Below are 60,948 nucleotides of genomic sequence, written 5' to 3'. Positions count from 1 at the left end.
CTCCCTAAGGAGTTAAAAGACATTTTATGTAAAGATGCCTGTGGGCACATTTATGAAAGGATGTAGTCTCTTTTTCTGGCTGGAGAGGGGATTTGCCTATCCCCCCCCCCTAATCTTAGAAAAAAAAAACACCTTTCTTACTAAGTTATTTATTTATCTTTATAATTTTTTGCCCTATTTTTTTATTTGAAATTTAGAGGTGTGTAGTTTTTTATTCTTAATATGGGCAAAATGACCCTCAGAAAGATTTAAGATTTTCCTTAGTAAGATTAGTATTTGTCATGTGATAATGAAATACATTTTCCTTAGCCAAAAACACTTTCCTTACTAAGTAGGGAAAGTTTTTTTGCCACATCACCTTATGGCATCTAAAAACATGATATGATGCCACAAGTTGTGAAGGACAAAATTCTATGAACTTTGAAAAAAACAATCAAAAGAAAGTTATTTTTCATCATTGAACTTAGTTTACGGTTGTGTGACATTATTTTTAGTAATTAAATTTTTTTTTCCAATAAAGATTAAAATTTTATTAAATAGGTTATATATGGGTTGGGTTTGGGTTTAAGTTTTTAACACGATTATTAAATGAGTTAGATTTGAGTTTGGTACATTTTTATAATACCTAATCTCATCACGACACAACCCAATTGCCCCCTTACTTGAAATGTTGTTGTAAGCGGGTTAGTTGTCAATGGATCGAATCATACCCAAAATTTGATCTTTCATAATCCGATAACTTTGGGTCTAGATGAGGAATTTGGGTTCCAATAAAAATCCAATTTGATAAGGCTCTGATATGACATCTTATTGAATGGTTCTGGATCAATCATCTCTCAATCTGATAGAAACCCAATCTGATAAAGTATTTGAAAATATATAATATAATTATATATTTTTGTTAAATATATGATTTTTATTTAGATTTTATGCATCAAATTGGAATTGGCCTAATCCAATTGTTATTTGATCAGGTTTGAATCCTAATAATAAGATTCAATAAAATCATGATTTGATCCTTATTGGAGTGATACCAAATCAACCTTGATCCAATAAAAATCCAATCCATTGACAATTCTAGTAAGCGACGTCCTCTATGGTAATTTTTCTACTTCAAGACAACGATGAAATGCCAAACATTACTATTTAGTCCAGTAGGCTTGGAACTCAACCATGGTCCTCCTTAGGGTAGTTGATGAATCGGGCAAACATTATCACATTCATTTGCTTAAAGCACTTGGATGTTTATGATAATTTCACACTTTACATATACACATCGAAGGAGAGTAAATAACTTTTTTTTATGTGTTGCTCTAATCATTGACTTGTTGGCTAATACAACCTCGACCATTTGTCGGTTCTATCATGATAAGCCCCTATAACATGATGCCTGTGAACAATTGACATGGGCATGATACTTAAACGCGGACGTTTAAGTCATTAAGTCGCCATCAATAATCAAGCTTTAATCTCTTGTTTTGTTTTGTTGCTAAATGTGGATAATGGAGCTTTGACTCTTGTATTGTTGGTCATTTAGTTGCAAAGATAAAAGGGCAAGGGTTGCTAAACCCCATCAAAAGCCTGTTTGGATACATACTATAAAGTAACTTTTTTACTTTTGAAGGTTATTTAGTCTCTTTGGATTCGATTTAGAAAATTACTTATAAAGTAAAAAAATCCTAACTTTTAAAAAAGCAAAAGGAAATTACTTTCTACTTTCTAAAAATTTCTCCCAAAGGTACTCTCTTCCTAACTACATTATGCTTTCTATCCAAATGAGCTCGAAACAATGGATAGAAAGTCAATAAATGATGGACTTTAGAATGAATCAAAAGAAATCTTAATATTGAAAAAAAATTCAATAGCCAAGGTGCACACTACTACACCGTGAAGATATATTCTTATGTCCATTCTCAAGCTAATCCATCCATCAAATTTAATTGTGTTTATAGTAACAGTGCAACCTACAACAAATCATTCAACTTTTATTTGAGAAATCAATTAACTATGTTTTATCAATCAATTCTATTGTCTTCACAAATCAAGAGCAATGTGATACTGAGAAAAGCATACAAGAGTCAAACTTTTATTTATTTATTGATGAGCCTATTTTTAATGAGTTCAATAATTCGGTGCTTGCGGAATTTAAATCCAAGTCTCTAGTATCATCACCCAAAGACTTTACTAACCAAACTAGTCGGTACCTGCCACAAGAGTCAAACTTCTTAATATAAAAGTGTAACTTATTTGGATTTTGTATTTTTCTAATTTTAATTTCCTTATTAATGTTCCAAAAATCATTTGAGGGTAGCAGATCCTTTGTAGCCCGCTTTTCCTATAGCTCTTGTTTTGAAATCTATAGAACATCACATTGGAGAAAATAACAACACAATCTTCTTGTATTCATGGCTTAGATGAGATTGGGGAAAAACATTTTTTCCCCTAATGAAGTGTTGAAAATGGACTTCACTAAACTCATAAAGTGGGAGATTTTTTTTTTAAAAATCTACCTCTCATCAAGATATGTGTTGCCTTTGATTTCTGGATCCTTGAACTTCGCATCAGAATAAATAAGACTATGATCATCTAATCTGGTATACTTTTCTTCCGATCATCTTCTCCATCATTTTTCACCTGAAAAGACACCGGTGTGATACCAGCTAAAGGACCTCCAACATTCAAGTTAGAACTTAGAATAAGTTACAGAGCAACAAGAAGAAAATAAGACTATAGGATTTCTTATGTGATTTCTGCCATCGGGTTTGAATGGGTGATGATTTTCTATTTATAGAGTAGTCTCTTTAATGGTGGTAGTAAACTTAGTTGTAACCATCCACCCATGTTCTCTAACATTCATGACAATAAATGACCATAATGACACTGAAGACCCGCTTATCTTGGTTCTTATAACTTACAGGGGAATGGTCTTAAATGTGTAACTGGTCTAACTCAGTGGTTGCTCAATCGTTGAGTCGACTCAATTATGTCATGCATTTAAGACTCTTTCAGGCATTGATAATTCCTTTGTTTCTTACCTTGTTTGAGCAATTGCTAAAGAGGTTCAGTTAAAAGAGGCAAAACCTCTTTGTAATTAAGGGGGTCGAATTATATAGTCGAACCTATTGGAGTTATGTTATTACGAGGAATGGACTAAAAGGCCAAATCTCTTGATATTTTCTTAATAGAAGGGATGGAATATAGAGGCCGAACCCTTGGTGTTATACTATTAAGAGGGGCGGACTAGGAGGCCGAACCTTTTGATATTACCTTAATAGGAGGGACGAAATAATGAAACCGAACTCTTAGTGTTACCTTATTTGGAAGGATAGACTGGTAAGGCTGGACCTCTTGACATATTAGATAGGTGGTTCGGCCAATATTGGTCAACCCTTTCTTGTCTATTTTGGATCAAATCTTTTAGGTCAAATTTGATTTGTTAATATTTTATTACCTCGATTTGATGATTTTACTAATCCCGAGGAAAGAATATTTTTGGTTCCTATTGTAATTGTCTTAAAGATGTGGCACACCCTCAGCCATTGATAATAACTATAGAGAGCTACAATAAAAATGCGTTACAAAGGATCTACTCCCTCATTTGGGACCCTTCACTCCCTGTAATATGTATAAATGTCTTATTGGGTGTCCTCGATGACTTAATAGCAAGAATTTGTGTTGCAAAAGTCTTTTTTTTTTTTTTTTTACAATAAAAAGTTAGTACCTTCATTCTTATATTACATATAATCAAATAGTGGATATAAGAATCCACACTCAATCATTTCCTTCAAGTCGCATGTTGCTTTCTACCACATCATTTTTAAATGAAGTTTGCAACAATCTCTTTGAGTATGAAGGTGCATGCAAATCTTTGTGAACAGCGAAGCACCTGTTAAAATTTGTGGTCATTTAAAAAAGAATAATGATTTTCTAACGCCCCCCTCTGACACACTCCTCCATACACCTCCTAACACGGCATGTGCTAGAACCATATATTCTTTTCCTCGGGATACACAAATACACATATTTATGGGATGTACAGTTGTGTATCCCGAGGGAAAATATATGGTCTAACTCATGCCACGTTAGGAGGTGTATGGGGGCGTGTGTCTGAGGGGGCGTCAGAAAATCATGACTCTTGTATTGCGATAGTTTTTCTTCAATTTGCAAGAGTACCAAGAAGATACAAATCTCTAAAGTTATAGACAATGCTTGACCATATTATGCTCCCATCTTTTAGTTAACAAAAATGCATCAGTATAGTCAATATGGAAGATATTGCTCATATACATGCTTCAACGTTATTACACATGCAACACGATTATTAAAGGAAAAATATTTGTTACAATACCTTTAACATCGCTACAAGAGATCGTCTATGTAGAAGAGAAAAAAAAGAAGAAGAATAAGATTGCAATGATTCAATCAAATGATCGCAATCATATAATCTACACATCACGTTGTCCCTGATTCGGAATCTCGTTCATGATTCCGATCATAAAATATTTTAATTTCTATTTTTTTTTTTTTTTACGACGCTCCCTTGGCCAATATAGAATTGATTCATGACGCTTCCAGAAACTAAGCTTCAAAAAGGAGCTGAAAGGGGCTCCTTTAGCTTATCTTTATATGGAGATTCATCTACAATGGTGGAAGTGCAATCAAGAGATTCCTCTACATTGGTTAAAGTGCAAGCGCAATTGCACAATCTTTCGAGGACTTGAGAGGTCTCCTTGGACTCAGCAAGTTTATGAAGTTGATGTCTCCTCTCAACCATTTGTTCCATCACTTGTATTGGAACAACTGGTTTCAATCCCTATATTAACAATTTACAAATGGTTGTTAAAAACATCTTGGACCAATCTAATAAGAAATGTAGCCTCATTAGAATTTATCAGATTAAATCTCACCTCGACGAATATATTCGAAGCTTCATTAGATTCGATTTTTTGAACTATGTTGACCGCTTCTTCCTGCATCAAAAGCTACATTAACTTGTTTAAGTCTCATGGTCTGATGAAATAAGCTACATTAGGCCATTAAGATTTTAGATTGCTTGTGACCTCGAGGTTTGTTACTAATCTTGAGAACTTGTTTTATGAATCTCGATGTCTTTGGATGGTGGATGAGACTTAGTAAGGCCTTTTTTTCCCTCACCATGTTAGTAAGGTGAGTGGAACTCTAAAAATTTTATTGGTGTTGGACATTTCGCCCCCAACACCATTGGAAGCTATAATTATCTTATTTTTTTTGTATTTTATCTATAATAAGGAGTATTTCTATCATTTAATAATAAATAATATATCGTCACGAGACATTTGGTAATGAAGTACAAAAAGTAAGGTTTTGAGATAATATTTTTGATTTTAGAAGAAAATATGTAAATTTTATTTGGGTTCATCAATCAAGTTCGGTTAACTTTGGATCAGGCAAAGGAGGTGCCAAATATATATTTTTTGAATCAAATGAAGTCATCCATTTTTTGAAAAAATAGCGTAATTTTAAAATAATTCACGATCGAACGAAATAAAATTATGAATTTGATCAACAAAAAATAATGAGATTAAGAAAAAGATTACCCTTGCATGGTTGATTTGGCCTTCATTTAAGGTCCTCGGTTCCATCTCAATCGAGCAACAACTACGAGCCATCACTAGTTGTCAAACTATCAAAATAGTGTTGGTTGTATTTCATTAAGACTATTATAGGATTGTTTCTTATATAGTAATCCTTGTCTGTGAGAGGGGAAAGAGGGAGAGATTTGCAAGTCACGGACTTGTTTGACTTTATTGAAAGATAGAAATAATCTCTTATATCTCAGTGAGATCTCGTGCTTTGTTGTTGATCTTTCTTTCTCCTTTTTTTAACCATCATAGTCAAATTCATTGGCTCACGAGCATTTTAAAACTACTTTTCTTTTCTTTAAATTTTTTTTTTACAATGATAGTAACTGAAAATGATGATCACCACATTAATGATTTTGAGCCATTGATTCGGCCTTTTTTTTAAAATTATCGTGGGCTTGAAATTCACCTTTGACCTGGTGATAAAGTCTATCGAGGCTCCGAGAATTGACCTTCCAACTAGAGATGATCAATGCAAGTTGTCCATCACATTGACTTGTCCGAGATCCTTGAATGAGTCAACGGATATGTTGAAAATATTGGCAAAGATATGAAGACTTGTTTTTTGTTTTTTGTTTTTATCTAAAATAATTAGTTTTAGGAGAAAGATTTTGTGAATGAGAATCTATTAAATCACCTTATGATAATAAAAAATTATAATTATTATAAAAAAATTTAAAGCTATCTAATAGTTGGACATGAGATGGGTTGGATGAGTCAACTTGCATTCCAAGCAATGAACATTTTATGACATGAGGGGCAATATGAACGTACTAAAGAAATATTGTATAAAAGAGACGTTATTAAAAACTAACTTAATTGTTGAAATGTGACCACAAAATGAAAGAAAGAACACAATTACTGAAAACAGAGAAGAGTGGGATCCAACAGCCGGTGAAAAGAAATTTGTACCCACAATACTGCCCACGATGAATCATGTTTGAATACCATGCACAATGTGAAAAAGCCCAAATTTGACGGTCTTGGGCCATCAAATTTCTTAAAATTTAACAAACCAAGAGGTCGAATTGGCATCAAATTTTTCATTGTCAAATTTTTTTTTTTCAACGAGCCAAAACTGTCAAATTAATGAATGATGAAAAAAATTTGACAGCTCTAAACTATCAAATCTGGGAACATCAAGAATTTCAACGGTCTTAAACCATCAAAATTCAGTTTCTAAAATTCGTGGGCCTTGACCCGTCAATTTTTTTATGTCAAAATTTTCAGTTTTCACGTAGTAATGGCTAGGGAATAATACTTGAGGGAAAGGAGTTATCTCACACAAGTGGTTTGGCTTAAAGGGGCAAAAGTTTGGAATAGTTGAAGGTACTAAATCCTATGGGTGATGACAATTGTTTGATTATCGACATGAAAAATTGGTGGAAAAATGAAATCCCACGAAAAAAAAATGAAATTTTCTTTATTTTTTTAGGAGTATTTTTCATTATTTAATTGCTCGTTTTTCTAATGGAAAATGATTTTTCTACCTCATCTAAAATCCAATGCACGCGACTTAGCCCCATCCCTCCCTCTGTTTTTCTTATATTTTCCTAGGTAGGGGTGGAGCCAGGATTTTCTTTTAGTGGGGGCAAACTTATAGTTAATGGGAGGGGGAGGGGGCAAAAATTGGAGGAAGATGAGGGAGTGGGGGCAACAGGGTCAAATGGGGCATGCCAGTAGTTCAAAATGTAGGGGTATGTCAAATTTAAGCAAAAATTTAAGAGTATCTAAAATGCCCAAAAAGGTTGAATGGGGACAATTGCCCCCAATGTCTGCTTACTAGCTCTGCCTCTATTCTTAGGATCAATCAAACAGTGCATGAAGCATTTTCTTAAGGAATTTGAATCCCCTTGAAAACAAAATTCCTTGCAATCATATAGACCCTGAAACAAATCGGAGTAAACCATAAAAGATTGTAAGGGTAATTTAGGAAGAAAAATGATTAAAACAAATGATACTCAAGGGAAAGGAGCTAAGGTTGTTGGAATTTTAATAAAACTTTTATTTGTTTTGGGTTTTTAAGCAAATTGAATTCTTTTGATGATCCTATGAGAATTGAATATTAGTTGGCTAAAAACAATATGGACTAAATTGAAAATTTCTATTAAGCAATCTTATTGGAAATTACATATACATAGGTTGAGTGATTTGCTATTGTGATTAGAGTCATTCCTCTCTTGGAGTTCTTACCAAATTAGTGATGGTGATGATTTGGAAAGAACATTGCTTTTAAGCAATGTGGAGGCCGTCCCCAACACAACGAGATTGTGAGCTTTGCCATCGATTTGATCTCATGAGTGTAAGGGCAGAGCTCCACAAAAATCGGATTGAGTTCTCTACCAGTTTTGGAGCATTGACTGGCGCTTTTGGATTGCTAGATTTTTATTGTTTCTATATTTGGATCTGTTTTGCATTATTTATTTAAGCATCACAAGTACTCTTCTTGAAGAAATCAAAACGAAATTCTAGCTTTAGATTCTAAAATTAGAATAGTGAAGTAAAAAAATATTATAAATTCTAGAAATCAATTTTCATAATTTGATTGTTGCAGTCCAAAATTAAGATCTAAAACTGTAATCCAACAATCCGAACCAAACACAATCTTGGCGTTAAAATAGGGTATTTCAAAAATAAATAAATTCTGACATAAGTCTGCTTTTAATGAGATAAGTAAACCCGTGACGCAGGGGTGGGGGGTGGGATTGAGCCCAAGTCCATGGCATCATCACCTAAAAGTTTTACCAACTAAGCTAGCTGACACCTTTGTTGGGTATTCTAACCCTTTACAATCAAATCTCTCATGATTAAGCAAAATCAGTTTTATAAAGAATTGAGGTCAACCCTTATATCATCAATTTGAAAATCTCAAATACTTGTTAAAACATGGCGAGAGATCTAAATAACGCTTGAAGTAGCATTGTGTGTGTGTGTGTGTGTGCACGCATAAAACCATCAATTTCCTCTAATGTATAACACTTGGATCTTAAGAAAAAACAGCCAACTGATGATGTGTGATGGCCACGATACTTCCACCATGGCTGTCTCCTTCACCTTCCCTAAAATCGGAGCAATTCTAGTAGGGACGTTACACGCTCCCAAATTATCTTTGATCACCAAGGGACCAATTGAACGCTAATCTTTAACTATTTTGTCAGAATTTGGTTTTCCTTTGAGCTTAACTTCAAAAGAATTTTTAGGTTTTGGAGCACACATTCTGTAGTCTGGAGAGGTTTGTTTTCTTCTATTCTCTTTGGTACAAGATATTTAGTGTCTGCATTTTCAAATGTAGAGGAATGGCGATCTTATCATTTGTATTCAATTTAGTTATGAGAATGATTTGCTGTTATGCCCCATGCTTTGAAATAAGATAAATTTTTAATTACCTTTTAGCATCTGAATATAACAAAGGAATATTTATATCATCAAAGTAATAGGTTTTTTTTTTTTTTTTTTTTTTGTTATTTTGAAATTATTGTTAAAGCCTCAAGTCATACGGTGGAAGCATCGATCGCATGGAATATTTTATATTTGAATAATTGAAGGTTTTTTAATATAATTTTCAAAAATAAAAAATAAAAAATTTGAAAGTTTTTATAGTAAATAATTATTTATATTTATTACATAACTAAATACTTTATTTTCAATAACATATATGCATTATATCAAACACTGCCCCTATCAAAAAACAAAACAAAATTGAATACTACCAAAATTTATTTATGAATCAAATCAATTGATAGACTTCAATATTACTTTATTTTTAGATACTCTAATTTTGTTGCACAAGAATAAGAAGAGAAAAAGGAAGAGAGGAAAAAATAGAAAATACAGTTAATGCATAGCTTAACAAAAGAAAAATTAACGTGAGACGTGTGCTCTGGCCAAAAATTGGTTTGAGTCACACCTCATACCTTCAGCACACGCCTGTTGGGAGCTTCCTGATCTATGCCATAGGTATTAGTTGTTTTTTCCTTGTTCCTTAGGGTTCATAAGCCTCATCTTAAGGCGCACCTAAAGGCGTAAGTCTCAAACGCCTTTAAAAACCCTACTTTAAATTACTAAGATAACTTGGGCCATGACATTTCCTATATCTTTTTGATCAACTTGACTGTGTCTCTTCAAGTGTATGTAACATGGGCATGTGGTAAACATTTTTAGAACGATGTACTTGCCTTTTGTTAAGATTGTTAATTCACACACACCTATCGAAAAAAAAGAAGAAAGATAGTTAAATTCACATTTACTAAAGCATTGCAATAATTCTCATGCTTGTAATTCAATGACTGTGTGATCACATTAGCTTGGATAATGAGAAGCAATTGGGTCCATTGCTAGCTCATGATGATGTCTATGGAAGGCTGACATCTATTCCTTAATGCATCCTGAAGGGTATGCCTCTAAAGTACACATGCAAACATATTAGCAAGTCTAGGAGCCTAACAAACTTGCTTCTAATCAACCTTCATGCTTGACCAACCTATGTAGTAGAAACTGTGTGTCGAGTCACTAACTTGTGCCTTCTTTGGATTAGTAATTGAATATACGATTAAATGGATAAATCCTAACAAAAGGAGAAATCTTAAAAGGTCAAGGAGGCCCCTGTGGGCTAAACATCAAAAGCACAAATTTAAGAAATTGATTCCCCCCAATCCCTTAAATATAAAGTATTCTACACTCCACAACAATTTCTTATGGTCTCTTGATATATGGTCCTTCTATTTTTGGTCCTATATTTCTTATCAATTATTATATGTTCATACTCTGGTATTCAGTGGAGTATATTTGTTAGACATGTAGTTAATCTTTGTTTCTTTAGAAGTGCATCTTGCAATATGTTCATTTTTTTATTTTTTTTTGACATTATGGCAGGTAGAACATCACCATGCCCATGATCACACTCATGATCCTAGCGTTACTTCTGTCAACATAGTTTGTGAAGGGAACCTTGATCTTGAGAAGGTTAGTGGTTCTTCTGTACTGTTTATTTACATTTGGATTTCTTCAATTATGTTTAAGAATTTTGTTGAAAATTCCGCTACCAAACCTTTATATATTTTTTGTTGTGTGTGTGAGGGGGGGTCATTACGACTTATAAATGAGACCAGAGCATATTTTCTTTATCTTCTCCTTTTCTTACTTCCCTTTGGAGGAATCTGGGTCTAGAAGCCAAGGAATGTGTATATATAATTGCATATGTTGGAGTAGCAAAAACCGATTCTATAGTACTTAGCAAAAAAATAAAAAATTTTGATTCTTTATTACTTATGACTGTTGCTATATCTACTACAGGCCAATATGTGGTTGGGTACATTATTGTTGGAGTGTAGTGATAACATATATCGTATGAAAGGTGTCCTATCAGTTGATGGTATGAATGAAAGATTCGTCTTTCAAGTTGGTCCCTTACTTTCCAAAACATTATCTTCTTTTATGACTGTATTCTGAGTATTCTTCTCTTATGACCAGTCAAATCAATTGTGTTCTACTTTGCAATAATGTACTATTTTGTTTGCCATTCATTAAGTATTCTTGTAGAGTTATGTTTGGGGTGTAGATGCCACCTTCCAAGGGTGTTTGGGGTTTAGTTCTTGAGGATAGGGTTGTGAATGCAATGGAATCTTCTCAAGTTGACTGTTCTATGCAGCTCTTCACTAGTCTCCTTCCTTTGTATTGGGTTATTATGAACCATCTAAGATGGCATTATTTTAAAAAATAAAAAATAAAACAATGGAGAGAATTCTTGGATAATATTGTGAAAGTGGACTATTTAAAGTATGGGAAGAAATATTTTAGTTTGTTATTGTGTCGCTTGTGCAAAACAAGTGGTGAGACAGTAGACTATTTGCTTATCCATTGTAGTTTAGCTAAGGAAGTACAAAGTACCCTTTTTGGGGTTGTAGGATATGTTGGATAATGCTTAAGGGTCGTGATTGTAGTTTGTTACTGTGTCTTTTACCAACCAAAAAATGACAAATTAATTAGTTTCATGGTTTTTCTTTCTGTTATATGGTTAAATTTTATGGTATTAGCTTCATTGATATCTGATTTTCATTGTTCAATTTAGTTCATGGATATTGTTCATTATGTTGATTGTGTTTCAATTCCTTGTATTTTTATTGATGGATCAGGGAGTTCACGACATTTTCCAAGGCTCCCCGGATTGATTATGGGGCCAAATGAACCAAGAATAACATGATCGTGTTCATTGGAAAGAACCTAGATGCACAAACCCTAGACAAAGGGTTCAAATCTTGTTTACTTTGATTGTAGTTGTATCACCCTGCCAGTCCCAAGGGGGGTACTAAATTGAAATATACAGGTAATGACATATCTGAGAATTATCTATACATGGAAGGGTGTACTTTGATTTACTCCAATTAATTAACCCCCCCCCCCCCCCCTTTTTTATCTTTCCCTCTCCCCATTAATCTGCCTATAATTTTGTTCCATTTTTTTTATTTTTTTTGCTTATCGTGGGTATCCAATCCCTTTGGGTGAGATTAATCCCATAGTCACATGCACTGCCCCCTCGGAAAGAGTCAAAGTTCAACCGGACCTGGAGGATGGCCCCAAGGAATTCATTGCATGGTGGGGTTTTTACACTAATCGATAGTCTTGATTAATAATGTATTTGGGATTATAATAATTATAACGATTTATCATAAAATCACCTTCATTAAATAAAATAGAGGTACATAATCAGAGAATAGAAAGGTAAAATAACATAGGATTTGTCTAATATCTTATTAAATAAACTGACTTGAGAGAATATTTTCTACTTTCTTGGTGAATATCTGATTTAAATCCAACACCTCCAATTTTTTCAAAGAAGTGAACTCTACAAACAGAAAATACATAATCACAACCAAGGTGGTAATATTATTTTCAATCTAAATTGTTCACTCATATCACATAGAAAATCCCCAAAATAGAAATCTAGATACATCTAACGATCCTTTGGTGTTGAAAGGAATCTACAAATGCATTAATATAACCAAACACCATTTCTCGCCATCTAGAATTGAAGTAGAGAAGTACAACATATCCCCATAACCCAACAAAATACGACACTATTGCTTGTGTCATTTTCTCCTGCATTTGAAGGTCTTGGAATTAGTGACAGTGTTCCAGTAGCGGTGCAACTTTTTTGTAATGGAGGTCCACAAAGAAGGAAGTTGCCTTCATAGCATGTTTCATCGAAAGTCGCAAATTGTTTCTTCATATCTGGTGTCTTACCAGATAAGTTGTTATGAGCTACCGTGAAGACCGCCAAAAATGTTAGTCTTGTCAACTGTGGAGGGATTGTCCCACTCAAGCTGTTGTAAGAAAGATCTAAGCTCTCTACTTGCTCAAGGTTGGAAAATGTTTTTGGAATCGGCCCTGTCAAATAATTGTTTGATAGGTTTAACGCGTGAATCCCACTTAGATCACTGAGTTCTGATGGGATATAACCCGTAAGTTTGTTCCATGATAGGTCCAAACCAGACATGTAGTAAAGAATGTTACCCTTGTAAGACTCATACCTTCTTTTTGTCATAAACTCCACATCTTCTAGTTCTTTGACGTTCACGCGCGTAATGATATACATTATGGAATGAAGAAGCATTCCATACATGGATGAGGATGAAGCCATTCCATATATGGAAGAGGACGGAATAAAATCATTACTTATACCCCATGATTTACCAAATTATAAATTTTTCAAGCAAGAAGGTATTGAACCAGACAAATTATTGTGAGAAAGATCCGTAAGGTTTAAGTGGAGTAGTTGACACAATTGATTTGGAATGGGACCTTGAAGTCGATTTCTTTTCAAGAGAAGAAGTCTCATATTTTGAAATAGCATTGATCCAATTCGGAATGTTGCCAGACAAATTGTTATCATTCATATCTAATGTCACAAGAGAGGACTTCGGGCTCAAGCTTCTAGTATTGGTCCACTAAAATCATTCTTTTGCAAATGTATGTACTTCGGATTTGTTAAGTTGTACGTAGCAAGAAGGCATAGTCCCATAAAGATTGTTTTGAGATATATCAAGAAATTGAAGTATCTTGAGTTTGCAAAAAGTGTTTGGTATAGGACTTTCAAAATAATTTTTCGACATGAGGAGATATTTCAGCTTCGAAAGGTTTCCAATCCATTTAGGTAGCTCACCTGATAAATTATTTTTGGACAAGTCCAATGAATACATGTTTCTCATGTTACCAAGAGATCGAGGAATGCTACCGTTCAAAGAATTTTTAGATATGTTTAGAAAAATTAAATTTGGAAGAATTGGACCAATTTTCAAGGGAAGTTCTCCCTGGATTTGATTAACAGAGATGTCGAAAAAATACATGTGAGTATTTTTGGATTGAGATGGCAGATGAAAGGGACCAATGAAGGAGTTATTCGTGAGACTTAAGAATTCTAATCTTGTGTTATTCTCTAATATCCATGTTGGGAGATTTCCCTTCAAATTGTTATTGGACAGATCAACATGTCTCAAGTCGTGTTGCGTGGACAAAAAACTAGGAGTAACATTTGAGTGTTTCAAGATACCATTCTGTAAGATGAGAACTTTTAATTGAAATCTAGGAATCTAATGTGGATATTCAGTTTCTAACACAAGTTGACTATTTTGACTAATAAAATCGAAGACCTCAAGCTTAGAGTTGTTAGCAAATGTGCTGATTTTCAATAGGCCCTCAAATCGATTATAAGAAAGAGAAATGTACTCAAGTGACGTGAGACCATGAAATAAGGATGAAGCGATGTTTCCTTCCAATTGATTTTGAGAGAGATCCAATAGATGAAGAGATGTCAAGTTGTCAAGGCATGCTGGAAGATTTCCTTCGAATCCATTTCCACTGAGATCTAAGTCTTGAAGGTTCTTCAATTTGCACAAACCTAGAAAAATGAAAGAAGTGAAACAAGTGAGATCGATGCACGTGATGCTTATCTTCTAAAATTGGTTTTAAAGTGATGAACAATTTATTAAAATGAGTAAATTTAAAGTAATTATATATATCTTTCATATCACATTACTAGAAATAACAACAACAACAACAACAAATGTTAGCTAACTTAAGAGAATTTCAGATTAAAGTAAATATCAATTTTCTATAGGGAAGTAAGTAATCCAATGAATAAGGATCTGTTTTAGACAAAAATTATTTAGTAATGAAACTTGACAACAATTTAAATTGTTTACCTCGGATTGGTAAGGAGCCACTAAGTTTATTTGCATGCAAAGATAAGGCCTTGAGGGAAATTAGAGTCCCAATAGATGAAGGAATACTCCCTTTGAAGTAGTTAAGACTTAAATCCAACACCTCCAATTTTATCAAAGAAGTGAACTCTAGAAAAGTAAAGGTAAAATAAAAATATGAACTAAAACTAAATTAAAAGCAGATTTTCTTTGAGATTTAGGACTAAACATGCTTACCTTCAATTGGAATTGGTCCTTCTAAGACATTATCATCGAGATACAAAGCCTTAAGAGATGAAAGTTCACCCAAAGATGTTAGACTCGTAAACAAGCTTCGACTCAAGTCCAAGTCTTGTAATTTGTTGAATCTAGATAATTTATTGAAACCTGTGAGTACAAAACCAGGAGAGAGAAGATATGAATCAGTCCCTTGTGTGTGTGTGTGTGTGTGTGTGAGAGAGAGAGAGAGAGAGAGAGAGGCCTACCTTCATTTTCAACCCAACCAGATATTAAATTATGAGATAAATCAAGTGTCTTGATTTGCTCAAAGGGAAGAAACAAGGAGGCATTCAGATACCACCAATCTGTTAACTCAATATCCTTGATAAAATTAAGAGAAAGTTCGATGACTCGCCTATTGGTGCTGATGTTGTTACATAAAACTCTCTCCCACAGACAACAATTAGTCTCCATTTTAGGGTCCCAAGAAGAAAGGGAAGACCCTTTTGAGTAATTGAAGGCAGATTTGATACGTAATGCAGCAATTCTCTCTTGTTCTAAGCATCCCAAACACCCTAATCCTTCAAACTTAACCAATAATATTACCCACAAAACCCACAAACACAACATCATGGAAGAAGGCCTTATCCTACTGTCCATGATATATAAAAAACAATGCTTGATTGATTTTAAACTGAAAATCTAACTAAACCCAACATCCCTTTTATAATGTTTTTTTCCTTGCTTACACAATGCTGATATGGCAGTGGACAGAGAACCCTTGATTTAATTTTATTTGTTATAATCTCAAAGAAAACAAAATCTATGATTATTCTATAGAAGTGAGTCAACTTGCCATAATAGATAAATTAAAATTTCTCACCGACATTCTCACACTAGGAGAACTGGATCAACCTATTGTGAGGAGATCTAACAATGTTGTTTAGTAAAACATCTTTGAATTTTCTCTCCAAAAGCTAGTTCACTTTCCACACCATACTAATCTCTAGAGCACAACTCTATACAGATCTGATCTCATATTCCAACCCCATTCAAGTGTAAACTAATGTGCGAATGGGTATTTGAGTGATTGAAGGCAGTTTTAACTGCTGTACACGTGCCAGGTGAGATACTAACGTGCGTCACTGTCAAAACAATATATATCCCAAACACCTGAAAACCATAACTTCAACCAATATTACCCACAAGAACCACAAATACAACATCAGATAGGAAGGCCTTATCCTCCTGTCCATGATAAACGCTACAATCCTTTTATGATGTTTTTTTTTTTTACTGCTTTTTTGGTGGGGTTATTAAACTATATAAATACATAATAACTAGAATAAAAGTAACAAGAAAGTCTTCCAAAAGACTAGTTGGAATGAAATAAAGGACATGGACATGTACATGTAGAGCATGTAACATAAGACAAGTTGGAATGAAATAAGGGACATGTACATGTACATGTAGGGCGTGTACCGTGTGCCCCTCCCACTTCAATTATCAATCTAAATTAAATAGTGAGCCAACTTGCCGTGATAGAAAATCTGAACATGTAAAATTAACTTGTTACCCACATGCTCACATCTAGAAGTCTATAACTAAAATATGAAGATGAATGAAACTAGCGCTTACATGTTCACATTTGAATTAGGAGACACAATGTGAAAAAAACACATTCGAATTTCATAAAATTTGAGGGACCGAGGCATCAAATTTTATTGAATATTTTTTTTGATGGGTTGAAACCTTCAAATTAATGGAGAAATTCAATGGCTCTAAGCCCTCAAATCTTGGGAACATCAAAATCTCAACACAACGTGAAAAAAGCTCATATTCAATGGCCCAAGACTGTCAAATTTCATAAAATTTGATGGGCTCCGACAGATTAAGACGTCCAATTTTTCATTGTCAAATATTTTTCGACGGGCTGAAATTGTCAAATTAATGGAGGATGATAGAAATTTGGCAGTTCTAAGCTGTCGAATCTGGGGAACATAAAAAATTTGACGGCCCTTGACCATTGAATTTCGATTTCTAAAAATTTGTTGAAAATCTTTGAATTTTAAAAGTTGTATTTCATAAAATAAAAATAAAAATACTTTCCTTATTAAAGAAAGTAAGGACTCAGAGAGAAATTTGATGAGTCGTTCTACACTGCCTTCATTAGGCACTACATCCGCTGTGCTGACGTGGTAGTGCACATATAGTTATAAATTGATTTTCTCGAGATACAAGTTAAAAAATCGACAGTTCTCTATGGACTGCACCATCAGCTCAGTGTTGAACACAGTGTCCATAACGAAGGCAATCCAGCATTTTCCAAATTTTATAACTAAGAGGTGTGGAGATATAAAATCAATTTGGGTTGTAGGCTCCACCAATTTGAAGTCTCTTGGTCAATCAACTTAGTTCGGTCCCTGTTGTGTGGTTCCGTGTGTGTGTGTGTGTGTGTGTGTGTGAGAGAGAGAGAGAGAGAGGGATAGAGAGATCTGTTTGAAATTTGGAAATTAATGCATTTTCTCCCAAGATTTGTTTCCTATTTGGATTTTAATGCATTTTGTTTGTATGATTTCATCAAGATTTTCTTCCCCTTTTTTATTTTTTATATTTTCAAAAATGTGTGGGACCTAAAATAAAATTCGGCCATGTGAATCTCCCAGGTCCGAAGGGCCAAGACTTCAATTTGGTTTTCTTTTTTTAAAGTTTTAATTTGTGGGCCCATGCCACCTAAAAGACATAAGAATCCTTATTGATTTGGAGAAATCTTTTTTTTTTTTTGTTAACCGAGTATCCGGCCAACTTGCACGCACCACAACTAATCTTGGGGAGGACTACCACAGCAACCCACTACCATGGTCCCCTGTTAAATCATGAGAAAAACTCAAGAGGAGAATCGAACCCATGACATGCGCCTAACCCACACTTCACGTGCACGCCCTTACCACTTAGGCAACCCATGGGTGATTTAGAGAAATCTTATTGGCATCTCAATTTTTACTTTTGATACATCAATCCTTTTAAAAATATTTTGATGCATTACAAGTAAAAATTGGTGTGTTAATAATAACTCCTTGTTTGTTAAAAACTTTTATTTGTTGTTTTTTTAAAAAAATTAAAATTTGAAAATTGATCAAATCTTTTTAAAAATATTTTGATGTACTACAAGTAAAATTTGGTGTGTTAATATCAACTCCTTGTTTGTTAAAAACTTTTATTTGTTATTTAAAAAAAAAATTATTTTTTTATTGTCATTTGTTTAAAATTTTGAATTATGATTTGAAAATTGATTAAAGTTTTTTTTTCTTCAAATTCAGTTTAAACCTTTTAAAATTGGTTCATGATTAAGGTTTTTTAAATTGATTAAAGTTTTTAGATCAATTAAGGTTCTAAAATTGATAAAGATTTTTAAATTGATTAAGGTTTTTAAGTTTTACATTATTTGAAAAAAAATTGAGCTTTTCGATGGTTTTTTATCCGAATTGTCATTTAATGTATTCAAAGGATTTTCCTAAGCCTAATTGTGTTTCTGGTGCTACGAGAATTTTTTTTCATTTTGTTAAATTATTAGAATTTTTACAAAACTTTTCGTTCGGTTCTTGAATGATGATTTCTAGGTCTCAAAATTGAGTGCTCCTAGAATTGCATGGTTTCTAAACATATGTCTAGTGGCGATGATATTTTTGTCATTTTGTTGGATTTTGTGGATTGTGAACTTAAGCATGCGTAATTTATGTCTTGAGATGAGGCTTGAGGATTTAGAAAGAGGCCTAACACAAACTTTTGATTTCTCAACTATCTTTTGCTCATCATTCGGCATCGATAGAAACCGAGGTGACAAGTTGCTAAATCGGATAGGTGCAAGATGGCGGTGTCTACAACTGAGTGTCTATGGGGGGAGGGGGCGTCTACAGGAAGGGGTATTACTAATTTCATATTCTTAATGTTGATTTTAATTTCAAAAACATGTTTTTTACAATAAATTCGTCACTTTTATAAGCAACGAATTCATTGATAAATTGCCAATGAGATTGTAAGTAACGGTGAGTTCGTTGATATTTTATCAACACATTCTTTAATTATAAAAGTGGCGAATTCACTAGAAAAATAAGTTTTTGGAATTAAAATGATTAGTGCATCGGAACCAAAATTTGTCTATATTGAGTGTACAAAATGGTAACTTACCCATTATTTGATGGTAGTATATGAATTGGTGTGGCAATAAAATCTCTCTTTTAGTTTCTCTCTTCCCATTATGAATGGATGGAAGGCATACTTTGACTTACTCCCATTAATTAAAATTTAAAAAATAAAAATAATTCCCTCTTCCCATTAAGAGAACAATAATTTATATCTCTTTATCATTTTTTATTTGAAATTCATGAAAACAATGGATACAAGTGAAGAGATGTTTGAATGTTCACCCAAATCATTCCCATTCAAAGATAATCCATCACATTCGAACTCTTCAATTGTAAATCTCCATTTTCTCACAATTTTTTGTTTATTACCTTAATAAATTTAGGTTAGAGGTTAAGTTTCTAAAACTTTTGAAAGAGTGAAGAAAGTGAGAAAAAATCAAATTTTAATTGGGTATTCTTATTAAAATGGGTGCCCCAAGTAACGTTAATGATTCGACAATAAAATAGGTATGCCTCTATGAAAATGGGTGCCCCAACTAAAACCATGGGTGCCTTTAACACCACTCTTTATTGAAACCCAAGTATAAAAGTAGGAGAGAACACAAAAGGTCAATACATTTAAGGGTACATTACCATTTCGTTTTAATAAGGAAAAATTCCAATTTCAATACACTATCGTAACTTTTATAATCAATGATTTCGATGATAAAATACCTGTGATATTTGACTTTAAAATTATCAGCAATATCACTGGTAATTTATCGGTAAGATATTGGTTATAAAAGTGACGTACAAGGTATTCTTTTATTTCAAAATTAATACATGTCATGTAAAGTTATTCAATTTTTCATATAAATTATTGTTTGGGACTTAAAATTGAGCTATATCTTCTAAAAATTTATTCCTTTCGAATAAGATAAATTTTTAATTTTGAAAAAAATCATTAACTTATATGTTTACTATAACTAATTATAGCTAAGTTATTAATTTTGGAGATAATATGTTAATTTTTTTTTAAAGAATTTTTTTTTTTCAACAAATCAAAATACTATTTTTTCTCACTCCTTCTTGAGAATTGGAACCGATGGAACCTATGTTTTTTTTACGGTTCATGTTCCATTAATTTTGGAACCCAGCCCAGAACTGGTAAGAAACATAATCGAAATAAATCTGATGGTTATGGTTCTAAGTTCTTTACGAACCGAACCGAAGCCAACCCATTGATAAAAAACAAAACCCAACCCCCCCAGTTAGTGAAGTGGCAGCACTGGACCCCTGGAGGTGGTTTAATTTGATAGCTCGCCATGCACCATAACATTCTCTTTATCCCATGTGATCTTGATAAATAACCACCGACTCTAGTTAAACAGGGATGCATAAAGACACGTATAGGGAGCATAAACCAATGGGTGGGTCTATTTGCACACACCAAAATTGCACTTTGCACCCATTTTTCATGTGATAGCCAAGTAACTTTAAAATAAAAATCTACACATCTATTAAATGTACTTTAAACTAAATTTCTTATTTCACCCACCTAGTATTATCAAACTACCCCCGCCCCCTCTCTTTTTTGCATCTAGAAAGATTTTAGTGAGTGTTTTAAATTTTGATGTTGCTTATTTTTCCTATCCTAACACTTTCAATTGAGTCGATGTCGTTTATATAAGAAAATTTTATTTAGTAGGTACCTACTGAATCGGTTTTGTAATGTTTGATATGTATTTATCGAATTTGTTTGATAATATTCAGTAGGTACCTACTGAATATGCTATTATAAATTCTATTTGAAGTAATCAAACAAAATTGTGAAAAATCTTTGATGATTTCGATTTAAAATCATCATTTTGAGATTTTAATAGTATTTTTTTTTAATTTTTTTTATGATTAAATGTAAAAAATGTAAAAGACAATTTAAAAAATAAGATAACTTGTAAAAATAATACCTAAAACCTAATTTACATTGATTCAATCTTTGATGATTTGAGTTTTTTATTTGGTTGGTGGTGGTGTGTACAAGAAGTCAAAATAAAAAAGTAAAATGGTAATTTACTTTTATTTTTATAAAATTCATTTAAGTGGGTGCAATGAGCAGTTTCGGTGTGTGCAAATAGATAGACTCTAAACTAAACAACACACCATCCAGAGGACCAGAATACATCTGAGGATCAGTAACTGTAAATGGAGAAGAAGAGTCGTGATCCGCTTCAATGGCTGAATCTGATGGTCTCAGAGCCATTCTACTTCTACCATTTCCTAGCTTTCTTCTCTTACATTGTCGTCCGCATCTCTGCAACTCAAATCCTCTCTTCCGACTTCTCCAATCGTCTCCTCCATCGTGTAATCCACTCTCTCTCACTCTTCGTCAAATTTCGATCCTCTAGGTTTTTGTGTTAATTTAGGGTTCTTGATGTTTGCTAGTATGTAATTTCGTGATCTGTGAATGTTAATTTTGCAGGAAATTCAAGCAATTTTGGCTCTTTCGATGTTAATTGTGATTAAGGTATTGTTTGTATCTGAAGAAAGTTAATTTTTTCAGTATTTAATGCATCAATTTGTTTGAGATCATATTGAAGATTGTTGTTGATGTTAATGTGTTATTATTCGATAGTTAATCAAAGAGGAAACTTGGGAGGGCTTTGTTGCAGATTCTTTTTTTTTCGCTAAGGTATAGTTTCTTCATCTACTGTTTTTTTTATTTTTTATTTTAAATCCAAAATTTTAAACATGTACTTGAGAGCATTAATGCTTTTAAGTTAAAATTCATTCTGTGCTTTACATGGTCCCAATAATCTGTTTGTTGAATTTGCACGAGTTTTGCTTTGCAGGGTTTCCTTATGGTAGTCACTTTAATCATGGATTATCACTTGGCTCTCTGTTATTCAATCGGATTATTAGGTACACATTTTGTTGTTTTATGTTGTGTTTGAAGTTAATAACTAAAAGAAGAAAAAAAATCATGAAATTTAGGGAAGGTTAGATATGGAAAATGGAATGAAAAACTAATAGAACATATCCACTCATTGTGCACTGAAATGGTCGTTGTCTACCTGCCCAAAAATCCAAAGTCTTCCTTTTTGTTTATTGATATCTTGACTGTTGAATGCATTTTTTTTATTGGCCGGTCAAGTGAGATAAGTGGTCAGTAATTAAGTAGGTGAAGGTGGGTTTTGAACTCAGGTCGTGGTATCAACACTCAGATCTTTAAAACCAACTTAGCAAACTGGCACCTTCCTAAATGTTAAGTACATATTGATGTAACAAGGTACATCGCTAGCATATGATTTGTTTTCTTAGGTATAGATTGTTCATGTTTTTGGGCCTTGCAAGATATATTAGTGGATAAGGTCGATTGAAATTTTCAATTGCACTTCACACAGTTTTAGGACTATAATTGGTCTTGGCATTGTTCTGGATGAAGAGGCCCGACAATTACCAATCTGGTATGTTATTTTTTTGACAATAAAGATATTATAGTAAGAAGGAGTTCTAGAGAACTACATTATTACATAATAAACCCCCATCCTTCTTTGATGAACATGCTTATTTTTATTTTACAAGGTGGAATTTGCGGTTTCCTTCCTTATCATTGCATAAGAAGTCACGAATTAGCTTTTCTAGTTAAGTTCCTCGCTCGAAAAACAAGAAAATAAGGAAAGGAAATAGATTGGGATAGAAGCTATGGCACTCTTTATTATGGTCAATTTACCCCCCTCCCCCTCCCCTCCAAAGCTATCTAGCCTTTTATGAGCTTAGTTTTTTTCCATGCCCTAGTGGGAGACCTATGGGGTAGCGAACTCATCTATTTGACATCCCAAACATCCCATTGAAGGATGGAGGTTGTGGGTGCCAATCTAATGCCACAGATTTTTCTTTTTTAGATCTTAATGCACAATCCTGACACCACTTCAGAACATACAAGTAACCACTGAAAATTTGGACTTGGTCGATAGAAGCTTCCAAAAGAGTAAATTGTAATCTACAAATTGAAGGTGTAAGACTTGAGGGTCTCAAGAGCTGGTCTTAAAGCCAAAAAACTCTCCTATGACTATTGCTCTCTTGATGAGTTCACCAAAAGCTTTGGCTACAATATTGAACATGAAAAGGGATAAAGGGTCGCCTTGCCTAAGGCCTCTAATACCATGAAATACCTTTATGAGTTCCCATTAGTCAAAGTTGAATATGAGGTATATTGAACGCGAAGGTGTCACTTAGCCAAGTGGTAAAGACTTGAGGAGAGTTGATCCCATGACATAGGTTCAAATCACGTTGAACCCACCTTCACCTCCATTAACCACTAACCCTTGCTTGCTTTAAAAAAATGTATATCGAACGCACCACGTAATCCAAGATATCTATCTGTGCTTGAAACCCATTCTTCTTATCATGCATTCCATAAAGTTTCATTTGACATGATCATACGCCTTCTCAAAATCGATCTTGCACACAATACTAGGGGTTTTGGACCTCGTTTTCTACCAAAACTCCATTTATGATTTGATGACCTCTTATGAGAGGTCCTTGCTTAGGACCAATCATAGAGGGAATGACCACCTTTAAACCATTAAGGTCTGGTTGTTTTGTGTCAAAACTTTCATATATTTATAGGGGCTTAAGCACCTCTTATTTTTTTATTATAAATTTTGGGTCATGTTTGGTATAAGTCTAAGCTGGGATCGTTAAGACCTGCTTACATAAGTTGTATGGCATGGAAAATTAGAAATATTGTAAAACACAAAATCTTTTACAACATCGTAATTATCTACCTTCTATAAATAAGTTTGCATTTATGTTGGCCCTTTCTTTCAAAAAGGTATATATTGTCATGCCTTCAATTTATGATCTAGATTTTCCCAAATCTCGAGGGTAGAAAAATCAAAACTTCAAATTTTAAATATGATATGAATTTCTTCCAAATAATTTCGACAGAGTTTCACCTAAAAATTGGACTTATGAAAAATTTTATATGTATAGAAATACATGTATAATCAAAATTCATATATCCACTACATCCCAACAAGTATTCCAACCACCATATTATATCGAATATATATATATATCATTCCTAAACACCCCTCAATATTGTGATATAGATAATAAATAAATATTATTTTATTATAATCATAGTATAATATTAACACAACAATAAGTACAATCCAAAAGTGTAATATACATCAACTACGCATATCCCACATCGGTTGTCAATTATCCACATCATAAACACTAACTCTCACTCGCTGAACATATACATATAAGAAGACAACATACACGATGCCAATATATTCAAGAAAATCCAAAAATACACGAAATAGCTCCACATAAACTCCAATCCCAGTTCACATACAATAAAAATAGTGCTCATCATCCTGATTCTACTATCCCTCTATATAATGCTCCTCATCAAGAACAAACATCTCGATAGCCAGTATATCTGTAATGTTTTATTGGTAGGGCGAGTAACGGGAGTTACCTAATTGTAAACTCATATTTCAAATTAGTAGTCCTAACATAAATAACTAAACAAGTTAATCTATTATAAATAAAGCAAATTTTTAAATAAGTAAACAAAATGAATAAAACGAGAAAAATGTTAATTATTAATAAAGTCATAATGAAATATCTCTCATTTCACAATAAAACAAAAGAAACATAAACATTTCGTAAGTATATCAATCATGGTGGTGTATTTGATAAGAATGACGAGGTATATGACCGATACAAAAGTATCAATCTGTATATTGAAGATCCAATATTTAACTGATGTGGAACCCACCTTTAGTTTTTGATTTTATGGTCAGTTAAAGAATTTACCATAATTGGGTGACTGTGTTTTCCAGCTCAGGTTGATCGTTGATCCCTAACAGAGATCAATCGTTTGATTACTATAGACTGTAAATGATCATTTGACAAACCAACTTCATCATACCGTTGTGGTATGCATGTGTCATCAATCAATCTAGTCATCTACAAACTATATTTATGTTACAATTTGTTATTTTTCAATAAAGATAAGATGTAAACTTCTCGAATAATAAGTACAATGGTATTCTCAAGTAGTATCCCATACTACTGTAAAGAATAATCAAACCCTATTATTCTAGATTAATTGGTTGTTTTCGGATATAGCTATTGATTAATTGTGTAGGTATTGATTAACCCTTTAATGAATAAAAATAATAATAATATAAATTTTCGAAAATTCATTGAAAACAAATTAAAACAAAAAGCGAGTGTGATGATCTTTCCACGTATTTTAGAATTTTAAACATGCTACATGATATGGAAAGCCGTAACTCATAAAACAATAAACATGCAGGTACACTGTCCCACAGTTACCAACCTAATTGCATCCCATGCATCTAATACACAGTGTTCAAAAGCACCTAAACCTGGAAATTCATCAACACAAGCATATACAGTTGAGAATCTCATTCTCGATTTCAACCAATCAAGACTTTCATTATCGATTCCAATTAAAGCTTTTTTTTTTTTTTGTAGATTATTATCCGATCAAAATACACTTTCAAAACAAAACATCTCGACAGTTTTTTAAATAAATACCCTATGAAAAATACTATAAAAATCAATTTGTCTCGAATTTATTTTCTAATTAAACTCACCCAAATTCATTTCTTTTTGTTTCATAACATTAATACATCATTTTTTTTGCTTTGGCGGCCCGCACGTACCATCTACCTGCATGTGACAACAGTTAAATATACCACTTTATGTGGAAGGACATATAGAGACTCGAAGATGTGACCTTGGGAGCATACCCAATCACCCTTACCATCTTAACTAATACATCATAAAAAACATATAAAAGGAATTATTCTACAATTTTATGCAGGGTAGGGTTAAAGGCACCCAACATCATAGCCAATTTTTTTGTCTTTTATGAGTTAAAAGTTTCATAATGGGCTGATTTTTGGTGATGATGATCTATATGGGGAGGAGATCATACTCACCAAAAATCATCCCATTCCGAAACTTCTAACCCCATCAAAAGTGGTTTACAAAAACAAATGGATGATTTACGATTCTTCAACTTGTTTTGATGGGGTTAGAAGTTTCAGGATGGATGGACTGGTTTTTGGTGAGGATGATCTCCTTACCATAGAGATTATCCTCACAAAAAATCAGCTCATTCCGAAACTTTTAGCTCTTATAAGACAAAACAATTTGGTTATGGGTGGGTGCCCTTGGTAATAATTGGGGTGCCTTTAACACTACCCTTTGATGCATGAATTTTTAATTTAAATCATAATAAGACTTGAAACTAATTGTAAATAAAATTTATTTAATTGAAAACTATACTACGAATTTGAAATTGCAAGTTTCCTACCTTTATGGTTGGGTTTTGCACGTTCTTACTAGATTCTAACTTTTTCTGAATAATTTTCTCGGCAAATTGACAAAATTTTCTAGTGATTTGGTAGTTCTCGACGTCGTGAGTATTTTATTTTTTAACGCCGGGTTGTAATTTGCATCACAGATATGTCAAAATTGAAGTTGAAGGTGATGTATACGTACCACTTATGTTTGAACCAGAACCACCTCGTCTCTGTTTCAATGCTCTCAGGACAAATGGGTTTCAACCCATTACACACACAATATATTATTATATAATATAAAATTAATATTATAATATATTATATAAATGGTTAGACATGTAGATTACCAACTTCCTCACATACATTTATATGATATAATATTAATTAAAAATCACCTCTTTAACACTTCTTTAATTTCATTCAACTTCTCTTTTATAAATAACTATACTTGAACATGATTTTATAAAAATTTAGTCATTTTAATAATAAAAATAATAATTAAAAAATATATTTTTTCATATATTTTTCTTCTGTGATGTCTGTTGCATTAGACTAATTTGAACAATATATCTTGGATTTTCGAAATTCCTCACCGATTTTTGTCTATTGATTAAAATACCCCTTAAACCCTAAGTTCATAAAAAAAGTTAATACTTTCATAATTTATCCTACTAAATTCATATTTAAGCATGCTTACGGTTTAAATTATGTTTTTCAATGCTGTTGGACTCAATAGTAACGTCCATTTGACCAACAAAGTTTCCTATACAATTTTGAGTTCTATGTACTTTGGCTAAATGTTTCAATTCTCTGATCATAATCATGGTAAAGTTCCCCAAATGATACATTTCATTTGTCAAATTCTCCTTCTACCAAACCTTTATTTTTGATCGACAATGTTACATTTATTTTCAATATTATTCACAACTTAATTTCTCGATATACATAATAACTTTTCATGACATTACATATATGAAGGCAAAACCCTTTTATTTTAAGTATAATATGTTGAAAATTTTAATATAATGGGTTTCGTACAGGTTTAGCTTGAGTTGGATTTACCTTGGAGTGTAATAGACCCTACGTATTAAAAATGTTTGGTCGGTCTGTGTTGGGTTTGAGTAAGGTAGAACCAGAGTCAGACCCATTTGATAAACTGAACTATCTTTGGAACCTTAGCCATCTCAACTAACTAACTAAGAAATAGGGGAAGCTCATACATAGGTATAATTGAATAGGTCTCGTCTGCACATCTCATTCACAACCCTAACCAGTTTATATGGTTCTTCCTAGATATGAGCCTTATGAGAATGGAAGTGCAATTTTTTTTTTGTTGAGCTCGGAATTGAGTTTATGTTGAAGGTGGCTATCTTGATGAGGTGGTAAAGTCTGTGAGTGGTAATGCCACGGACCTGGGATTGAAACTAATGCGGAACGCCCCTATTTTACCAAAATCAAATCCAATTTTCTTATCTCCCCTCATCATCCTACATCAAAAACTCTGCCTTCGTCTATCATAATAATAATAATAAGTATATGTTGTTTTTAAGTTTCTTTTTCACATTCATTTGTATAGAGGCTTGATCTAATAACTGTTTTACCTTTCTTTAATGTCATCTATTGCAGTGATATTTGTTATAACTCAACAACCTCCTTATCATGGTCTAGGTACGGACCAAACTTGGATTTGCTATGCTGTACTTGTTTTATTTATGTTTCTAAAAAGTTTCTTTACTCTAGCTTTCCTTTAATTGTTTGAATTATTTGTATCACAATATAGATTTGCATGAAGCTATTTATGACAGAATTTTTTTGACACAAACAACAGTTAAGCAATTTGATATAAAGAATTGGATTATACCTGAAGTATGCTGCATCATATTTTCTCATCACTTTTTTTTTTTTTCTCCAAATATGTTCTTTTTTTGGATGCGAAGCATTTCCATGTTCCCTCTTTCAATAGAATTTCTTTTTGTTGATAAAAGGAAAGATTGTCTTCATGTTAGTTTTCACATGCTCCTGTTACGTGCATCATTGCTCTAAATTTTTTTTATATAATTAGCTGCAATTTTATGTCCTTTTCTAGAGTAGTAATTGTAGACACCTTTTTTTCAGTGATGAAAAAATTGGACTGATGCATTTCCTGCAGTTAGCAAGCAGCATTATTCGGTTCTCAGATTAAAATTATGTTTACCGTAAAGGAAAAACTCTGACACCCCAGATATCCAACTTTGGCATTATATGCCAAAGATTTGGAGTGCATTGTTTCTCCATTTAATTCTGTCCAGAGTCTTGTCTTTTGTTATTGAAGGTGTGCTCTTTTTTTCTTTCATTATCTAAATCCACATTCTTTTGGACCTTCCTCTCAAACATAAGCAATCTTCTGTATGTTGAGCAATCTTATTGCCATTTCAAAAAATTGGATCACTATAGGGTGGTGAACAGTCAACTCTAGAACCTCTCAAACATGAGCAATCTTATGTATGTTGACCAGTTCTCGCTCTTTTAGAACCTTCAACTTGAAATTGCAATGGCCCAGGATTCAACCCCCCCCCCCCCACCCATTATTGCCATTTAAAAATATTGGATCACTATAGGGTGCTAAACAATCAACTCTAGAACCTCCCAAACGTGAGCAATCTTCTGTATGTTTACCATTTTAATTTGCTTTTTCTTTACTTCTTCTTTGCTATCAACTGTGTACTTAGATTATCTAACAAGCGAAGTGCCAACTTAGCTAAGTTTATACGAAGTGTGGAATGTTGTTCCCACTTCTAGGTTCAAACCCCCTTGAACTCATTCACTTTGCTAACCACTAAACTTCACCATAAAAAAAATTATCTAATAAACCACTTTTTTATAGTGTAAAATATATAGATTTTATTGTTAATATTTGTTTTCTCAATGATCATTTTACAATTTTGTCTCAAATAATGGGAGTCATTTTATCAGGTCTTGATTAACATGCATTCATCCAGGCATGGTTTTTTGTTATGATTTCCTTCTGTTTTTCATGGCCGAGTCTCCCTTATTTGATCAGAACCTTGGTTTATAAATAGGATTATACTCCTGAATTTTGGTCATGTTCAAATCTGTATTCACAAATCTTGAAGTTGAGTGTTAAGGAAGTGATACATTAGCATCCTTGATCTTGTTTAATTTTTGGTATTTACAATTACCCCAATGTCGAGATTCAATATTTTGATTTGGGCTCTTAATTCATAGGCATTGATTGTGACATGATTCTTGCGCATAATCTCCTTTTATTTTCCTTGTGGTTTTCCCTTTTGGATAGGAATCCTAGGTTGCCACTGGGATTCAAGTGAATTTTGATCATGTTTGAATCTAACATCTCGAATCTCGAAGTTTTGTTCTTGAACTTGCTTTTGGCACTGACAAGTGATAGCATGAAAACTCGTTAAACATTTCCACAAAAAAATATGAGGTCAATGGTTGTTGAAGGTTATGTTTGATAAAATTGTAAAATGCAACAATTTAGTTAGTTACTAGAAGAGGCCATCATATTTACATACTTCTGAGTGTAGATGGGGTAAATAAATTTACATATGGATGCATTAATGATGTGCCACTTAGCTTTAATGGGTGCCAGTGCCCAATGTTAGCTGCATGGTGTCAATAAGATGTTTATATACATCATATTGAATTAGAATAAGCAACAACATTTTAATGTTTGCTATCTTTGTCAAATTTTGTAGCTAGTTTCCATATTTTCTTTATTGTCAATTACTATGAGCACGATTGCGTTGAAATGGTGTACATTTAGTTAATTACAAGAGAAACTGATGCATATGATTTGATAATCTCAAATCTCATTCTTTTAGTTGTCTTTTCTAGGTGATTCAAGTAAGTTGACACCATTGCAATTGGAAGTCTTATTGACCGAGGGGAACACATCAAGATTCTGGCTGGTTAGTCTCTTAAACTTGTTCATGAAATTCTTAATCCTTCGTGAATTTCCAACAAGTTACCGGCCTCTGCTGATCCTCCTCTTGTTTTCATATATCGCAACTTCATTTACTGGTTTGAGGAATTTCCCATGCAGTATCCAGCTTCACTTTCCACTGATAAACATCCAACAGATGTTAATCAATGGAGAGGAGTTTACCTTTATATGATTTAGCCGTGGTGATTTGTGCACCAGGATTCTCCTACTGGTAGAGAACCATAGACTGTATCCTTAGTTCTAGATCCTAGTGGACTTATGAAAAGAAAATAGGGACATCCAATCCTCATTGAATAATTAATGAATCCTGGAAACACGACATTCCAACAATTATTCCTGCAAACCAGGTTAATTGAACCTCCGAAAGAATTATTGTCAACATTAACAGAGCTTCATCCCAACCATTCAGGTTAGCAACAGAATATTGTTCTACCATTCAATTCAATCTAGATCCTTTTCTTCTTTTAATGTGCACGCTCTTAAAGTTTTCTTACTATTTCAATCCACATTCATTACGACCTGCCTATCACCCTAAGAATGTTAAACCTGTGCCAAAGTGCTTAGAGAATGATGGGTATGTCAGAAATCATGTGCTGTTATTTAGTAGGTTTTGCAACCCATTAATGGGTTTGATGAATTTTAGGGATACAAGAGTTTTTTTATATTGTTTTTTAGGTTATTTTGAGTCCTACTTGTTCTAGAAGTTCATTATTAGGTATTTTTAATCTAGTAAAAGAGTTTTTGTCGAGTTAAATTTTTTACTATTTTGGAAAGTTTTTAGTTTAGAAAGTTACCATTTCAAAAAAGTTACCTTGGAGTACAAGGTAGAGTCAAATTGGAAGTCCTTTAGGTTACTGGTTTTTTTTTCTATTTAAACAATGTGATAGATTGTTTTAGGTAAACTACTAATGGGTAATTTTTTTTACAAAATTTCTAATTTTCTTGCTTGAATGTTGGAGCATTCAACTTGGTGATGCCTTGGAAATCGTTGGTGTGATAAATTTATCATCTTCTTCTTCTCTCTCTCTCTCTTTTTTTTTTTTTTTTTTTTTTTTCTGTTTCATATGGGTTCAACTTGTGATGCGTTGCTATAAACAGGAAGGCAAATTTAGGGGCATTTGATTTGGGCATGTTTCAACTTGTGTGGTGCAAATTACCTGTTTGCCTCCCATTGGCTTACTAAGTGCCTTTTAACAAAACCCAGCAGTGGTTTTCATTCGTGCCACATAAATGCGATGATCTGTTGCTACACAACTTATTACTTGTCTGGGGTCTTGACTTAAAAATGGTGTATGTCAGCATTTGCATGTGTTTATGTACAATATGATGGTGCTTTCTCACGAATGACCACCTCATGTTCAACAGGTAGAATTTCGAGCTTCATGTTCATCGACTTGCATACGAACAAGTCGGATATTTCCTGATCTCTCAATTACGTAAGTTTCTTGTAGCCTTACTGCACCATAAATTAAACTTCGACCTCTTCATTTTGACACCTTGCATCAACATATACGCCTTATCGCTAATACTGAGGTCAGCAATATCAGCAACTTGTAGGGGTTACTAAACAAGACTTTTTTTTGCTACGAAATCAAAGGTTTTGTGGTAGGAGTGCAACTTGGTTCGGTTTGGGGCCAAATTAGAACCAAACTGACATAGGTCGGTTCCACTAAATAAGAACCAAAACCAAACCAAATTGGCATGGAACAGAACTAAGGTCGGTTTTGTTCGGTTCTATTGGTTGCCAATATCCTATATACCTTCTTAGAAGCAACATATTTTTTAATGATATTAAAAAAAAAAAAAAATGAAATGAACCAACATAGGTTGGTTCCACTAAATAAGAACCAGAACCAAACCAAACCGAACCAAGGTTGGTTTGGTTCGGTTCGGTTGCCAATATCCTATAAACCTCCTTAGAAGCAACATATTTTTTAATGAAAATAAATATTTAAAAAAATGAATATGAAATTTCATATAATAACTCATTAATCTATCCATAAAATAAAATAAAAATCATTAATCTATCTCCTAAATCCTACAAAGTAGTAAGTCATTAAATGTTCGGTTCTATACAAGCCTTGAACCTTGAACCGAGAACCGAACCAAATTGATCGATTCTTCATTTTCTCAACCTAGAATTGAACCGCTACTTGTTCCAAACCTGCCCAAAGCTATCAGTTTAGCTCAATTCTCGGTTTGAACTGGACCAAGTTGCGCACCCTAGTTAGTGGTCGGTAGAGGTGAAGGTAGGTTTGATGGATGGGATTTGAACCTAAGTCATGGGATCAGCAATCCTCAATCCTTAACCAACTTAACTAAGTTGGCACGTTCACTAAAACAAGACTTTCTTATGGAGTATGTATTTGTAACTGCTTTTCATACGTTTAGTGTATGTATCATTTTCTTGTCTGAAGCATTACTAGTTGTTTTTATGCATGCTCATATTACTATCTTGTTGCAGATACTCAAACAAAAATCTGTCTTTTGGAATAGTGGATCTTGGTCTCTTCCCAAATGCTGCAGAAAAATTTGGAATATCTTTGAGCAGTAAATGAATCTAACAATCACATTTTTCCATACATCTTCTGATTATCATACTGTTCAATATTTCTTTTGAATGTAATGCTTCGCTAATTTCCAAATATTACATTGATGATTTTTATGTTTTTCCCATTATTACTGAATTTGTAGTCCTTGTTCAAACTTGTAGTGTCCATGGGCCAACTTCCAACCTACATATTATTTGACAATGGAGTGGAGGTTGCACGCTTACCTGAGGTGGATTTTGAAGCAAAGGCTTCTCGTCCGCCCATCACTAAGGTATATCCTTCAAGTAATTTGCAAAGCTTAGAGGAAATTATTACTGCTTATTCATAATCTTTGTATGTTGACCGAATTTTTTATCTGATGATCTGTTATTATGTTTAATAGCTAGATCATGTCTTTGTTATCTTATATAGTTGAAGGTGCCTCTGATCATCTGAATAGGGTTTTCTAATCAGTACATTTATAAAATATACTACGAGTGAAATAACCATTATTCAGTTTTATCATAGAGTAGATTAAAGAGTGGGAATTTGGCATATATGTTTGTTTTAGGACAAAGTTACAAGTAACCGTAATATCTAATTGAGTGAAGTTATAACTAGTGTGTGATGGCATGGGATTACTACTAGAGAAACCAATTATCAGTCGAATGGCTCTAGCTGTTCAACCTTTAGACACCACAGCCCTTATTTATGCTTCAACTTTAGCAACAATTGAAATCATTCTCCAATTAAGCTCCATAGTAAAATAACTCCTTTCTATTAGGGTCATGGATTATTACTTTAAAGGAATATTTTCCCAAGAGTTTGATTTTTATCGGGGAATTGTTTGTTATGAGTGAGTAATGTTTTGGTTTGTTTTGAGGCTCTCTTTGTATTTCATTGTTATTTGTAAGGTTGGATCGTTCTCGGCCTCCTCTCTTTTAGAATGTATTATATCAAATGTTTATAATTAAAAAAAAAAAAATTAAGTGTCACCAAGAAAGCACCAATTGATTAAGAGACTGTCGGTATCATTGGATAACAAGTTTGAAAGAATATTAAGAGTTCTATCATTGTTGGGACCTTGATGTCAAATAACTGGGACTAGGCTTTGTTGATTGATTGATTGATTTTTATTTTGTTTGTGTTGCAGAGACTTCTTTGTCGACATTTTGAGCTTGATCGACACCTTATCGAATACATACACATTAAATAGATAAATATTATTTAGAGAGACCCCTTATTGTAAAATCAAATGTTTTGTGTGCTTCATTTTTTTTCTTTTCCCCAGGCTACGTTTTCTTTAAATTACCTCAAAATTTAGAGATGTAAACGATCACACTTAAAAATGTATGCTTAAAACAGTGAAATTGTACAAGGTATTATGGCCAGCTGGGAATCAATTTTGAACTGCAAATTATGGTTTTCAAATTTTTACAGAAAACCCCCAATATGGTTTACTCACAGCTCTCTACAAAGGTAAATAATATTAAAGGAATATGCCTTGGAACCCACATGGGATGTGATGTACTTGTCCATGTATTTATGTATCGTTCCATTCGATCTTTTAGATCCCTATTTGACCTCGACGGCTATCGTGTGGGTGTGAGGTAGAGAGAGAGAGAGAGTTTGGTGCGGACGGTTTGCCCAAGCCAAAGCCAAGGTTGAACAAGTAAATGGGTGGTGTAGCCCAAGCTGACCCAATTATTGGCATATTGGACTTTGCTAATAAAAGGAGCATGGTTTTAAAACTCGTTTTGACATCTCATATGTGAACGAGACCGAGTTGTCTCAGACAAGTTTTCTGATACGTTTCAGACGTCTTGTTCAACACTTAGAAAAATGAATGTGGGGTTTTAAATCTTGTCCAATGCATGGACTTGTCCATGCCAGATATCGAGATGACTTGGGTGATACGTCTTGGTCTTGGACGAGTTTTGAAACCACGAAAATGAGTGTTACCTTCATCAGTTACTGCTTGTGACACATTTTCAGGTCTCCCCGTGCCTTGCAGGTTACCTTTTGAGCCCAATGACCCAAAAAGCTTTTGCCCACGGACCTTCGACCTTGACTATCTTAGGCTTTTGCCCTTTGTGAAAAAATTTCCTCAGTTTGGGTTGCCTAATTCGCAGTGTAGCCAATCATCCTCTCGAACCAATTACTGATGATAATCTTCTTTGTAAGCTTATCTCTCATCAAAGCTAGTTGGGCATTTTAACTCACCTTGTGATAGATTAACACACCAAATATCATTTTGATTAGTTATTTTAAGCAATGTTTTAAAAATCGAATCGATGATCAAATAAAGAATATGTCGAATTGGTCAGATCACAGTGCTTGAACCGATTCATATTTATTAAAAGCTTAAAATTATGTATAGATTTTTCTTATATTTCCTTTATTTATATTCATAAAAGGATTACACTCGGAAAAAAAAGCCCATGGTATAAAATCAGGTCGAACCCAGTCGGACCACCAGTTCGGTCCAGTTGATTTTATACATTCTTCGAGATTCGCACTCTCATCGAACAGGCTGGACCTAAGGACGACATCGTATGTGCACTTCCGTAAAAACGAATCCAAAACTGTCACAGTCATCTCATCACATGTCAACGTCGGCAAAGGATGCATTTGTCATTAATAGAAAAAAGAGAGGACAGAAACGTCTTTACATAGCTCTTTATTTACTTACACGCGGAGCAGTCCGGACAACCAAGAAAACTGTCTAGTGTCACATTAAAGGAATACTTTAACGACTTCCTAGAAGAATGTCTTTGGCGCGAACTCTGACACCCCAAAAAGCGACGCGTGGCCCTATTTTTTATTTTGGTGGGTCCCACTTCATCACGGATTTACACATTTTAAAAATTATTTTTCACAATTTTTTTTTGGCGTGAGTGCGTGGTGGGCCCAGAAGATTGGTCCCCAGATGTATACTTTTGCAGTAACCTCACAAAGCTAATGTAGGTAAAATAAAATAAAATAAATGTTAGACACGTGTAGGACTGTGGACGTTTGACAAAGAACAGTGCGATTTTCTTTGAGAAAACGGAAGTCGCGGAACTTGGTCCGCTGCGGTCGTCCACCGCCATCTTCGTTGACTCACTCCATTTTCTCCAGATGAGAAATAAGAAAAGTAGTTAAAATTTTCAATCAAAGAATAATGCTTAGGTGACCCTAAGGATTTACCTCATTTCACACTCTGTTGAATTGGAGGTGTGTAGCAATCATAGATGATTTTTCATTGAGATACAAGTTAAAAATATCTATGATTTGATGCACACTTCCACATTAGAAAATTGTGAATAATCAAATAAGAATAATGCCGAAGTGACTTCAAAATTGGACCTTGCATCGTGCACCCTATGTTTTTTCCTTGAGATACAAGCGAACAAGTTTCTATGATTCCTATCATCTTTTATGTCAAGATGTATGATATGAGGTCCAATCTTGAAGTCAATCTAGCACGACTCAACTAATCATGGGTTATAAGTTATAGGCTGCCTTTTTTTATCTATTTGAAAAGAGTCGTGCTGGAGTGACTTAGAGTTGGAATCTCATATCGCACTTCTTGACGTGAAAATGGATAAGAATTGTAAATACTTTATTACTCGTATCTCGAAGAAATCATTTATGATTTTCATACTCTTTCAAGTCAAGAATTGCGATATGAGATTCCAACGTGAGGTCAGTTCACCATTATTCATTTGAAAAAGTTCTTATTCTCTTTTTTATATGAATATTCTTTTAATAATATTATATTCTTTAAAAATGGTCATCCAAACAAGAACTTTTTTCAATTATTGTATTTTAAGGGAACTATTGCCCCCACAACAAGATTTCATTATTATATAAATAAATAGATATTTAAATGTTGGTGGTAAGTACACGCTCTCTCCCTTACGCTTCTTAAAATTCAAAATCAATGGAAAGAGAGGGAAATAAGGATTTGGAGATATTTTCCTTCAAGAAAATGAAAAAATGTCCCAAATCCAAAGAGTTCTAAGAGAGGGAGAGGGCCACTAAGCAGAAAGAGTATGGAGAGAATTTTCTTTAATGAAAACTAAGATCAAATCCTATAAGAAAAAGAAAGAGTAATGATTTTATGACTCCCCATGTGGGATATTCAAAATAATCTCTTGATGTGGTATGTGTTAGAATCATAGATTTTTTTTGCTCTGGATACACAACTACATATATTTATGTGGATGTATATATGTGTATCCCGAGCCATAAATCTATGGTTCTGACACATGTCATGTTAGGAGAGTATTTTGAGTATGTCACATGGGGGAGTCATATTAAATGAGTGATTTCAACAACTAGCCAATGTCCTTTGATTGGAATAAGGTGAATCAATTTCGATTGATCGATCAAAGAGTTGCTTTCACTATGAAAATTTTGAACCCTTTCTCCATCTCTACATGAATCTTGAAGAATAAAAAGGAACCTTCTTCTTGAATGAGATAAGGCTTATCTTCAATGTCATAGGCACTCTCCATGCCCCTACACATCATCTTCCACTGGTAGCATTGGTTGTTAGTCACATAAACAATTGTTCATTCAAAAACTCTATTTCGGTCTTAAATGCCAAAGAATGAGAAAAAAAAAAATAATGGTGGTACAATTGATTTTCAATAGGGTTAGGGTATCATGCACGAAATCCCAATCTCTATTGGCTATAAAATCCAACGGCTTAAAACTTAAATGGGTTTTGTTAATGTGTGCCCTAAGGCACAAGTTAAGGTGCAATAAATACACTTTGGAACTTGGAATCTGAGGTATTTTGGTAAAAAATAATTGTTAAAGGTATTCTTAGTACAAAATCCAATTTCCAAAGTGTATTTATTGCACTTTAACATGTGCTCTTAGGGCACAAGTTAAAAAGACCCAATTTTTATATAACCCACTTCTTGTTGATTATTTATTTATTTTTTTATTAAAATATATACTGTTTGAAAGCAGGTTTATAGGATAGTGCCAACTGGCCACCCAAGAATTGAACCTATCCGACCTTAGTTCGCTTTGTTTTGGTTCGGTTCTATGGTCAATTCGGTTTGATTCTTGTTTTTGTTTAGTAGAACCAACCTAGATTTTTCGATTTGGGGCAAATCCAACATTGCTAAACAAATAAATTTTATAAATTAGTTTATTTAATCTTTCGTTGCTTTTTCTACAAGCTTAACCCCCTAACTTTTAATTCAGAATTTTTTAATTGAAATGAAATCTTATACACACCTTCGTTTATTATTTGTTATTTATTCTTTCTTAGTTATTTAGTACCACCTTGCCTAGGAAGAAAAGTGCTCTCAAACCTATGTATGGTTGTTCACTTTTTTTTTTTTTTTTCCTTTAGTTGCTATCGGAGATTAAACTTTAGTGCTAGGCAATGAAATTATTGCATTTGGATCGGTGTACATGTGTGCTTATGAGAAATACTTCACACATACACATCGTCGTGCAAAGCTTTTCTTATTTATTCTTATGTGATTGCATGTCTAAAGCAATACAACATGGCGTAAGTGCACCTAAGTTATGATCATGATACCACTACCTGAAAAAATGGGTAAATTTGACGTCCAATTCCACCAAAAATTTGATTAACACTAGGTGAAAAATGAAAACTTTGACGGACCAAGGTCAATGATTATTATAATTATTTTTTATGTTCCCTGAATTTGTTGAATCTAGGGAACATGGCTTCTATATTTCGTGGGTCTTGGTCCGTTGAATCTTTTAGTTTTCACATGATATATAAAACTATCAGACCTTAGTATTGAAATTACCCCTTTTTCACGTAATTTTTAATGGTACGATTAGATTGTGTAGGGCACCTAAATGAGGCAATGAATCGAGTTGACTAGTGGTTTTAAATTGATCCCTTAAACATGATGGCAAGTGCAATCTTCCATGCCTGAATATTAACAATTGATGTTAATTTCGAACTAGATAACCATTGATCCAATCTTTCAGGATCCTCCTCAATTACAAAAGCCAAAGGTTTTATATACCCATAAAAAGCTACATGAAGAGTATAACTAATAGGTTTTGGGATGATCGAGGAACTATATTTTCTCTGTCAGTTTAGAATTTCGATAAGACAAATGCTAAAATGATTCGTTGACACGTACACGATTTGTATGCAGTTGACATGGCAAGTGCATAGAATCATACATATTTTCCTTGTGTACTCCGAAGAAAAGATCTATGGCTCTATGCTCTTGTCATGTCAACCGCGAACATTCCAGGCGTCGCCTTATCATGACTTTATGAACAAACATGTTTATTTAGTTTTTAGTTCTTCTACATCAATGCAAGCTATGTAGATTGTTCATTGTTCAATATGCATTTGGATATGGTGTCCCATTTCTATAAATAGAAACAATGTCTACGAGGCATACTTTGATTAGAGAATAAAAACATTAGGTTGTGTGTGCGGCTTGGTTAGAAGCCCAAGGTGTTTTAAACTCCAATTAAACCGTCTTCTATGAACCGGACACCTTAGTGGATCACGAGCCTTTTAAATTTTGAGTGGAAGATCAAATTGAAAATTTGTCAAACTTATTGGATTATGGTTGGATCTTTATTCAATTTGTTTGGACAGTAGTAGTACATAATACTTAAAAATATTTAAATGGTCCAGTAACGAGCCAATTTAAACCGGTCCAACCCTAATTGCACCGGTCCGGTTTCTGAAACACTAAATAAGATTTGGTGAAGCTAACACCACTCAAAGTTGTCTGCCATCACTGTTAAATTAAAAAATAAAAAATAAAAGAAAAAGACATAAGGACTCTGCCATTGCTACTTTGACCAAGCATTTTCAACGTTGAAAATTTCAACTCCGTTACGCTTTGGTTTGACGAGTGTACATTCTTCTTGTTTACTATAACCTAGGACTGAGTATTTTGGGGGCCACATGAGTTGGTCTTTGAAACCTTATTAGTGGCCACGTGTAATGTTCTTACAGCTCAACCCATCAGATCACTAAACCTAACTTCCAAAAATTAAGGTAGCGTTTGAACGTCATTTTGGAGCTGCTTTTCGATCCTCAAAAGCGTTTTTGGTTATAAAATTGTTGTTTGGTGATACTCAACTTTCTAGTGGTAGCATTTGGGAGCTCAATTTGGAGCTCCTTTCCAATCTTCAAAAGCGTTCTAGAGGTATAAAATTGTTGTTTGGTGATACTCGACTTCACATTAGTCACACAGTCACGTTAAGTTCTGGAAAAAAAAAAAATCAAAAACAAATACCAACTTAAATTGGTTAAAGTCTATGAGTACTGATGTCACGGCTTAAATTCAAAATCCATCTTTACCTATAGGATCTTTTAGAAAATGAATTCATATTCGAAGAGTGCATAATCGTATGGATAAATTCGTGCTCACCCGTCAATTTGAGATCCAATTCAGGATTTTCCTTGGGAGGTATCGGAAAGGAATTGGAATGTCATAATATTGATTCATATAGGCGAAAAAGTTCTCTATTAATTCAAACTATGTACCTATAGGATAGAGGAAGAGAACAAAAAAATCGAAGAAGATTTTACATAGTACTTTTGATCAAAAAATCAATCTGATTTATTTTGTACCTTTCGTTCGATGAGAAAATAGGTTCAATTCTACAAGATCAAACCTATGGGACTTAAGGAATTAATTGAAAAATTAGTAATAAGTAAAAGTTAAGGTTCCAATAAATATTCTAAAAATCAGGCTGAATCAATGGCTCAGTCGAGTTTTTGTAATAAAATCGTTGTGGATATTAAACTATCATCTTTGTATGCGATTATCCTTTTATGAAAATAAATTAAGGTAATTTTTAATATAAAAAATATATATATGTACTTTTGTTTTGTTGATTAAAACATCAATAACAATTCGCCAATCGATTGAGTTACACCACAAAACTACTTTCTAAACGAAAACCAATTTTGCAATCAGAATTTTAATAAAAGTGATTGAAATTCATTAGAAACATGACATTCCCAAACAAGACTTACAAGGTCCACCTTAAAGAAGAATTAAAGCTTACAGAATCTTCCTTAAGCTTTCATGGAGGGACCTTATATATCCTATCCAAAAACAGTGAAATTTTTTAGCCAACCAATGAAGTATCCCAGACCCACTGAAGTCGTGAACCTAGAAAAGCACTTGCATGACATCACATCAACCATCATCCCATCATCATGGATCATGGATCATAACGTAAGTATGCATGACATAAGAAAATGTGGTAATTTTTTTTTATTTTTTATTTTAAAGACTTTTACTTATTACACCCCAATCAAAGATTAAAACACACTTTTCAAACATTATAACACTCCATTCAATTTCAGTAGTTGTTGGTAGTTGTTTTCAATAATGATTAGCCTAATATAAAATTTTAAGCTAAAAATAGAATTTTAGAAAAGAAAAATAGAAAATAATTTTGAGAGAGTGCTATTATTAGCACTCCAATTTTTACTCATTCTCAGTCATTTACTTATTTTTTGTATTTTTAATTGGAGTGTACTAAGTAAAAGTTGAAGTGCCAATAGCAACTTTCAAAAAACGGAGAGATTTATTAGGCAGACCTAACTATTGCATTTTATTAGAAAAACTTACTTACTGTATCAAATTTATTACTTAACAAACATTTCCTTATAAAAAAAATAAAAAAAAAGACTAGCCTAACTTACTTTGTAAGATTTGAAACCTTACGAAGGGTCGTTGGGCCTACGTGGTTTATGGAATTGGCAATCAAACACTATTACAATCTTATAGATTTCATGGAAAAAAAACTTAGATTCAAACAAATTAATTAAAAAACAAATCTTTTTTTAGCTTAATCCAACGTGTTGAAAATGGACGGTTACTGGACTCCCAATTTAAAAATTGAAAATGGTGAAAAAAATTGATTTTTTTATTTTTATTCTTAGAATTTTGTCCTCTACAACCTTGTGGAATCAAATGATGTTTTTGGATGACCACAACTAATGGGGAAACTTTCCTTATTAACTTAATAATGAGAGTATTTTTCTTACTTAACAAATCTGAGAGTGAGACTCACATCTTTAAAAAAATAAAAAATAATACCTATATTACCTTTAATATATGATTATGTGATTAAAAGAATTATGGGTATTATAAGTATTAAATCATTTATAATAATATGAATTTCACACAAGGTTTGTTGAGTACAAACTTGATAAAGTATAAGAGTTTTTGTCATAAAAACAGAACAAATAGATCTAACTCATAAATCTCTTTAAAAAAAATAAGAAGTAAAGGGTGATTTAAACATAACACTCCGTGTATTGGTCGATATTATAGATACTATAGTGTTTTTATGGTGACGACATGACCCTTTAATTTAGGATTTAAATAAAAGACTAGGGGAGTGTTTGAAAATCAAAGGTTGGTGCGAGAGTCCGCAACTCGTGCTAGTTGATAAAAATTCGGTGTTTGAAAATGTAAACTCACGCGAGTTCAAAACTAACAAACTCTTTAACTTGCATTTTCAAGGGATTTCAACTTTCATCGAAAATAATGAATTAAATCTCTCAGCTTAGTAACCCCCCCCCAAATCTCTCAGCTTAGTAACTCCCCCCCCCCCTTCTCTGCCTCTCCTTCTTCCCCAACCATACTGTCCTCTCTCTCTCTCTCTCTTTGCCTTTCCTTCTTCCCTAGCCATACCATCACCTATATCTATTTTTTCCTCTCTATCCTCTTTTTCTTCTTTTGTCTTATTTTATATTGGAAACCCAACACAGGGTGCTTCCTTCCTATCTCTTATTATTATTATTCAAAATAGGGATTTTCTGGTTTTTGAAACCTTAGGCTTGATTTTCTACCCAATCTATAAAAAAAAACAAATATAAATTTACTAATTCCTAACCCTAGGTTTTAGATGCTTGAATTGAATGCAAGCAATTGGTTTTCTCTTTGTATCCTCACTGATGAGTTGAAGCTATTTGCAATTCCAATTTTGTCATATATAAAAAAAAACCCTTCGATTTGTAAAAAGAATTGATTTTTTTTGTTGCTCGAAATTAATCATCTTCTACTTCCCATTGAATCCGATCTCATTCTTATTGTTTTTTATACATATAATTTCTAAGTTAAAAATGAGGATAAAATATTCTAGCCAAGTGGTTGAAGATGATTGATTCTACAAAAATCCATCGTTATACTTTTTCAAAAAATCTTATCTTTCTTTATTGAAATTTGACCGTTAAAGAAGATAAAATCTTGACGTTGAAGTTGAATGAGGGTAAATAAACTTTACCCTAACTTTTAAAATGATTGGTCTTGGGGAAAATATAGAGGGGTTTTAATTTTATTTAAAAGAATCAAAATGAGAATATTTAAGTAATTTACATTACTTTGTTGTAGAAGACTAAGGTCAAGGGGTATATCAAGGCACCAAAACCCTCAACTTCACTCAAGTTGGAGTCTGTGGGTTCGGGTCAACCTGATCCGAGAACTCAGTCCAGCGGACCAACCACCTTAAAATACTCAATGATTCTGTCCTCTGTGACCCACACAACATTCGCTTTCGTTTATTTTAAGTTTGGATTCTCGCATACGCATGAAGAGCCTTATCTCTAAAATGCCCTAGTTTTTTGATAAATTACCTATTTTGCCACCCAATGTTCAGATCTTGCTTTATGTCTTCTTTCTACGAGAATGATAAAAAATTTAAAAGTCGACTCGTTTGAATTTCGAGTCAACTTAGTACTAAGACTCTTGAAGGGCGATTTTGACTCATTGTATTTTTTTTTTTTAATAAAAAGAAAATATATGAGTATTTGGGCCTAGTTCTTTCTGGATTGGGTCCATATGAGATATGGTTATCATTTCATTCATGATCTTTCCCAAGATCATTCGATAGATTGTTTGGTTTGACAATCTCTCAATCGAGATTATAAATGATCAGTTAATCATATTTTGAATCACAAAAAAAATTAAAATAAAATCATTGATTTATCAAAGTATTTGTCAAACCTTGAAGAAGATTTAATAAAAGATAGAAACAAATCCACCATCTGTTTTACGTCAAAGAATCATTACTTCAACAAGTACGATTTTTTGTGCTTTTGTATTAAAATTATTAGTTTTTTTATTTTTGTATTTTATAATTTAAATATAATTTAATCATGTTATTAGGTATATTCTAACCACCTTATTTTTATGATTTTTTTAAATATAATTATTTATACATTAAGACTTTCCCCGTTAACTCAGTAAGATTTTAAGCATTACTTAGGGTCACTTTGCTCAAATTGATTGGCTCTCATTAGCAATCCAACATCAGAACCCTATAAATTTGATGGACAAATTTAGATTGAAAAAAAAAAAAAAACTTTTTGACTTAATCCAACGTTTTGAAAATGGATGGCTACCAAACTTCCACCTAGCTCTTTAATTTAAAATTAAAATTCAACGGTGAAAAATAACTTTTTCCAAAATTTATTTATTCAAAGTTTATAGAATTTTGTCCTCTACAAGCATTAGATCATGGTCTTGGTTGCCACAAGTTGAGCCCAAGGACCCTTAGTGAGGGTGAAATCCTTACTAACTTCGTAAGACTAGTGAGACTCATATATATATATATATATATATATACCTGTGCTGAGTATCTTCTTTGAGATTACAGGCTAAAAAAATAGAGATAATAAGATTGAAAAGATATTATTAAAAAATGACGAAGATAAAATATAATATATAAAGTCAAAAGGGGTGCTCTCGGAAAAGAAGGTCGAAAATGAAAGGTAATAAAATTGGAGGAACATTCTTGAAAAAGGAAGGAGCAAAAAAAATAAAACCTAAGTTATCCTTGAGATTTGCTTCAAGAGTAAATCACAACCATTATTATATTTTATTATATAGATTATATAAATTAAATTAAATGTTTTTATCTTGATTAAGAATTTTTTTGGGACGAGTCAACTCGGTATTTTGGCGGCTTGACAAGACGAAAGACAAATTGAAAACCATGGGTGGGGGACCGTGGGAGAGGAAGAGGGAGAGGGAGAGGGGGGATGGGATATAGAACCAATAAGGGCATTTTTAGTAATTCTACAAATTGGAGTGGGCATTTCGATTACGAGACATAAAAAAGGGCATTTTCGTATATAATAATTCGTTCTAAAAATTACACCCATTTTCACTGTAAAAAAAGACCACTAAAAACTAAAGAGATATGAACAGGACTGCAGAAGTGCCGCCTAAAAACAGTGTAAAATTACACAACAAAGCGACAGACAAAATGGCATTTTCGTCCTCAAATCGAGGGTTTCGAAAAGCAGTAAAGATTTGATCTCTCCTCACAGCGCGTTGCCATGGAAGTAATCTCATCTTGAATCCTTCGGTTTCGAAGGAGGAGAAGAAAAAAATATCCTTCTTGCGGTGTGTTTGCTTTGATTTCTCCCCTCTCGTACTGTTGTTATAGAGTTTTCTTTCGAAACAAACCCTAATATGTTTCATAGGTTGGGAACGATACGCAAAATTGGTGGAAAAACCTCAGAAACGATGAAGATCGTCTGTAATTAACAGAAGTAGATCTCGAAATCGATCGTATGAGTTAGATTTCTTCGTTGATTTTGGTTGAACGATTCAGAGTGTGAAAAATCTCGGATCTTGAGAAGTCTCTGGCTCCGATACTTATTTGTAGAATCGATTTGTCCTTGTGAGGCAGAAAAGACCAAGAGTCAAATCTCTGGTATGAAACTCGCTTGTCAGATTTTATTTTATTTTATTCTTCGAGGTTTAAAAGAGGAAAATAGTCTCTAATTATGCTGTAAATGTTCCTGATTTGAGCACAAAAAATCTTAATTTTTTTTTATAACCTTTTTTCAGGGAAAAAAGGATCTCTCAGGACGTTTGACGTGAGTTACAGTGAGGACGGAAGAACAATTTGAGATCGTTAAAGGAAGAAATATCGTAATAAGAAAACTTCTTGAATATATATCTAACTTAAACACGTACTTGACTCATGGTGAAGAGTAGCAAATTTATGTTATTTTCTTCCAACATCTGATCTGAAGTCCGCAAGATAGGATCCTCCCCCCCACCAAATTGAGCTTGTTAGAACAAACGTTTTTTCGTTTCTGCTGTTTATTTGATAGTGATGATGGCTGTGACAAATCCCTGCAAGGATAGTAAAACGGGGATAGATAACGGAAAATATGTCCGTTACACTCCCGAGCAGGTCGAAGCACTCGAAAGGTTCTATCATGAGTGCCCAAAGCCCAGTTCTGTTCGCCGGCAACAGCTTATCAGAGAGTGCCCAATTCTTTCCAATATTGAGACCAAACAGATAAAAGTTTGGTTTCAGAATCGAAGGTAATTCTGAGAAAAAAAGGGTTGGATGCATTTTTGAATTGTTGATTGATTTTGATTTTTCTAAATTTTCAAATCCTTCCCCAGATGCCGGGAGAAGCAAAGGAAAGAAGCGTCGCGTCTCCAAGTTGTAAATCGGAAGCTGACGGCGATGAACAAGCTTTTAATGGAGGAGAACGACAGGTTGCAGAAGCAAGTGTCAAACCTGGTGTATGAGAATGGTTTCTTTCGCCAACAGACTCATAATGTAAAAAATTTAGATAATTTCTTGTTCTTGTTTTACATAAATTGTGGTATGTGAATCGGAATTAAAGTTTCTTTCTGGGTTATTTCTTTTTTCTCTAAATTGTAGCTTTTGGTTTTTGGCTTCTTGGGTGTTGTTGCAGACGGGCCTTGCCGCCACAGACACAAGTTGTGAATCGGTGGTGACCAGTTCTCAACACCATTTGACACCTCAGCATCCGCCAAGGGATGCTAGCCCTGCAGGGTTAGTGGGAATGCTTGTTGGGTCATTTTCTATTCTTGTGCTTTGTGATAATTTTGTTGTTTAATGGCTGATAGAGGTTGTGTTTGTATTTTTTCTAGACTGTTGTCCATTGCAGAGGAAACTTTAGCAGAGTTTCTGTCGAAGGCCACTGGAACCGCTGTGGAGTGGGTCCAAATGCCTGGGATGAAGGTTAACACACCCCTCTTGTTCTTGTATGTTAATCAATGTGTTTAGCACCTGGTTTATAGTTTAACTGAAAAGTAGGTAGTAAGGCTGCAACTCGTGGAGGGTGGGTGTTGGGCCGGGTTGGAGATCAACCGGAGCCCCAACCCACACTTAACAAACTCCAACCCATGCCCTTGCCCAACCTGACCTCGGGAATGAAATTTCCAACCCGAGTCTGGTTGGTTCATTCCTCATTTAAACTAGATAATTTAGTAATTATAATGGCTTATATAAAGATAAGAGGTATGTAAAAAAAATGTAAAATTTGCAATTATTTGTCCTAAAAATATATTTCAAAGTTCACATACATGAAATTATAAGCAAATGTAAAGAAAAAGATGATGATGATTATCTAGAGTTTGAAATGTGAATTGTGAATTAGAAAAAAAAAAAAAACAAAAAAAGATATTTAAAAATGTTTTTAAACTATAACCATATTAATTTCGGGCTTGGGAAAATTGGGCAACCCAATGTCTTATGCCCGAACCGAACCCGATTTTATTTGGTCAAATTGTTTTTGCCCAAACCCCTAGTTAACTGTGCCCAAACCTGACCCAAGGTCAAGTTCAACCCACGGAGCTCGGGTTTGGCCTTCCCAAGTTGCATCCCTAGTTGGTAGAAAGAAAATAGCATAGATCGAAATGGCCATTTAGTCCTTCTAATCCACACACGGAAAACTTCTATATTCCTTATGAACTTTTGGGAGACTACGGCCCCATTCGTTTATTTCTTATGTTCTCCTTTGTTACCGTATACAGAGAACATAATTTTTTGTTTCTTGTCTTTGTGCCACAATTAGACAATAATTTTTGGTCTTTGTGTTCTGCACAGCCTGGTCCGGATTCCATTGGAATCATTGCTATTTCTCATGGTTGCCCTGGAGTGGCAGCACGAGCCTGCGGCCTGGTGGGTCTAGAACCCACAAGGGTAAGTTCGTTTGGTTTCCTTATCTTTGTTTCCCACTTTATGGGTCTTCTCAACTACTTGGTCATTGGTTTGGTGAGAAGCTTTAATTAACTAAGCTTCTTCCAGGTTGTAGAAATTCTCAAAGATCGCCCCTCATGGTTCCGCGATTGCCGAGCTGTGGATGTGATAAATGTTCTGCCTACTGGAAATGGTGGAACCATTGAATTACTTTACATGCAGGTAATATTAGTCACTTTGTGAATGATGCATGTCAGAATACTGAACTATGCACTCTCCTGACGAACTTTCAAATTTTTAGCTATATGCCCCAACAACGTTGGCACCTGCTCGTGACTTCTGGTTGCTGCGCTACACTTCTGGTTTAGAGGATGGCAGTCTTGTGGTAAGCAACTCATGAGAGTTTCCATACAATTAGAAGCCTTTTACACTCTCCTGATCTATTTAATGAAAAAAACTACTGCTTCTGATGTATACAAGAATTCCACAGGCTTTTGTTACAAAGGCCTTACCAACTGAAAGTTTCTGATTGTCTTTGTTTCTTTTTTTTTTTTGGTTTTGTTAACTTGTGTTCTAAGGGCACACATTAAGATGTCATTAAATACACCTTGGAAATAAGCATTTGAAGGTATTTTTGGTAGGAATATTTCTTTTAGGGTACTTTTGGTAGGAAAACTTATATCCAATTTGTATTCAACGCATCTTAATGTTGTTAACAAAACCCTTTTTTTTTTCTTGTGTTTTCGCCCTTTCATGTTGTATGGAGTTGTTTTGATTGTCATGTGTACTATGAAATGTTCAGGTCTGTGAAAGATCACTTAGCAGTACTCAGGGTGGTCCTAGTATGCCAACAGTGCCACATTTTGTGAGAGCAGAAATGCTACCTAGTGGGTACCTCATAAGACCCTGTGAAGGAGGTGGCTCTATAATACACATTGTTGATCATATGGATTTGGAGGTATATGAGTCACCTGGCTTTTCATATTATTATTGTTAATTCTTTTCCTTTATTTGATGCAAGAAATTAATAGTCTACTCGCTTATCAAGAAAAATTTAATAGTCTACTAATCAGCAATTAATAATTTCTAATTTTATGAACCAGCCATGCAGTGTACCTGAAGTGTTGCGCCCGATGTATGAATCACCAACGGTGCTTGCTCAAAAGACTACTATGGCGGTAGGACTATTATTGAATTTTTCTTGTAATTGTTCTGCAATTGCAACTAAACCACTCTTCAGTTATTTCAAGCCATATTCTTCTAGTGTAGAGGATCATTAGACAATAGAGGAGAGATTGCGGGCTCTACATATTTCATGGTCCTGATTCTGTCGTTGGTTGTTTCATCCAGGCCTTACGCCAGCTAAGGCAGATTGCCCAAGAGGTTTCTCAATCAACTGTCACCAGTTGGGGTAGAAGACCAGCAGCCCTACGAGCACTTAGCCAGAGACTGAGCAGGTGACCATACCCTAATGCTTTGAAATTGCCCTATGCAATTAGAGGGTTTTTAATTCTATTGCAAGTCTAATAAATGTTGCCTTGCAGGGGTTTTAACGAAGCCCTCAATGGGTTTACTGATGATGGATGGTCCACAATGGGAAACGATGGCATGGATGACATTACTATCCTTGTAAACTCATCTCCGGGCAAAATGACTGGTGTAAATCTTGCTGTTGCCAATGGATTTCCAACCATGACCAATGCTGTCTTGTGTGCCAAGGCATCCATGCTCTTGCAGGTCAGGATACTAGCTATGTTGCTTTTTGCCGTGTTTCTTATTTGAATATAATGCATGTCAGATATTCTAATGAATCTTCCTCTATTAATATCTATCAACAGGCTTTAAAAAGTGCTATGGATGTGTATGCCTGTTTTTTACTCAGTCTTATCTAGACACTTTGTATCTGTCTGACATTTTCATTCTGGCAGTTTTGCATAAAATACATTGACCTTACAGTAGATGTTGGATCTTTCCCAAACTATTTCTGGATGAGCTTGATCAATTCTGCAAATACCCTGGAAGTGACTTTACATGAATTTGGATTCACACTGATTCAACTTTTCCCTTTTCCCCATTATTATTTCGTTGAAATATCATGTTAATAAATTGAGTGTAGCAAAGATGAGTATGTTCAGATGCATGAGTGAAAAGACTAGGAAAGAAAAAATAAATTAATGCATTCGAGAAAATGAGTAGCTCCAATAGGTGATAAAATAAGAGAAAGTCGATTAAGATGGTTTAGGTATGTCCAACGAAGGCTGATTACAGCCCCAATTTGAAGAAATTTTCAAGTTGAAGGTTCTAAAAGAGCGAGAGGAAAACCCAAAAGACCATGAATGGAGATAGTGAGAGCAAATATAGACATACTTTTAATAACAGAAGATGTGATTTTGGACAGCTGACTCCAGATCTTTGGGATAAGGCTTTGATGATGATTTAACTTTTCCTTCTCCCCCCCACCCCCAACAGACACACACTAAAAAAAAGAAGATAATATTTCATTTTCAATGTATTAAAAACCATTTTCACTTGTTCTTTCCTTGCGCGTTGTTCATATTTGCAGAACGTGCCTCCTGCAATGCTTCTCAGATTCCTGCGGGAGCATCGATCAGAGTGGGCGGACAATAATATTGATGCTTACTTAGGTGCAGCTGTCAAAGCTGGTCCCTGCATTTTACCGGGCTCTCGAGTTGGAGGTTTTGGGGGTCAAGTTATCCTTCCATTGGCTCATACAATTGAGCATGAAGAGGCAAGTAATCTTACTTGCCCCTATGTTATTTTCACTAATAATACTATGCAGTACATTTTTATTCAACATTGGAAAATAGCCAAACAGGATTCATTTTTCCAACCCCATTGTGGTTGGGATATGGTGCTGACAATGTTGGTGATGATTGGAAAAACATGATTATTTCAATGTGTTCTTGAAAATGATTATAGTTGATATTGTTGGAAGCAGTTCTTGGAGGTCATTAAGCTGGAAAACATTGGCCATTGTCCAGAGGACCCGATTACTCCTAAAGACATGTTTCTCTTGCAAGTAAGTATTGTTTTTTCTCTACTATATTTAAACCACAAGTATTTTGTTTATTGAGTGATCATGCATAAATAATTACCTTGCCAAAGAATTCTTTACGTTACAGAGACAAAACCTTAGGGTCTATTTGATTACACATGGAAAATGGGAGGAAATTGGATTTCCATGGAAAATCACAATTTTACTCTATTTGATTGCAATTTTTGCATAGAAAACAATTTTCCTGCCTAACTAAATTCCCTTCTGGGTAGGGTTTTTATTGTCCAACCTAAGCCCCCTGGGAAAATGGTTTTTCCACATGCGTGAACATAAAATTAATTGTTTTTTTGATCGATACTTGCCCCAATCGATGAAGTCTTGTTGCCCTCTTCAGCACGAGAAGGGGCTGCGAAAATCTTTTTGCCCTCTTTATCACAAGAACGAGCTAGTTAAGTTCATCCCACTTTTTCTTCTGTGTTTTTCCCCTCTTTGAAGGTAAAAGGGTGTTGGTCCATCCCTTCTTTTTCTTCTTCCTCCTCTTTTATTTTCCTTCTGAAATACCTGTTGAAAGAAAGAAATAGGGCTGTGTCCCTTTATTTTCTTTTGAGACACCATAAAAACATGGCTATTTTTTTTTTTTTTTTTTGAAGTCAAGTAGAATAATAATGTCACATTAATCACAAACACCTTAATATGTAAAATACTTGCTTAAATTAAGAAACAATTAAATTCTGCATTCTGGCATTATTATATTTATATTTTATTTTAAAGATATTTTTTATAAATTAAAAATGTATCTAACTAATTGAAACATGGATGATTAGATGTGCATGCTTATATGAATGTTCTAGCATGCTTTGAATACATCAAAATAAGAATTATAGATACCTAATTAAACATAATTCATTTCTAGTAATCAAAATATTTTTATCAAGATCTTGCATATCATGTCTTAAATTTGATTATTTAGATCGGAATTTCACCAAAATAATTTGCAAAATTAATAATGATTTGCACTGAATTATGTACAAAGAGAATCTGACAGTTAAATTTCTTGTCGAGCCTTGAGGAAATGGAAATATTTTGGTAAATAGTTTGTGGAAATACTCGCAGTTTAGTACTTTGCAAATGTGTCAAAAGTGCTCTGTAAAATAATTCAAAAGTGGATGTTGCTAATTTTCTTTTTTCTTTTTTCTTTTTTCTTTTTTATTTTCATGGTCAATGAATCACATTTTAGCAGATGCCGTTTTTGATTTGAAAAATAAAATGAAACAGTTGAAAATTTTGTCAAGGATTTAAATATCCTTATTGTGGATAAAACAACTTTACATCATTAATTTTTGTTCCTGAGTTTATTTTGTAGTAAACACTGAAAACTGAACTTCAGTATTTATCAGTTTTTATTCATATTCTCCTTGTTTATATTGCTTCCACAGCTCTATAATGGGGTGGATGAGAATGCTGTTGGAATCTGTGCTGAACTTATTTTTGCCCCCATTGATTCGTCTTTCGCCGATGATGCACCTCTCTTACCTTCTGGTTTCCGCATTTCTCCTCTTGACTTTGTGGTTGTAAGTATTTTGCTTATAGGAAAGCAGGGTTTTTAACACTGTTTGTGTAGATTTGATTTAGAGAGCTCCTATTGCCACACCAACTTTTACTAATGACACACCAAGTGTGTGCTAATTCTTTGGTGATTTACATATGAATTGGGGTGGCATTAGCAAAAGTTGGTGTGGCAATATAATCTCTCTTAATTTATCTTATGCCCCATATGCTATTTTTTATTTTTTAAGGAAACACACACATTCCATTTACTTCTCGTATTTTCCGTGGAGTGTTTTTTTTTGATAACTCACTATCAAGACATTGCAGGATGCCTCCAGTCCGAATCGCACGCTAGACCTTGCTTCCGCCCTTGAGGTTGGGCCAGCTGGAAATAGAGCATCTGGTGATTATTCTGGAAATTGTGGCAGTATGAGGTCTGTGATGACAATAGCATTTCAGTTTGCATTTGAGATCCATTTGCAAGAAAATGTGGCGGCCATGGCTCGGCAATATATTCGTAGCATTATATCCTCTGTTCAGAGGGTAGCGCTGGCTCTCTCCCCTTCCCTTCTTAGTTCTCACTCTGGTCTCAGGCCACCACCGGGCACTCCTGAAGCACAAACTCTTTCTCGTTGGATCAGTTACAGCTATAGGTGCATAACAAATCACTTACAAATCTATTTTCTGGATTGAATCCATGTCGATGCAATAGTATGATATAATGGGCATGTGTTTTCAATATTAAAGATGTAGAATGAGTGTATGTTAGACAATGAAGTAAATGCTTCTCGCTGATGAACAGTTTTTACAGATAGTTGCCTGATGTGTATGGTGCATGTACTCATTGGCAAGGCAAAACAAATATTTTTGTCATTGTTGAAACTCATTATGGAGCTCTCTTTCTCAACAAAAAAAAAAAGAAGCTGAGCGTGTTGCTATCTTTCCTTTTTCCTAAATGAAGTTAAATTCTACTGAGAAAATGTTTAAATTGCTAATTTTCTTTTGTGATTATTAATAGGTGCTATTTGGGTGTGGAGCTACTCAAACCCAGTGGTGAAGGAAGTGAATCGGTTCTCAAAGCACTTTGGCATCACTCAGATGCTATCATGTGCTGCTCTATGAAGGTTTGCTCTTGGATATTTTCACTAGGGCTTAAAATGGGTCGGATTTTATCAAATCCGAGTGATCCGAATCCGATTTTTAGTGGATTTGGTTTCTTCAAGTATATCTGAATTAAAATATGGGTCGGATATGGGTTGATGTCCTTTGACCCGAGTCGGATACGGACCCATCCCTATATCTGAATGATATATTATTGTGTATGTTATTTTTTATATTTTTTAGTCTATCATTCATCAACAAATGAGTTTTAGGTGTAGTGGTCAAAGCTTTTTTTCAAAAGGGGGGAGGTCTTGAGTTCAAATCACGTTTTAGCCACATTTTTTAATAAATTACTTTGTAATGGTTTGAAATTATCCGACCTGATCGACCCTAATCAATTAATTCGGTTGAATCAAATCCGGATATGGATTTAATGAAAGTAAAAAAAAATCGGATATAGTTTGAGCTAGTAGGATCAGTGTCGGATTCGGATCCAGATCTAGACCCGAATTAAAATCTGGATATGGATATGAGTAGACACATCCGATCCGAACACGACCCGTTTAAGCCTTAATTTTCACTACTTTACCTAAAGGATAGTTTTAAGTGTGCAGGCGGTTTTGATCCTATGTCTGTAGTATTTTCACTATTCTTTCCACATTCAAGTTTTCTTTGCAAGGGGAGTTTTTTATAAGGAAAATATTATATTTTTCCACGAAAGTACAAGAATTAATTCTTGATGTTGTCCATGATCAGATTACTATTTCCATTTTAATTGCTTCCTATTTTCCGTTGTTATTCATAGAAAGATGGTTTGAAACTTCTATTCAAATTTAATCGAGAGATTTACAAGGCAGATCTATCTAATGCAATTTTATTACAAAAAACTCCCTTACTTTATCAAGTTTGTTACCGAACAAACCTTACTTTATGAATCAGTCTAGCATGATTAACTTAGTAAGATTTCAAACCTTACTAAGGGTCGTTGGGCCCATATGGGTTATCAAATTAGCAATCCAACAGCACAGCCAAATTTGAGCTTTGATCCAAGGTGTTGAAATTGGATGGCTACCAAACTCCCGAATATAAAACTAAAATTCAACAACGAAAATTAAAATTTTTTTTTTCAAAGTTCTTAGAATTTTATCCTTCATAATTCTTTGGCACCAGATCATGTTTATGGATGCAACAAATTGATGTGGTTAGGATCCACTCCAAGGTATGTTAAGTAACAAATTAATCGCATCAATTTGAATTTTATGACGTGGATCCCATTCCAAGGTTTGCTGGGTAACAAACTTGATAAAGTAGGGTTTAGTAGGCAACAAACTTCATAAAGTAAGGTTCCCTTGGAGTTGTCAGAACTCCAAGAGAGTTCTTGTAATAAAAATGCAACAGTTAGGTCTGTTGGGTAAAATCTCTCAATTTAATATCTGCTTTGTAAATACATTGTCTACTTGGCCCTTTTGCAACTGTTAGTTGAACATATAACCAAGTCCCTTTTGGATGGATATTTCACATCATTATAATCTGCTCCATGAAAGGTTTTCCATGCCTCTTGATCCGAACAATGCTAAGGGGCACACCACTTGGTTTTCCCTTGGTGAAACACACAATCATCCTGAACAACTTAACTGGGTAACTTGTTCAACATACAAGAATCTGTTCAGTATTTGCTATTGACACAGTCTCAATTATCATTATCATCAAAGCCTTATACCAAGGATTTGGGGTTTGCCAAACGAATCTTGTTCCTCTATTCTAATGTCCAGAGCTAGATCTTCTGTTATTCATAGTGTGTTCATATCGGCTTTCACTATCTCAATTCACATTCTTTTGGGCCTTCTTCACGCTCTTTTAGAATCTTCAACTTGAATATTTTGTCCATCTGGAGTTGTAATCAGCCTTCATTGAACGTACCCAAACTATTTTAGTTGATATTATATTAGTTTATTGCCTATTGGAGCTACTCCTACTTTTTCTTGAATGCTTTTATTTCTAGTTTTATCTTTCCTAATCTTTCTATTCATCCATCTTTACATGCTCATCTTTGCTACGTTTAATTTAATAAATGATACTTCTGGACTGCCCAACATTCTGCTACATAAAGCTTTGCTGGTCTTACACCAGTCTTCTAATTTTTTTCCTTTTAGTTTGATTGATATGCGTCGATTGCATAGCAATCCAGAAGCACACCTCCACCTTAACTTTCCACCTCTGATTACACCAAATTTGACTCTCAAAAAGACACGCTCACAAGGCCCATGTGGAGAAGAGTCAAAGTCCTATTTTTGGTGAAGCTGATCTCACCATTGGGATCATCCTTACAAGAATTAGCTATTTCTGAAACTGTGGAATACTTCAAGCCTAGAGTTCAAATTAACCATAAAATGGATGGCCCAGAAAATTTCAATTTGTGATCCTAGACGTTATAATGAGGTACCTTTTGTAAAAAATAATATCCATGATAGAGAGAGTCCTTGCCAATGATCCAAATCCCCCGTGAGAATGTCTTGCTCAGTGTGTCAAAAAAGTTGTCATAGCATCCTCACTTGTTTGTGTGTGTGTGTATATATACATATATGGTTAATTAATGTTGGATTTAGAACCGAGATTTGCTGTTAGCAAAAAACGGTGCTAAGTGGATGAACCAATGAAATTGTGTCGTGCATGGAAATAAATGTGAAATCCAAGCATAAAAATCGTGCAGAAATTTTCTCTGCAATTTTCGCCCCACTAGCCAATAATCTTTTCTATTTCAATACACATGGCATTGTGCTATAGGTTCATCAGCTTAACACCAAAATTTTTAACTGCAAATCTTTATTCTGTTGGATATGACTTTTTCCTTGGTCATTATGTTATATTTGGTTTTCTTATTTCGATGTTAAAGAATTTTGTCTCTTAACATTATGATTTCTGCAGGCATTGCCGGTTCTCACCTTTGCAAATCAAGCAGGCCTTGACATGCTTGAAACGACCTTGGTTGCTCTGCAAGACATCACACTGGAAAGGATATTTGATGATAATGGGCGGAAGACTCTCTGCACAGAGTTCCCACAGATTATGCAACAGGTTTTTCTCTACCCTTTGAGGAAAATAAAAATAAAAATAACCTGTTTCATGAACGTGAGCGATGGGTGAAAATATTGGGCTCCAAATCCTTGATGGAAAATGCCCAGATCCAATGGCTTCTCAGATATCAGCTTCTTAGGTGACTCCTCAGGATTATTTGGTATTTAGGCCCATAGACGGATGGGCCAAATGCTAGTGGGTTAGTGGGCACAAATAGTGTGTCAAGTGGCAATAATTGGTGTGAGAGCACTACGTGTGACAGATAGTAGTGACCCACATCTCAACTTTATTCTCTTCTCTATGGTATGTGAAAAATTATTATAATACACTAGAATTTATAAATGGTATTTATACTATGGGGCCATTCTCACTGCAGTCTAATCTCTGAACCTAGTTGTGTGGCCAATCAAGTGACTGATGTGATAAGGTGGTTCAATAGTTGGACGGGGCATAGTTCCCAAAACAAACATTTACTTGGAGATCTTTGATCTATTAATTTAAAGCCAAACTCTAGGATGCCTCGCATATCCAGTTGGAAGAAGCTGTTGGTTTTATATTTGGGCTTACCCATCTGTTAGGGAACAATGAGTTGGTGGATTTCATCTTACCATATATTATTAATGGAATGATGAAAGTAGAGTTTCGCCTAAACACAGTAGGCACTTGGGTGAGGTTGAACAAAAGGAAATAATTAACAAAAAAAGTGAAGATTCAATGTGGTGAGGTTGGACATTGGTTGCTGCTTGGATGTGTCCACGTGTTTGGAGTACACTTTTGTTAACACAACTAGTAGAAGTTCAGCACAAACAAACTGCATGAAGAATTCTCAATTTTAAATTGAGAAAAAGCATAAATTATTGAACACTTCGTCTTTCTAATATTTGAAGTGATAGCTCACTAGTCCTTCAATTTATCATTTTTTCTTTAATATTTCTTTTCAGGGTTTTGCGTGTCTTCAAGGTGGTATCTGTCTTTCGAGTATGGGTAGGCCGATCTCCTACGAGAGAGCAGTGGCTTGGAAGGTATTGAACGAGGAAGAAAATGCCCACTGCATTTGCTTCATATTCGTCAACTGGTCCTTTGTTTGAGATTTCAATGTGACCAATAATTCTACAAATCAAGTAAAAGAACCCTAAACCCTCTGTTTTTTCTACTTATTCCTTTTTGGAATGGGGACCTTGGAATTGCCAGAACATTATCAAGGGTGAACAGTCTGACAGTTGAATCTAGGGCCCATTATTTTTGTTATAACACTTTGATTATTCTGCTGCATGCTTTTCCCTGCAATCTATGCTGTTAAAGATGTTTAGGATCATTTGACTGACAAGACTCTTGGATTATGGTTCGTGCTGGTTTTCAGGGATTTATATATGCCCTAACCTAGCCATGAATCTGAATTGCTTGCCAAATATTGCAATATATTTTTGCATGTTTAATGTAGTTAGCATCTATGGTTTAATCTGCCCAATGTTTTTCAAGTAGACAAAATGTCTTCTGATGTCCCATACTCGATCGATCGATCGATGTTTCAAGAGCTAGTGGTACAAACCAACCTGCTCTGGTGGTGCCAGCTCGAACCATAATGGAGATGTGACCCTGCTAGTCCAGACTGATAATTTATTCCAGTTCTCATTGTTGGTTTCCGAGTAGTATGGTTGGAGAAATTAGTTGAGACACTTCTTTAGCACTAGTCATGTTATTGGGAATTTAACACAGGGGTTGGCCTATTGACAAGCTGAGCCTTGATAAGCTCCTCAGGAAGGATAGGTCAAGTGTTTGAAACCCCACGAAACAGTGGGGGGGCACCCTCCGGGTCCGGTTGACCCTCTACTCAATCAGTTGCAATTAGGACTTTCCAAAGGGGTGATACATGTGACCGTGGGACTAGTCTCACCCGAAAGGGTGGGGATTGTGTTCTTCCTCTCGGTTTCCATGCATTTCAATGTGAACAACAGAAAATATTGAGGAATTGCGGATCTCTTATTATAGGAGTTTTGAATATAATGCCCCAATGTCATCCCCCTTTTGTCTGCCATGTGGAATACTCTTTAAGATTAGATTCACTGAAACATGAATGTTTGGCCAACCTTTAGTTGTTAATCTAAACATAAAAAATAGCTTGATTGGTGATTCTAACCGTATGTGTGATGATCATGTTTCTATTAGTTGTTCAATGAATTAAATGAACTCTAATGGGATTTATATAGAAAATACATAGCAATAGAAAATCCTAAATAAAAACAAAATCTAATCTACTTAAATTTTTATCATAATCTTCATAAGACTCAACTCAGATGGATCTCATTTAGTCTATATCATCAGTTTAGGCTTTAGATTAAAACCTATCAAAATTTAATTCGAATTAGAAATGAGATGAGTCTCAATGGGTCAAATTGAGATTAAATGCTCCTTGGACCAATGATGCTTTGGGCTTATATGAAAATTCAAAAGGAATTAGCTATTATATATATACTCATGAAAATGGATTCACAAAGAAACATATGATCTCAACCATTTAAACACAAAATCCAACGATTGAATTCTGACTTAACACAAAATGAGTTTTTTATATTGGTTTGTAGCTAAAATTACAGAGGACATGATCATAAAATTCTCTAATCGAAGTTCTAGAAATCACCAAATTTAAGCTGATTCTTTTTTGTATAAGTTTATGTCAATGGCTTGATGCAATACCAAAGACCTGCTTTCCATCTTCTTATCTATTAATTATATTATTAAATCAAATATTTCTAAAACCAATCCTTCCACAAGTAATATAAGCAAGTAGGAGAGGATAATAGCTAAAATTTCTTGGATTTTCAGTCAAAGACAAAATCCATGTATTCATGGGCTGAGAGAGCTGGTTTGTGGTTAAAACTTCATGTTGTCGTCCCTTCAAATCAATTCATATGGGTCGGGTAAAATACATTTGCCCATGCGGATTTCTTTTTTAAATAAGTAAAATAAATTTTTTTCAGTCAAGATGGGAAAATATTTATCTAACCAAGCATGGATATCTAGTTTTCATGATGTATGACACAATGAAATAAACACTAAAACATCCGAGAAATGCAAGATTTATGTGGTTCGGTTATATTACTGTTCCCATGGATGAGAGATGAGAATTAAATTTAAATATTTAGAAAGTAAGATTTATATTTTTTATTTTCAGATATATTTTTTTACATTTCAGATATATTTTTTTACATAAAATCACATAACTGACCAATTTTTCTAAGAGAGATTTACCTGGCAGACCTAGCTGTTTCAATTTTATTACAAAAATTCCCTTGCTTTAATAAATTTGTTACCGAACAAACCTTTGCTTTATGAATCAGGCTAGCATGACTTAGTAAGATTTCAAATCTTACTAAGGGACATAGGACCTGCAAGTTTTACCAAAATGACAATCCAACACCACATACTTCTAGATTTCATGAAAAATATCAGATTACAAAGAAACAAATTGAAAAAAAAAAAAAAAAAATCCCTTTTCTGAGCTTGATCCAAAGTGTTGTAAATGGATGATTATCAAATTCGTAAATTTAAATCTAACATTCAATGGTGAAATTTTTTTTTTTTCAAAGTTCTTAGAATTGATGAGGTTGGTATCCACTCCGACGTACGTTGAGTAGCAAATTAATGCATCAATTTGACTTTTATGTCGTGGATTTTCATTTCAAGGTTTTCTCGGTGACAAACTTCATAAAGTAAGGTTTGATGGGTAACAAACTTGATAAAGTTAAGGTTCCATTGGAGTTGTCAAAACTCCAAGGGATTTTTTTAAAAATAAAAAAGCAACAGTTACGTCTGCCGGGGTAAATCTCTCTTTTTCTAACTCAACTTAGAGAGTTATTATTGCCTCACCAACTTTTGCTAACGCCACACCAACGATATGCAATCTTTGCCATATGAATTGGTGTGGCATTAGTAAAAGTTGGTGTGACAATATCATCTCTCTTAACTTATCCTTGTGCATTGCCAAGTAACTCGACTGTTTTTCTGAGTTGACTTGACAAGATTGTTGCAAGCTGTTTTACTTTAAGCTTAGAACTTTAATGTGACTAGCTTGAGTCAATTCAGATGTGTTTCGAGTTGACTCGACAAGTTTTAAAAGTATGCCCCTAAGTGATCTATGTGTGTGATTCCACCCACATTTGATGAAATCAAATCAACTTCAATCCAGCGTATTATTTGGATAAAAACAAAACAAAAACAAAAATCTTAATCAAGCTTTATTTT

The 60,948-nt window shown here is 34.0% G+C and overlaps 3 protein-coding genes and 1 pseudogene across 4 annotated transcripts; 2 read left to right on the top strand and 2 right to left on the bottom strand.

Moving 5' to 3' along the window:
• Nucleotides 1–4,231: 4,231 nt before the first annotated feature.
• On the bottom strand, nt 4,232–5,680 carry LOC147388713 (uncharacterized). The gene is made up of 3 exons (XM_086419098.1): nt 5,577–5,680; nt 4,908–4,970; nt 4,232–4,813 (listed from the first exon to the last, which is right to left on the bottom strand). Exons 1-3 carry the CDS (start codon nt 5,646–5,648, stop codon nt 4,586–4,588), a joined length of 363 nt encoding a protein of 120 aa, XP_086275224.1. The 5' UTR covers nt 5,649–5,680; the 3' UTR covers nt 4,232–4,585.
• Nucleotides 5,681–12,639: 6,959 nt separating this feature from the next.
• Nucleotides 12,640–15,880, bottom strand: LOC147388712 (uncharacterized; annotated as a pseudogene). The gene is made up of 5 exons (XR_015170596.1): nt 15,301–15,880; nt 15,053–15,202; nt 13,595–14,514; nt 13,339–13,534; nt 12,640–13,308 (listed from the first exon to the last, which is right to left on the bottom strand). The product of XR_015170596.1 is annotated as an uncharacterized LOC147388712 (transcript).
• A 5,432-nt stretch (nt 15,881–21,312) lies between these two features.
• Nucleotides 21,313–34,411, top strand: LOC147388711 (Thioredoxin superfamily protein). Its single transcript, XM_086418821.1, has 10 exons — nt 21,313–21,519; nt 21,638–21,682; nt 21,791–21,847; nt 22,008–22,077; nt 28,140–28,181; nt 30,369–30,442; nt 31,843–31,913; nt 32,942–33,027; nt 33,191–33,300; nt 34,162–34,411. Exons 1-10 carry the CDS (start codon nt 21,361–21,363, stop codon nt 34,222–34,224), a joined length of 777 nt encoding a protein of 258 aa, XP_086274947.1. The 5' UTR covers nt 21,313–21,360; the 3' UTR covers nt 34,225–34,411.
• A 10,787-nt stretch (nt 34,412–45,198) lies between these two features.
• Nucleotides 45,199–58,009, top strand: LOC147388710 (homeobox-leucine zipper protein ATHB-15-like). Its single transcript, XM_086417558.1, has 19 exons — nt 45,199–45,710; nt 45,848–46,333; nt 46,418–46,577; nt 46,717–46,817; nt 46,916–47,006; nt 47,874–47,969; nt 48,075–48,188; nt 48,268–48,351; nt 48,769–48,924; nt 49,070–49,144; nt 49,317–49,423; nt 49,511–49,703; nt 50,530–50,715; nt 50,926–51,006; nt 52,419–52,553; nt 52,858–53,183; nt 53,549–53,654; nt 56,557–56,706; nt 57,648–58,009. The coding sequence occupies exons 2-19, from the start codon at nt 46,119–46,121 to the stop codon at nt 57,792–57,794; spliced, it is 2,523 nt and encodes an 840-aa protein (XP_086273684.1). The 5' UTR covers nt 45,199–45,710; nt 45,848–46,118; the 3' UTR covers nt 57,795–58,009.
• Nucleotides 58,010–60,948: the final 2,939 nt, after the last annotated feature.

Source organism: Akebia trifoliata, chromosome 12, assembly GCF_017979445.1.
Source record: "Akebia trifoliata isolate Shusen 1 chromosome 12, ASM1797944v1, whole genome shotgun sequence".
In the NCBI taxonomy this organism is placed as follows: Eukaryota; Viridiplantae; Streptophyta; class Magnoliopsida; order Ranunculales; family Lardizabalaceae; genus Akebia; species Akebia trifoliata.
The sequence above is the reverse complement of the archived record's forward strand: the minus strand, read 5'-3'. Positions and strand labels throughout refer to the sequence as shown.

Bases quoted from the DNA above. Each gene is read 5' to 3' on its own strand.
- LOC147388713 (XM_086419098.1), bottom strand. From the start codon at position 5,648: ATGGCTCGTAGTTGTTGCTCGATTGAGATGGAACCGAGGACCTTAAAT. The intron at 4,971-5,576 runs GTAATCTTTTTC...CTTTTGATGCAG, and splicing joins GCCAAATCAACCATGCAAGG to GAAGAAGCGGTCAACATAGT. The intron at 4,814-4,907 runs GTGAGATTTAAT...TTGTTAATATAG, and splicing joins CTTCGAATATATTCGTCGAG to GGATTGAAACCAGTTGTTCC.
- LOC147388711 (XM_086418821.1), top strand. From the start codon at position 21,361: ATGGAGAAGAAGAGTCGTGATCCGCTTCAATGGCTGAATCTGATGGTC. The intron at 21,848-22,007 runs GTATAGTTTCTT...TTTGCTTTGCAG, and splicing joins ATTCTTTTTTTTTCGCTAAG to GGTTTCCTTATGGTAGTCAC. The intron at 31,914-32,941 runs GTAAGTTTCTTG...ATCTTGTTGCAG, and splicing joins TTTCCTGATCTCTCAATTAC to ATACTCAAACAAAAATCTGT.
- LOC147388710 (XM_086417558.1), top strand. From the start codon at position 46,119: ATGATGGCTGTGACAAATCCCTGCAAGGATAGTAAAACGGGGATAGAT. The intron at 53,184-53,548 runs GTGCATAACAAA...GATTATTAATAG, and splicing joins TGGATCAGTTACAGCTATAG to GTGCTATTTGGGTGTGGAGC. The intron at 53,655-56,556 runs GTTTGCTCTTGG...TGATTTCTGCAG, and splicing joins TCATGTGCTGCTCTATGAAG to GCATTGCCGGTTCTCACCTT.